General features: G+C 45.6%; 1 pseudogene; it reads right to left on the bottom strand.

Moving 5' to 3' along the window:
• Window positions 1-31865: 31865 nt before the first annotated feature.
• On the bottom strand, window positions 31866-70353 carry LOC123042822 (uncharacterized; annotated as a pseudogene).
• Window positions 70354-72089: the final 1736 nt, after the last annotated feature.

Here is a 72089-nt window from a genome sequence, read left to right as displayed (position 1 = left end):
GAAGAAAGGGCTTTCCAGCCGCAATGTCTCCGGCCTAACACAGTTCCTCCTTCATAGCCCGCATCTCACTCCGAGAATCCTTGACTTTGGCGTCGGCCTTCTTCAGGCCCTCTTGCTCCACTCGGCGTTCTCCTTCAAGAACCTCACAACGGTCGGTAGCATCTTTTAATTTCAAGGCCATTCCGGCCAACTCTTCCCTGCTTCGGCAGTGAGCAGCCTTTTCGGCTTTTACCTCTTCCGCTGCCTTCAAGGCAGCCGCATTACTTATCCTGGCTTGCTCCTTGGCTCGAGCAAGCTCTGCTTGAAGATCTTCCACAACTGCGGTGCCATCTGCATCAAGCATACAAATTGTAAGGAACTGGCACCAGCTCCCTTACTAGGCAACCGCCGAGCAACCACCTACCTTGTGACTCGCTAAGTCGTTTATTGACCAGCGCGATGTCCGCATCCGCAACATCGAGTTGCCTCTTTAGTTCGGCAACTCCATCAGTCCGGCTGGCCACCGAACGTTCCGCCATCTGCATAGGAAAGGCGACATTCTATAACTGAGATTATGATCCTTGGCACGCTATCGCTTTCGACAGCATACCAAGTCTCAGGGGCTACTATCTATACAGGGCGCACTTCATGTGCAAAACTGTCAAAAGGTATGTCATTTTTTGCGTACCTCAAAAACCGTTAGCAAGCTTCCGATGGCCTCATACAACCCGCTCTCGGCGGATGAGATCCTTTCAATCACCGTACTCATTAATGTGCAGTGATCTTCCGAGATAGACGCCCTCTTAAGCAAATCCTGCAGCTCCACCGGCCGTACTCCAATGGGTGCCGAACTCTCTGGCCCCGCCGGACTCGGGGAGACCCTCCGCAACGGCACCTCAGGGTCGTCCGCCCCGCAAGATGGGGCGGCAGATGGAGGCGTTTCACTCTCCATCATCTCCGGACGAAGGTCTCCCGAAGATGAGCTGTGCTGAGACGAGCTGAGATCCGAACTACAAGATGAAAACTTCGGTTACCCTTAGAAATTAAGCAAGGGTGTCCACTATTACAAAATTCCCCCTTTTTTACTTACGGCTCGCTGGAGGGCTGATTCCTTCGAGGAGATAGCACGGCCGGTGCTCTTCCCGGCACAGGACCTTATGGTACAGATTTCTTTCCCCGCTTTGAGGCCTTGGCCTCCGGGTCTTCGGAAGCTGTCCTCTTCTCCCCTGGAAGGAGGGACTCTCGATTCCTCCCTTACTGAAAGCCTCCTTGGCAGAGGTGGTAGTTCCCCTGTGCCCCCCTTCGCCCTCCTCCGAAGGTGCAACCTCCAACATTTTGATTAACACGCGATCCTGCGTGGTCTCAGGGAGGGGGGCCGGACACCGTATCAGTTTTGCTTGCGCTATTCACTCCTGTCCAAGGGATAGCTGGTCAAAAGGCAAACCCACGATAAATAGATGGACAATGTGTCCGGACACAGGGCTACTTACTTGAGTATTCGGGCGATTGCAGCTTAGGCCAGCGTCCTCGGTCAAGTCCAGACGCATCTCTTGCGATCCGAAGAACAGTTTGTACATCTCCGCGGGTGTCAAACCCATGAAGTGTTGAAGAGCTCGTGGCCCCTCTGGATTAAATTCCCACAGGCGGAGGGGGCGACGTTTGCAGGGCTGTAGGCGCCGGATCAGCATAACATGTACCACTGCGACTAGATTGATCTCCCTTTCTTGGAGGCCTCGAATCCGGTCCTGCAACAGGGGCACGTCTTTGGACGGCCCCCAGTCACGCCCCTTGTTGACCCATGACGTCAACTGTTGTGGAGGGCCCGAGCGGAAGACGGGCGGCGGCCTCTGCCTGCTGCCCCTGGGAGCGGTGATATAGAACCACTCCTGTTGCCACAAGCCGAGCTCCTCCTGAAAAGTGCCCTCGGGCCATGGAGCATCGGCCCTCTTGCTTATAACCGCCCCTCCGCACTCTGCCTAACGCCCCTCAATCATCTTCGACTCCACATTGAAGGTTTTGAGCCACAAGCCGAAGTGAGGGGTAGTGCGGAGGAAGGCTTCGCAAACAACAATAAATGATGAGATGTGGAGGATGGACTCCGGAGCCAAGTCATGGAATTCCATCCCATAGTAAAACATGAGCCCCCCCCCCCCCCCACGAAGGGGTCCATCGGGAAGCCTAAACCCCGACGGAGGTGAGACACGAACACAACGCTCTCGCCGGGCTCGGGAGTAGGAATAACTTGCCCTCAGGCAGGCAACCTATGCGAAATCTCGTAGGTCAAATACCTCACGTCTCTCAGCTTTAACACGTCTTCTTCCGTGACGGAAGAGGGCATCCACCGGCCCCGTAGGTCGGAGCCGGACATTGTCGAAGGTCGAAGGTACCCGAATCTGGAGCCCTGGGTGTTGGAACTCGGGGGCGAGGGGCGGATTCAATTGAGGATTGAAGAAAAGGAACTGGCCTTGGTCTCATTATAAAGAGGAAGAATACCGAGAGCTGTCCCCGTGACCGTTTGGAACCCGCCTTCGATGGAGGGAGCGTGGCAACGGGCGCGGTTGGGTTACCCACGTCCGTATATATGGGAATCCCAGAATAAAGGGAACACGATCTCTGCTTCGACAAGACGTGCCAAGGAAACCGCTTCGCTAAACGCGCTGAGGTGGTACAATAAAAACAATTTAAGTAAAGGCTTGGTAGTGGTGTGACGTCACGCCATCAAATACATCAGCAGATTGAACTTGTGTAAATATTATTCTCTCTACGGTGGTATGTGGAAATTATTTTTGCAGAGCCGGACACTATCCTGGTGTTCACAATCTTCTATAAATTATTCGGAGGAGGAACCCGCCTTGCAATGCCGAAGACAATATGCGCGCCGGACTCGTCGTCATTGAAGCCTGGTTCAGGGGCTACTGAGGGAGTCCTGGACTAGGGGGTGTCCGGATAGCCGAACTATCATCATCGGCCGGACTCCAAGACTATGAAGATACAAGATTGAAGACTTCGTCCCGTGTCCGGATGGGGCTTTCCTTGGCGTGGAAGGCAAGCTTGGCAATACGGATATGCAGATCTCCTAGCATTGTAACCGACTCTGTGTAACCCTAGCCCTCTCCGGTGTCTATATAAACCGGATGGCTTTAGTCCGTAGGACGAAGAACAATCATACCATAGGCTAGCTTCTAGGGTTTAGCCTCCTTGATCTCGTGGTAGATCTACTCCTGTAACACACATCATCAATATTAATCAAGCAGGACGTAGGGTTTTACCTCCATCAAGAGGGCCCGAACCTGGGTAAAACATTGTGTCCCTCGTCTCCTGTTACCATCCGCCTAGACGCACAGTTCGGGACCCCTTATCCGAGATCCGCCGATTTTGACACCGACAATCGGTAATAGACCATCTATGGACAAGGGGACCAAGATCGAGCAGTTATTTTGGTTTAGTGCAACAATTCCTTGGCACTGTATCGAGAATAGATGCCATGAGGAGGTCAGCTTGCATAGAGGGTGGACAGATGGCTCTTTCCCGTGTCAAGACATATTGGGCGGATATGGAGGCCACCAATATTGCAACCCAGAGTCCGGCAGGAAGCCAGGACCCAGCCGAGCACTATTTTGAGCAGGTCATAGAAGGTGCCCGTATAATAGAGGCTCAGTGCTCTAAGAATGTCATGTTCGGGTGACAAGTCGATTAATTGTAAACAATTATGTGTTAATTATAGAGGCTGTTTTTATACTTTTGCCTGAAAGTGCTATAATGCCTCCTGTGCGGCCGTTTATGTATGCATATAACTTGAAAGTTAGCAGTCGTTGGCTTTAGCCCCCATGCATGTAACGCGGGGGTGTTCAAAAAAATATGCGTAATCACACTTGATCCAACATCTTGGTCCATTAAGGAGGTGATCGCACGTCGAACCAGGCAACCGGACTATATAGTTGTAACACTTTCACTTAGCCATAAGAGTTTAAAGGTAGGGCTACTATGTAGCCCCTGGTACTTTTGCGTGCATCCGGATATGGTGCATGTACGTAAGTGACCGGGAAACCGGTCCTTCATTGATGCGGAGGAATCCTATAGATTCCGATTAGTCCTCGAGTGGTTGACCAGTCTCTCGCTGTATCATGACAGTCAGTTTTCGGCTTTCTCTACTGAGGTGCTCGTCCGGAATAACCAGGGCACAATTGTAGTAGTTCTCCTTTGGCCACCTTAGCCGATAGAACGGAACATAAGACAGCAAACCCAGGAGCCGGGCAAACCCAACATTTGACCAAAGACATGATTCGGAGCTGATGCATATAAGGCCAAACTCGCGACGCCGAACACTCCCGAAGGTATTCGGATTTGGTAACATATACTGGGCTGAGCAATGCCCTTGACCCTGTATTTCCAGGTACGTTCTTTGATCTGTCATGGCGAAATGCCTATAACGCCAGTATCCCCTGTGGGTGTATTGAATACCCATGGGATGTCAAGCAACAAAAGACAGTAAAGAAGGTTTACACAGGGGCTTAATCTAAAGAGAAACCTTTGACCGGGGCCCTGTTGCACGTCTGCACCTTTGTCTCTGTTGTGCCGTATCCTGGAAGGGTGTCGCACGAATAGTGTCTGTAAAAACAAAAACTCATGTAAAAGAGTAAGCGTGCGGAAAGTTGGTTATTCTCAATGGATGTTAAAAATATGAGATATTGGCCTATTGATAAGGCAACCCAAATTGTGGGCCTTATTACATGTTTACAGCCCCTGGTACCATTTATGGGGATATATGTTTAGCACCCAGCTCAGGTTTATCCGGGCTGTTGCTGACGGTGGTGCACTCAACTCGTCTAACCGTGTTCGTGGTCTCAACGACTGATCATGTGTTCTGGTGGGAGAGGCCGCTTAGTGTCCGGCTACAAGAGCCGCCGCATACTGCTCTATGTTTCTGCTAACAGTTATGACACCACGTGGACCGGGCATCTTAAGTTTAAGGCAGGTGTAGTTCGGTACTGCGTTAAAGCAAGTGAAGGCCGTTCTTCCGAGTAATGCATGATAACCGCTGCTGAAGGGAGCGATGTCGAAGATTAGTTCCTCGCTTCTGAAGTTGTTGGGAGAACCGAATATCACCTCTAATACGAGGGAGCCCCAGCAGCGGGCCTCAACGCCTGGTATCACTCCGTTAAAGGTGGTGTTACTTTGGCTTATTCTGGATGGATCTATCCTCATCTTGTGGATGGTGTCCTGATATATCAGATTAAGACTACTTCCGTCGTCCATTAGGACTCGAGTGAGATGGTATCCATCAATTATTGGGTTGAGCACCAAGGCAGCCGTTCCTCCGTGCCGGATATTGGTCGGGTGGTCCCTTTGATCAAAAGTGATCGGGAAGGCCACCCAGGGTTTGAATTTGGGGGCAACGAACTCTATGTGAGTTGCGTGGACGATGTTTACTGTTTTGACTTCTGGTGGGAATTTTTTCTGTCCCCCAGTGTTCGGCTGGCGAGGCTCATCCTCGTCTTTGCTTGGCGTTTCCCTTCCCTTGTGTTTGGTGTTTAACTTGCCGGCCTGCTTGAAAACCCAACATTCTCTATGAGTATGATTTGCAGGTTTTTCGGGGGTGCCATGGATTTGGCACAATCTCTCCAGGACTTTATTCAGGCCGGACGGTCCCTCTTTGCTGTCTTTAAATGGCTTTTTTCTTTGACCGAGTCATGAGCCCCTGAATCCGATGTTGACCGCCGTGTTGTACGGACTATCTTCATTGTTCTGACGCTTGTTCTTGTTGCGCCTCGGCTTCCCGTTGCCATCTCGAATTTCGGATGTGCCTGGGTCACTGGTGCCTCTACGGGCCAACCAGCTGTCTTCGCCCACGCAAAAGCGGGTCATAATGCTTGTTAAGGCCGCCATCGTCCTTGGCTTTTCTTGGCCAAGGTGTCTGGCCAGCTACTCGTCCCGGATACTATGCTTGAAGGCCGCTAAGGCTTCGGCATCCGGACAGTCAACAATTTGATTCTTCTTAGTGAGAAATCTGTTCCAAAGCTTACGGGCTGACTCTCCGGGCTGTTGTATTATGTGACTTAAATCATCTGCATCCGGAGGTCGGACATAGGTCCCTTGAAAATTGGCCCTGAAAGCATCCTCAAGTTCCTCCCAACTTCCAATTGAGTTTTCGTGGAGGCTTTTCAACCAATGCCGAGCTGGTCCTTTTAACTTGAGGGGAAGGTATTTGATGGCGTGGAGGTCGTCCCCACGAGCCATGTGGATGTGAAGGATAAAATCCTCAATCCAGACCCAAGGGTCTGTCGTTCCATCGTATGCCTCTATGTTCACGGGTTTGAATCCCTGTGGAAATTCATGATCCAGCACCTCATCGGTGAAGCACAGAGGGTGCACAGCCCCTCTGTATCTGGGCATGTCGTGGCATGCTATCGGTTGTTGTTGTGTTCGGTGCTGATTCCGAACTGGTATTCGATCAGTGTGATTATTTTGGTGACCATAATCCTGCGTCGGAGCATGTCCTCTGGATCCGTAGATGGACCTGGTTGCACCTGCCTTTTTGTCCAGGAGCTCACGTAAATCGTGTGCGGCATCAGTGGCTACTCTATCGCGGCCATGAAGTGGTTGGTCCGGCCGATTAGCCGTATTGTTCTTTGGCGGAATGGGCTATGCGGCCTCATCGTCGAATTCGGGCAGCAGCTTGCGTTTTGGGTAGCTCTTTGTGTGGCGATCGTCGCCATATTTTCCTTCAGTGTCTAGCACTTTATTCCATCTTCGGTTGAGCGTATCCTGCGTGGCCTTAAGCCTTTGCTTCTGCTTCTTTAAGCTCCTCGCTGTGGCCATAAGCCTTCTGCGGAGGTTATTTTGTTCCAAACGTTTTTCCGGGATGATGAATGCATCGTCAACCGGACTGTCCTCCTCTCTGGAGGCAGCTTGATGAGTTCGGCCCTCGGGATCGCTGTGATCGGGCGTCTGTTCAGCGTGGCCTGGCTCTTCTTGCTCCATCGCTGGGTTCATATTGTTGCCTTTGGAGTCAACCGGAGTGTCATTTTTCCTTGCGCTATTATCGCTATTTTTACTGTGACTGGACTTAGAGAGGCGCCTATGCCATTGTTTTGGCTTTTGTCTAGGGGGTTTATCCTCCGTTGTATCCTTCTTGTCACCGCCGTCCTCCTTAAGCGTGTCCACCATGTAAGTGTCATATGAGCAAGGGGCAGTCCAATGCCCCATGGGCGGTGGTTCCAAATAGTCCCCTGCATCGACGTCCATACCGTCGATGTTGTCGGAGTCGAAGTCAAGCATGTCCGTTAGGTCATCGACAGTGGCTATGAAGTGGGTGGTTGGTGGGATGAGATTTTCTTCGTCGCCCGTATCCCACTCGGGCCGTACATAGTTAGGCCAAGAGTCTTCTGACAAAGGGGGAGTGCTGAAAGACATCCGCGGCGATGAACTCCATTACTGGAGCCCAATCGGACTTGATGGGCCTGGGCTGGCGCGGTTCGGAACCCACATCCGGACGTGAGTCCGGGGGTCCAATGACACAGATTCCCTTAATGGCGGAATCGGCATTCGGCTCTACCGCCGAAGAGTATGCGGCCTCCGTGGCGGGGTCCATCCACCCGTCCTCGGACATCGTGATCCGCCCTGGATTTAGGTCCGGGGCAGATGCAGGGGCGATATCCCAAATACTGTTCGACATCAGATTTAAGTCGTGCTCGTCATGACTGTTCGGCGCTCCTGATGCAGGCCCGAATCCGTCAAAGATCAAATCTCCATGGATATCGGTCATATAATTCAAGTTTCCGAACCTGACCTGATGGCCAGGGGCGTAGCCATTGATCTGCTTGAGATGGCCAAGCGAGTTCGCCCGTAGTGTGAAGCTGCCACACGCGAAGATCTGTCCGGGGAGAAAAGTCTCACCTGGACTGCGTTGTTGTTGAAGATTGAAGGAGCCATCGATCCTTATAGCAACGACACAGAGGAACTCTCAATGAAAGCACCAATGTCGGTGTCAAAACCGGCGGATCACGGTTAGGGGGTCTCGAACTGTGCGTCTAAGGCTAATGGTAACAGGAGACTGGGGACACGATGTTTACCCAGGTTCGGGCCCTCTCGATGGAGGTAATACCCTACTTCCTACTTGATTGATCTTGATGATATGAATATTACAAGAGTTGATCTACCACGAGATCGTAGAGGCTAAACCCTAGAAGCTAGCCTATGATTATGATTGTTCTTATCCTACGGACTAAATCCTGCGGTTTATATAGACACCGGAGGGGGCTAGGGTTACAAAGAGTCGGTTATAGAGAAGCAGATCTATCATCTGAATCGCCAAGCTTGCCTTCCACGCAAAGGAGAGTCCCATCCGGACACAGGACGAAGTCTTCAATCTTGTATCTTCATAGTCCGATAGTCCGGCCAAAGCGTATAGTCCGGCTGTCCGGATACCCCTTATCCAGGACTCCCTCACCCCCAGATGTTACATATACTGTGATTTTTCAATCACAGTTCGAACATGCACGTTAATGCATGCTCACCCAGGGAAAGGAACCCTTAACGGAACTATTCTCTCAGGAAGATGTTTCTTACAATCACAATGTAATATAACATAGCTAGCCAGATACAACTTGCCTGTTCAAGCAACTATGACCCCTACGCCTGGTTTCTATGCATACCCCGGTTTATTTAGCCGCTCCGGTATTCGGAAACACTCCGCACCTTCGGGTCCAGAGGTCGAAGTGAAAAGGTCTGCCATGACAATTGTTTTACAATCCAGCTAGGGACAAATATGTCAAGGAAAGTACATAGTCACTTGGACTCAAAAATTTCCTCTTCTATGTCGTCCAACAGGTTGTCTAGCTTACAATCCTATGGGGAATATTTTGCGGCTACTTTTACGTGGTCATATACCAAACTAACGGGAATTTATTTTCCATCTGACCCTAAAGATCTGACCCGGGCCATATGATTTGGATCAAGCTTGGAATACCATGTTTTCCCCATGGCCCAGTCTTCTCGCGCACCTTCTTGGTAGACCGATATCTTCCCTAATCGGAAACGTCGCTGCTCTCCCTTAAATAGTTGTAGAAGCTCCTCCATACTTCCTGGAGGGGGGGTGGATGGCCATAAGGCCTTGGCAACACTTCGCACGCCTACCGAGCTCGCTCGTGCATTTGCGACAGCTCTTGTAGCAGATCACCCAAAGATCCGGACATCTCCCCTTCAGAATGCTCAGTCAGCATACCTACAGACGTAACTCTATTAGTTCCTTTCTTCGCCAAATTATGCGGAGGTAAGTTTGAACACATAATAAATATGCCGCTGAGGGAGTCCTGGATTAAGGGGTCCTCGGACAGCCGGACTATGTAGCATGGGATGGACTATTGGGCTGTTAAGATACAAGACCGAAGACTCTCTCCCGCATCCGAATAGGACTCTCCTTTGCATGGAAGTCAAGGTTGGCACCCGTATATGAAGATTACCTTCTCCGTAACCAACTTTGTACAACCCTAGTCCCCTCCCGTGTCTATATAAACCAGAGGGCTTTGTCCGTAGAAGCAACAATTATAATCATACAGGCTAGACTTCTAGGGTTTAAGCAATTATGATCTCGTGGTAGATCAACTCTTGTAATACTCATATTCATCAAGATCAATCAAGTAGGAAGTAGGGTATTACCTCCAATAGAGAGGGCCCGAACCTGGGTAAACATTCTGTCCCCCGCCTCCTGTTACCATCAACCTTAGACGCACAGTTCGGGACCCCTACCTGAGATCCGCCGGTTTTGACACTGACATTGGTGCTTTCATTGAGAGTTCCGCTGCATTGTCACCAAAAGGTTTGATGGCTCTGTCAATCATCTACAACAATGCAGTCCAGGGGGAGGTTTTCCTCCCTGGACAGATCTTCATACTCGGTGACTTCGCACTGTGGGCCAACTCGCTTGGCCATCTAGACCAGATTGATAGCTACGCCCCTAGCCATCAGTTCAGGTTTGGAAACTTGAATTACATTGCCGATATCCGCGGAGACTTGATCTTCGACGGATTCAAGCCCACGGCAGCCGCTCCGTGCCACCACGATGAACATGACCTAAATCTATCATCAGACCGTGCCCAGGAGATAGCGCGTGTAACTGCGCTGGCCCTGGATCCGGAGCAGATTGCATCATCCGAGGAAGAGAAGCTCCACCCCGCCACGGAAGCCGCAGACTCGGCGGCTTTAGAGCCGAACACAGATCCAACCTCGAGCGGGGCCTGTGTTACCGAAACCACGGATTCGTATCCGTCCATAGGTTCTGAACCACGTGTATCCACGCCCATCGAACTTGATCAGGCACTGATCGTTGAGTTCAGCTCCGCGGACATCTTCCGGTACTCACCTTTAGGCGATGTGCTCAACTCGTTAAAAGCCCTCTCCCTATCAGGGAACTCTTAGCCGAACTGTATCCGGTTTGGATTGGAAGTAGAGGGCGGAGAATTCCGCTTCCCACCCACCACCCACTTCATAGCCACTGTCAAAGACTTAACCGACATGCTCGGCTACGGCTCCGAAGACATCGACGGTATGGGCGATGATGTCAGAGAGGAGCAGGCACAAAAACCACCGCTTACAGGGCGCTGGACAGCCACCTCCTCGTATGACGTATACATGGTGGATACACCCATAGAGAACAATAGCGACAATAAAAAGGATCCAGTCGAGGATCAGCCTCCTGAGAAACAACCAAAGTGCCAACGTCAGCGGTGCCGATGTAAACCACGCCATGGAAAAAACAGCAATACCGACATAGGAGAAAATAAATACTCCGGACGATGCCGAAGACAATGAAGACCCCGTTGAGCCAACTTCCGAACAGGATGAACGGGAGGATGAGTGAGTCAGCCCTAATGAACAGGCCGTTAACGAAGACTCGGAGGATAGTAATTATCTTCCACCCTCCGAGGATGAGGCGAGCCTCGGCGATGAAGACTTTATCATGCCTGTGGAGCCCGTCGATCAGGAGCGCTTAAAGTGCCGGCTAATAGCCACTGCAAGGAGCCTGAAAAAGAAGCAGTAACAACTTCAATCTGATCAAGATCTACTCAATCGCAGATGGACTAATGTCTTGGCAGCCGAGGAATACGGCCTCGAGCACCCAACCAAAAGTTACCCGAAACGCAAATTGTTACCCCAATTCGATAACGAGGCGCTGGAGCCCGTCCTACAAGTGCATAATGCGGCTGACCGACCACCACGTGGCCGGGACAAAGTGGCAACTGAAGCCAAACACCAGCCAACACTACCTTGCCATCAAAACAGAGACACAACAGCTCGGGGATATACATACGACCTGCGGCATGACCTGGAAAAAAGAACAGGTCAGACCATATCGATCTATGGATCGCGGGGGCATGCACCCATGAGCAAAGATGGCCATCTGGCTGGACGTGAAAAATATAACCATGTCCGGGCCGAATACCGCAGATGAACTCCATCCGATCTATGTCGCGATGTGGCCCGACATAGAGGCGCCGCACACCCCCTCTGCTTCACTGATGAAGTAATGGGACATGAATTCCGAGAAGGGTTTAAACCCGTGAACATCGAATCATATGATGGGATAAGAGACCCCACGGTATGGGTTGAGGATTTTCTCCAGCCCGGAGAGTCAGCCAGGAAATTCTGGACTAGGTTTTTAACTAAAAGGAACCAGATTGTCGATTGTCCGGATGCCGAAGCCCTAGCGGCCTTTAAACATAGCATCCCTGACTAGTGGCTCGCCCAACACCTCGGCCAAGAAAAGTCGAAGTCTATGGAAGCCCTCACGACGCTTATGACTTGCTTCTTTGCGGGCGAGGATAGCTGGCTAGCCCGTAGCAATAACAATACAAGCAAACCTAGCACTTCTAAAGCCAGAAATGGCAACGGCAAAACCCGACGCAGCAAACACAAGCGTCGAAGCAACGGTGACAACACCAAGGACACGGCGGTCAACCCTGGATTCAGTGGCTCTAAGTCCGGTCAGTGGAAGAAGCCATATAAAAGAAACAATCCGGGCTCGTCCAGCTTGGACCGCATACTCGATCGTCCATGTCAAATCCACGGCACTCCTGATAAACCAGCCAATCATACCAACAGAGAGTGTTGGATTTTTAAATAGGTCGGCAAGTTAAATGCTGAAAATAAGGAGAAGGGGTCGCAAAGCGAGAACGATGACGAGGAGCCCCAGCCACCGAACACAGGGGGACAGAAGAAGTTTCCCCCTCAAGTTAAACGGTGAACAAGATATATGCTAACCATATCTCCAAGTGGGAGCGCAAGCGCGCTCAGGGACGTCTACGACATGGAGCTAGTCGCCCCAAAGTTGAACCCATGGTCATCTTGCCCGATCACTTTCGATCGCAGGGACCATCCGACCAGTATCTGTCATGGCAGTTCAGCCACACAGGTCCTCGACCCAATCATTGATGGATTCCATCTCACACGAGTCCTCATGGACGATGGCAGCAGCCTGAACCTGCTCTATAAGGATACAGTGCGCAAAATGGGCATTGATCCGTCAAGAATCAAGCCCACAAAAACCACCTTTAAAGGAGTCATGCCAGGTGTAGAGGCCCGCTGTACGGGCTCAATCACACTAGAAGTGGTCTTCGGATCCCCGGATAACTTCCCAAGTAAAGAGTTGATCTTCGATATCGTCCCCTTCCGCTTTGGCTATCACGAACTGCTCGGAAGAACCGCATTCGCTCGATTCAATGCGGTGCCACACTACGCTTATCTCAAGCTCAAGATGCTTGGACCACGCGGTATCATAACAGTCAATGGAAACAGGGAACGTTCCCTTTGTACCGAGGAGCACACCGCTGCCCTCGCAGCAGAAGCGCATAGCAGCCTTTTCAAGCAGAACTTTAATTCGGCGGCCAAGCTCCTGGACACTGTCAAACGAGTCCGGACTACTCTGCAGCAGGACAGTTCAGCTCATCAAGAGCTCAACTGGCAATTTGGCCTCTGTCTCAATCCCAATCAAATGGCGGCAAACGTACCGCGCGTACATAACTACACACTCAAAATACCATGGGCATAGAGGGAGGCGTAAAATTATTGTGTCCCATCATACGGCTCACACACATACCTTTTCCTTTTCTTTCTTATTATTTTTTTGTCTTTTTCACAGGCCTCTCCCGACGGCCTGGTCGTCGGTCCTTTCGAAGGATATACACAAACCAAGGCGGGAAGCAGTACAGACGTGTGAAGGAATCTCTAGATATTCTTCTCGATGATCATTCTACCTGTGTTCGGGACCCGCACGCAGCTCCCCCTGGTCTTGGCAGGTTAAATAGCCATATTGTTTATCGCACTATTTGTACAAATACGCTTTGACGTCTTAACCAAATTACAATACAAACAGTTTGCGGCCCAATTTATGTGGCATTAACCTGCCTTTTCATTTTATTTCGTTATTCTATTGATTGCACGCTTACACTTTGGTACACTGTAAATTCGCCAGGGGCTTCATTACACCCCATAATACGGTGACAAAGTCCGAATACTTTTTTACAGCAAGTTCGGCACCCCGAACTTATAGCATTATATGCATCGACTCCGAATCATGTCTTTGGTCAATAGTTGGGTTGCCCGGCTCCTGCGCTTACTACCTTCCATTCCGTTATATCGGCTAGGGTAGTAAAGGGAGAACTACTGCGATTGTGTCCTGGTTCATCCGGATGAGTACCTTAGTAGAAAAAGCCAAAAACTGACTGTCATGATGCGGCGAGAGCCGGTCAGCTGTTCGAGAGGTTACAAATCTTTTGCAATTTTTTCTGCATTATGCGATGAATCAGTTTTTATCCGATCAGGTGTTTACAGCCCCAAGTTTGGACTTCCGAACACTAGGGGATGCGCCTAAATTTCTATTGTCAAACTCCTATGGCTAAGTGAGGGTGATAAAGCCACATAGTCTGATTGCCTAGTTCGGTGCGCTAAACACCTCCTTTAAGGACCAAACTCTGGAGTAAAGAGTGTTTAGATTCATCCCGAACACCCCCGTACTTCCTACATGGGGGAAGAAGCCGACGACTAGCCAACTCTCATATTTAACAAAACGGCCGCATAGGAGGTAAAATTTTAAATAACAGGCATTATATTACATAACGGTTCTGTTCCATAATACAGGAAGGGACAATATGAATGACTTCATTCAAAGATAATATCTTTTGAACACAGCCCCTCTACAATGCGGGATCCCTTCAGGACATCTTCAAAATACCGCTAGGGCGTGCGGTGCTCCTTGCCCGCGGGCGGTCCCTCGGTCGCAAGCTTCACGGCGTCCATCTTCGCCCACTGCATCTTGACTCGGGCGAAGGCCATTCGCACGCCTTCGATGCAGACCGACCGCTTGATGGCATCAAGCCGAGGGCAGGCATTGACCAGCCGCTTCACGAGCCCGAAGTAGTTGCTGGGTATGGCTTCGGCAGGCCATAGCTGGATTATTAAATCCTTCATGGCTAGTTCGGCCACCCTATGCAGTTCGACCAGCTGTTTTAGCTGGTCGCTAAAGGGCACCGGATGTTCTGGCGCAAGGTATTGCGACCAAAACAGCTTCTCCGTGGAGCTCCCCTCTTCAGCTAGGAAGAACTCTGCAGCATCTGAAACGCTGCATGGCAGATCCACAAATGCCCTTGGAGAACTCCCAATCCGGGTCAGTAAGAGGAACCTTTTCTTCACATATTTTCTCAGCATAATAAAGGCCTTACCCATCGCGATTTTTCTGGCCTCCTGGACTTCCTGGAGGGCGCCCTGGGCTTCAACCTGGGCATCGTGTGCGCTTTTGCGGGGCTTGGCAAGTTCAGACTCTTGATCCGCAATGTTGCGCTCCAAGGACTCGCATTTCTTCATGGCGTCATGGAACTCCTGCTGGACCTCAACGGCCCTGGACTCATGCTTTTCATGGGCGTCTTGTTCCTTTGTCGCTCTCTCCTTGGCCTTGGTCAGTGCCTTCTTGACGGTCTCCACCTTGGTCGCCGTCCTAATGAATATCATTGCACTTTAGTCAGAACAAATCATTCATCCTTCCTGAATATAGACAAAGTTATTGCATACCTTGATTGTCTTCCAGCTATTTCTTCACACGGCCGAGCTCTTCCTCAGTACACTCCAGACTCTGCTTCAGTCTGGAGACCTCAGCAGCATGAGAGGTCGCAGCCAGCAACGACGCTTGCTTATTCATATAGACATGTCAGGTTGGTCTCCTGCGAAAATTATTTGATCCTCTGTTCGGCTTTTCTTTCCGAACACCGCACAGAGTCTCAGGGGCTACTAACTATACTATGACATTCTTTTTATATAATTGTGTCGCTCACCTCAAAACCTGTTAGAAGGCTGGTATAGGCATCGATTAGTCCGCTCTTAACGGACCGCACCCTCTCAATCACCGTACCCATAAGGATACGGTGTTCCGCAACAATGGAAGTGCCTTGTATCGCTTCCAGCAAATTATTCAGTGCCTTTGGATGCACAGAGGTCACCGGTGGAATAGACGCACTTCCTTCTTTTGAAAAAGGTTGCTTCCCTGATTCCGGAGCCGTATAGGTCTCCGGAATTGTATTCGGCTGGGGGCCGAATTGGATATGGCCTCCACCACCACTATGCATGGGGATTTTCTCCCCCGTGTGTCCGGTGGCCAAGGTTTCACCCTCTGGTGCCACTTTGACGGCCTCCTACGTCTCTCCCTGGCTTGGGGTCCATCGGGACAACGCCTCGGTGTCATCCGTGGCCTTGGGAGAGAAGGCCGTTGGAGGGGGCCCACTCTCCATCACCTCCGGGTCCAGCGAATTCCCCATTGATGAGGATCACTGGAGGACGGAACGGGCTGGGCTGCAGCACATGATTTGACATGTTAAAACCATGAACAAAAAAGGTCGGACATATGAGTGCATCTTCGAGTACTTACGATGAGGCCAAGGGCTTATCCCTGGGGCGCCATTCCGAGCTGATGTCGGTGTCCGCTCAGGAGTTGTCCAGGAGGGAAGCCTTCCCCTTCTTGGACCGTTTGGCCTCCAGACGCATGGAGGCCATCCTTTTATCCCCCCCCCTAGGGGGGAATGGCTTTCTTATTCCTCATCGTCCTCGGCGGTGGAGGAATGAGTCTCAGCGTCTTCGGACGTCACGTCCGAAGTGCCCTTATGATGGGGACCACCTCTGGCCCCTTCGCCTTCTTCTTGGCTTTCTTCTTCCGCGCTTGATAGGGCGCCGGAACCAGCATCTTCGTCAGAAGTGGAATTGTTGGGTCTTCGGGCAGTGGAGCCGGACAGTGAATTCGCTCCGCCTTCTTTGTCCAGCCCTGAGAGAATCAGTAGGGAGGCTTAGGCGTCTTCCTCGAGTATGCAAGTAAAGGATACACCTTGAAAACATGAAAAAACTTACCGGACTACCAGGATGGGCCAAGTCGTGCCCATGGTCCTCGGTCGTATCCGGCCACATATTGTTGGACTTGAAAAGCACCTTCCAGATGTCTTCGTGCGTAGTGCCGAAGAATTGCAGCAAGGTCTGGTGCTTGGCCGGATCATACTCCCACAAATGGCAAGTCCGGCTTTGGCACGGAAAGATCCAGCGAACAAGCATCACCTGGATCACATTGACATGCTTTATATTCTTGTCTATCATGCTCTTGATGCGCGTCTGAAGCGTTGTCAGCTCATCCGACAAAGACCAGTCCAGGCCCTTCTCTGGCCAGGAGGTGAACCGCATCGGGGCTCCGGACCGGAATTCGAGAGCCATGGCCCAGGTGGTGTTGCGTGGCTATATGACGTAGAACCACTGCTGTTGCCACCCTTTGACGGTCTCCACGAAGGAACCTATTGGCCATGTGACGTTGGGCATCTTGCTCACCATGGCGCCTCCGCACTCTGTGTGTTAGCCCCCCACCACCTTCGGCTTCACATTGAAGATCTTTAACCACAATCCAAAGTGGGGTGGGATGCGAAGGAAATCCTCGCACACGACAATGAATGCCGAAATGTTGAGGAAAGAATTTGGGGCTATATCATGAAAATCTAGCCCGTAGTAGAACATGAGTCCACGGAGGAATGGGTGGAGAGGAAATCCCAGCCTGCAGACGAAGTGGGAGATGAACACTACCCTCTCATGGGGCTCTGAAGTGGGGACAGTCTGTCCCTCGGCCGGAAGCCGGTGGGCGATTTCCTTGGCCAAATACCCAGCCTCCCGGAGCTACGTAATGTCCTTCTCCTTGACGGAGGAGACCATCCACTTGCCCTGCGCTCCGGATCCGGACATGGTTGGAGTGCTTTCTTGAGGCGGAAAAGATGAGAACTTGGATGCTGGAGCTCGAAAATGGTGGATCCAGAGAGAGAGAAGGCATGGGTGAAAGGGGTGAATCCTTATATCTTTATAAAGGCATTAAATATCAAGCGCCTCCCACTCGCCCTAAAAACTCGCCTATCCCCAAGGGTCGTGTAGACGATACGGTAGGATTACCCATGCCCGTATTGATGAGAATCCGCAATAAGGGGACACGATCTCTGCTTTGACAAGACGTGCCAATGAAACCGTGTCTCGAAATATGGAGTGGCAGGCTAAAAAACGGTTCGAAATAATGGTCGGGCGGCGACGTGATGTCACGCTACAAAAAGCTGTCAATGGATTGGACTCGTGAAATATTATACTCTCTACGGTTGTGTGTGGAACTTGTTTTGCAGAGCTGGACACGATTCTTGTGTTCGAAGACTATTTTGGAGTATTGGGACAAGGAACCCTCCTTGCAATGCCGAAGACAATCTGCACACCGGACACCTTGTCATTGAAGCCCAGTTCAGGGGCTACTGAGGGAGTCCTGGATTAAGGGTAACTCAGACAGCCGGACTATGTAGCATGGGCCGGACTATTGGGCTGTGAAGATACAAGACCAAAGACTCTCTCTCCCGTGTCCGGATGGGACTCTCCTTGGCGTGGAAGGCAAGCTTGGCGCCCGTATATGAAGATTCCTTTCTCTGTAACTGACTTTGTACAACCCTAGTCCCCTCTGTGTCTATATAAACCGGAGGGCTTAGTCCGTAGAGGCAACAATCATAATCATACAGGCTAGACTTCTAGGGTTTTAGCCATTACGATCTCGTGGTAGATCAACTCTTGTAATACTCATATTCATCAAGATCAATCAAGCAGGAAGTAGGGTTTTACCTCCATAGAGAGGGCCCAAACCTAGGTAAACATCGTGTCCCCCGCCTCCGGTTACCATCAACCTTAGACGCACAGTTCGGGACCCCCTACCTGAGATCCGCCGGTTTTGACACCGACAGCCGCCTCGCAGCCTCTTATTTTCCTTCACGGAGTCAGCCAGATGGGCACGCACATCTTTCAGTTCTTCGCCTAGCTGGGTGTTGGAATCCTGGAGTTTGTTTTTCTCCTCCCTGACCCGTGTGAGTATACATTATCCCGCGGCCAGTTGCCTTTTGGCTTCTTGTTCACCCGCTTGTGCCACTTCCGGTGCCTCTCCCGGATGATCTGTCGATCCTGCCATAAGATACACAACTGTGTTAGCATTGCTGGTATATAATTCCATTTTTCTCGATGGAGGGACACATTACCAGGCGATGCCTTCTTGGATTTCTCCAGTTTGGCTGTCGCGGAGGCTAGCTGGGTCCGACACTTTTCCAGCTCTTGACACAACATGTTGTTCTTCTCCATAAGCACCTGGTTTTACAATGATCCTTAAATCAGCTGAATCAACTGCTTCATGTCTCGGGGGCTACTGGTCTATAATTATCAGGTTTATACAATGTGAGCTCACCCGCATATCTTTCAAATGTTGGTCTATGGCTCAGGCAAGCCCATCTCGAGCAGCTCGGATGTATGCATCAGCCGAGTTGAAGGCATTGAATGCCTCTTTGGTAAGGCCAGGGTCGCAAAGAGAGGCCCTCCGGCGCCGATGGTTCCTCACACTCTCCGCTTCTGAGTTTGTGACGGACACATCATCAGGATCCCCTGCCAAAGGACAATCCAGTGGCACTCATGTATCAGCCCTCGTCGTTACGGCAGGGTCTGTAACCTGGCTGTTGGGAGTGTGACTGACAGGACTCCCATACATAGTCCGGTGAACGCTCTTCCTGATAAGACATGAATGGATAATGTCACAGTTGGATGTGACCGCCAAAGAGCATATTTACGAAGCTATACCTCTTTGATGATGGCTCTGACGTGTCTTCGCTTGCCTTCCTCTTTGAAAGCTTGCCCGGTGCGGGCGCCGCTCTCTTTGGAGTTGCCTCTGGTGCGGGATGGCGCGTCGAGCACCTCCCCTTTGGAGCACGGGATAGTGCTGTGGGTGAGGCAGAATGAGGAAGCTCTTTCGAAGGAGATGTCTCCTGATTACTTACGTGTGAGGCAGGGAGAAGACCGGGATAGTCAGCGGTGATGGCCACTTCCATGTCGTCATAGCTTGCCTGGTAGAACACCCCATCCTCGAGCATCACGAATATGTCTGGATCCTCTTTGAATCCGGGGTCAAGGTCCTGGTTGTGATCCTCTGGCTGTGGGGCGGGGCTGTGGAGCCCCTTGGTGATCTTCCACCATTCCTGTTACAAATGGATGGATTAATGTCCATGAAAAGTGACTCAGGGAGTAGATTGAGTAGAGTAGTGGGATTGGAACTCACCCAGCTAGGAGGATTGTACATGGAAAATCCATCTCGATGCTTAATACAAGTGAACTCCTCTTCCTCCCCTTTGTATAGTTCAGCCAGTATTTTGGCCAAAGCGGCGAGGGTGTCCGGACCCTTCCGGCCGCAGCGGGAGGTGTCATCTTCCCCATTATAGTGCCACATGGGAAGCCCTCTGTATTGGAGTGGCTGGACCCCTCGTACTATGGAAGTCGCCATTACCTCGACTATTGATAATCCGGACTGGGTGAGCGTCTTTATCTTGCTCATCAATTGACGGACTTCCGCGCTATCTTCCTCCTCGAGGGTCCGAGGGCGCCAACTGTGGCTGCTCTTCAATGGAACGCTTGAAAATTCGGGAAGGCCCATTTGGACTAGGTCGGGAAGGGTGATGTCCTCAATATAGAACCATTCGGAAGGCCACTCTTCGGATGCCTTCTTCGGTGTGATGGATAGTTATCCGGTCTCAGCGATGCGCCATACCTCGGCTCCGCCCACTTCAAATATTGAACCCTCTTGGCTATGAGGGACAAGGCAGAATAGTTTCCTCCATAATTCAAAATGGGCCTCACAACCCAGGAATAGCTCACAAAGAGCAATGTAACCCGTAATGTGCGGGATGGAGGCAGGAGTGAAATTGTGCAGTTGGAGGCCATAATACTCCAGAAGTCCTCGGAGGAACGGGTGGATTGGAAATCCAACGCCTCTCAACAAGTAGGGAATGAAGCACACTCGTTCCCCCTGGATGGATTGGGGAAATTCTCCGCCTAAGCCCCGCCATTGAAGGAAGTCAATCCTTCTCGAACGGGGACTAGATCCACGGGGGGAAGAAATCCCTATGTCTGCAGCTCTGCTAGCTGACCGTGTGATACGGAACATTTCTCCCAATCGCCTTTTCTAGGGCCGTGGAGACAGGAGGAAGAGCTCGGAGCACTAGCCATGTTGGAATGGTTTCTCCTAGCAAGCTCTGAGGATTCCTCGCTTGGTGTGGAATGGATTTGAAAATCCCAATCTCTTTAAATAGACGCCTTTCTTACATGGTCAGGGTGATATGTGCAAAAATATCCCGACCTCTCATATTCGCTCAACACGTGGAAGCTGAAGTCATGAAGGTGTGGAATCTGATGAGCGCGACATTAAAGGGAAAGCCGAATACTGCTCTTTAAATCAGGTACTTTGAAATAATCGGAGGAGTAACTCGCCTTGCAATGCCGAGGACAATTCGCGCACTGGACACCTCATCATTGAAGCTTGGTTCGGGGGCTACTGAGGGAGCCCTGGATTAAGGGGTCCTTGGGCCTCCGGCCTATTGACATGGGCCGAACTATTGGGTTGTGAACATACAAGACCGAAGACTCTCTCCCATGTCCGGATGGGACTCTCCTTGGCGTGGAAGGCAAGCTTGGCACCCAGATATGAAGATTCCTTTCTCTGTAACCGACTTTGTACAACCCTAGTACCCTCCGGTGTCTATATAAACCGGAGGGCTTAGTCCGTAGAGGCAATCATAATCATACAGGCTAGACTCCTAGGGTTTTAGCCATTACGATCTCGTGGTAGATCAACTCTTGTAATAATCATATTCATCAAGATAAATCAAGCAGGAAGTAGGGTATTACCTCCATAGAGAGGGCTCGAACCTAGGTAAACATCATGTCCCCCACCTCCTGTTACCATCAACCTTAGACGCATAGTTCGGGACCCCTACCCGAGATCCGTTGGTTTTGACATTGTCAATGAGCCCAAGAATAAATGGGCCCAGAGAAGGCTGAAAGGTAACACGGGCTGGAAACGACCCAATGGAATAATGGGCCGTTGATGGGTATAAAGCGATTCACTATTCACTACGGGCCAGTTTCACCACGGGTCGTTAATGGGCCGAGAGACATCATGGTCCATACATGGGCTAGAAGTTACAATGGGCTGGAATCATATATTCGTCGGCCCAGATGACGCTACTGGGCCTAATTCGGATAGGCCATAATGGGCCATGTCTTAGCAGGCTCTAAATGGGCCATATGCGAACAGGCCATTAACAGGGTTCCCGTGGGCTGGCCCGCTACCTTTTGACCAAGTCAAATGGGTCGGCCTTTTCACCGGAATGGTCCTTTGTTGGGTCGTGCCACGTGTTGACGTATCATAGGCACCTTCGGTCCAATGAGTGGATGACATATGTCCCAACAGTGAGCAGACACATGGTTCCTCTGGCTATTGAGAATTTGACACGTGGAAAATCCCCGTTGGTCCGGGCTATTAATGGGTTATCGGATCCAAACTGGAACCCAATAGCTTAACGGCGACCAGTTACGGTGGATGCCACGTGTCGGGTTTTTTTTATGAAAGCAATTCTGTGACGCGCGATTTATCGTCATGGAAGTAGACACTTCCATGATGATACTTTTGGTAATGTCATGGAACACTTCTACGATAGCACAGGTATGACTATCTCGATTCTATCATAAAATCGTCATCGATGTACATGCATGACAGAAAACGTGACCTAATGTGACAAACACGTATCATCACAGAAATGTATATTTTTTTGTAGTGTTGTGAGTTTTCTCTCCAGATCCGATGGCGGCTACTAGCGTCTCGTACTGGCGGCGTTCCAAGATGCGGCCGAATGGCTCCTTTGTGGGTTCCGGCTGCTCTTACTTTAGCAGTTTGCTTTCAATGATGAGATGCAATCTATGGACAACACTTGACGCAAAGGGTATGGTTGTGCAGCGGTGTCGTCTATTTCTGGCCAAGCATGCAGCTATTGGGATCGCGAAAAGTGTTGACGGCAACACATGAGGGACTTTGATTTGATGGTGCTTCTCGATTACCTGATCTTGAGCTCCGGGGTAAAAATCCTAGTTTTGACCCAAGGTGGCTACATCTGGCAATGACGATGTTTTTGCGTCATTACCTTGTTGAAGGCATTGCTTGGAGATGCTCATATTTGTTCTTCAGGGTGAAAACCCAAAATCCAGCCTCTGATTGTTGAATCCGGTGACGATGACGGTTGAGTTTCGTTTCCTTCTTGAAGGCATTATAATTGAAGAATCTCGTTGTCCTTGTGATGTCAAGAGATAGTTGGTGTGGATATGGTCGTTGTTGTAGTTTGTCGATCATTGTTGATCGCTTCAGGGTCTTTTTCTTTTCCTCTCTAAGGCTTGCTTTGGTCTTGTATGAATTTGTTGTTTGCGAGAGGGTTTATTTGGGTTTGTGTGTGTGAGGTGTTGGTTGTGTGCATCTTAATTATGTAGAGGTCGGGTGTGTGCTTATTGTGTTTGTATCTTCTTGATGCTTCATTCTGGTCAATAAAATCTATTATTTGTCAAAAAAGCGTGCAGAGCAGACAAAGCTTGTTTTTCTGTTTCTTTTTTGAGAAGTTGAGCAATAGTGGCCCATTTTCTCTGACGGAGTACTATACCTGACATGGCAGATGATGAGCAGAGTCATTGCCTATTTGCTGACAGACTAAGGCTGCTGTTGGTGAACATGGACAGAAATCGCCGAGACGTGCAAGTAGGTTTCAGGTCGGTTGAAGGTGCCAATCGATCAGTGAGCATGCAGCCATGCACCTGCATGCCGAAAGCCTAAACAACCACCGCTAGTTACATCGAGTTCTCCAGTGTCATACTAGCCACACTGAAACGTGAGTGCACCGCACGCGAACCACATGCAGCCGCTCATGGCGAGACGCGTGCATGCACTTACTTATCTAGTGATCAGAGAACCCTAATTGTCTCCTCTAATAATAATACTCTTTTTTTCTCGCGGTGTTGGGGATATAACTATTGAGTATAAACTGCCCAGGAGGGGTCGGGTTATACTCACAAGGAATCATATGTATTAAAGCCCATGAAGACAAGAAGTATGGCGCTTTACTACAGAGACTTAAAGGCCCAGAGCCCAAGGGAGGATTAGAGCCCATAGACGTAAACCGCCATGAAATATGTAATTCATATTGTAAGATAGGAAAAGGTAGAAACCGAGCCGGACACATGTATGAAACGGCCTCGAGATTATGTAAACCGTTGGGCGTCAACCTGTGTATATAAAGGGACGACCCGGCGGTGGTTCAGGGACAAGAAACAACAACTCGAGAACTAGGCAAAGCAGATTTGCTCCCTGGTTATCAATACCCCATCAATTCCACCACAACTGGATCGTAGGCTTTTACCTTCACCGCAAGGGGCCGAACCAGTATAAACTCCATGTGTCCTTTGTCCGGTTTAACCCCTCTAAGCTAACCTACTCGCGATGGCTCCACGACTAAGTCCTCACACTAGGACATCTGACGTGATAATTCCATGACAGTTGGCGCCCACCGTGGGGCTATCGCACGATGGTTTCAAGTTCTTGGAGGGCAAGTTCGAAGGACTCAAGGGATATGAAGTGGGACGGATGACCAAGAGTCGTCGTGGCAAGCTCTACATCAACGACGCAGGCTGGGGCCTCGACGCCGGCTCAATCGAGTACGGGTACCGGGTCCCCTTTGGAGGAATTCATGTCTTCATTAGCAAGATGGGTGAACCGGGCCCTGAGCCAGACGTCTGCACCGACCTCGTCAAGACGGCTCAGCGTGCAAGCCCTGCCCGGGTTCAGCCTGCCATGAAGCATGAATTCATAGGATTCATCCATGGTGCAGGATCTGAACCGGTATCCGATGGTGAGACAGCTATTTATTCTGATGGCGAGTCATCCACCGGGGAGACCGAGTCATTGTACCAACTACAGGATGGCCGCTTGGGGGTTGTTCCGATGGTAACAGTATTCCAAACGCCTTTGAACCGCCAAATCAGGTTGCGGTCTTCATGGCCGGTACACAGTCCACGCCGCACTCCTCAGCTGCGGCAGCAATGATTTTCGGATTGGCAGCCAGGGCAGGAGGCCCCGCGCGCCCGCCGGCTCAAGTCTTGTCCGGTTTACTGTACGCCCTAGAGACGTTGTTGACCGCAGAGGTTAATCCAGATAATCGGGATGAGCATAATGCAAAGGTCAGGAAATTGCGAGATCAGATAGCTTAGGCTAAGGAGGAGATGGCCGCTGAGGAAAAAAGGATGGCTGAGGAGCGGGCCGCTTTGGATGCTCAGGCGGAGCAGATTCAAGCAGAAAATTACCGGCTCATGTTGGATCAAAATGCTTCAAACGACATGATGAGGAGAAGGCACCAATCTCGTCTACCAACGGTTTATGAGGCAAGGAATCTCTTTTGCACGCCAGGAGCAGGAACCAGTAACCCAGCAGCGGTAAACCTGGCTGAAGCACCTGGGACAGGAGTGCCGGATCAGCCACGGGCAACACACCCGCCTCAGTACTGGCCAACACCGCCGGGTCACTTCCCAACCCCGTTGGATAACATGATCGCTGTGGCGTCACGATTGACAGCTATTCTGATGGACGGCGACTCTCCGGCAGTGGTTGAGACACGACGGGCCAGGGATCTTCTTCAAACGGCTATGGTTCAGCAGCAGGCTTATTCATACAGTCGAGACAGGATTCATTCAACCCCACGCCCGAGACGGAGTTACAGCACGCGCATTGATGAACCGGATGTATCAAGCAGCGAGCGGAACTGTAATGCCCCTCGGAGGCCAAACCCGACAGACGGTGGTGCAAATGCTCAGGACGTGGTGAACAACGGCAGAGCGCGTCGAGAAGCCGAGTTAGCAGCACAGCACGCGACCGTGAGCTCACTCCGGTTCGTCCGACGACTTCGGTGGAACTAGGTGTTACTTTTAGATCTTGGGGGGTGCCATGTCTAACTCCGGATCTACGTAATGTGCGGTTACCCAAGGATTCAAAGGTCCACGGAAAGTACCCAATTACACGGCTGATTTACCCCCCCCCCACAAGTCATGGATTGAAAGCTATGAGATGGCAATGGAGATGTTGGATGTAGATGAAGCGGCATGTGCTAAGTACTTTACCATGATGTTGGATGGAACAGCTCGCACTTGGCTGAAAAGTTTGCCAGCTAACTCCATTAGGTCATGGGCCGAGTTAAAAACCCGGTTTATAACGAATTTCAAGCACACGTGCAAGCAACCCATGTCAATTGTGGATCTGGCCACTTGTGTTCAAGAAGAGAACAAATCAACAACTCATTGGGTGCACCGGTTTCGGAGATTTTGCATTCGTCGGACCGCACCAATGTTGATTCAGCAGTTATAACCTTGGAGGGCAATTGACGGTTTAAGCCTCTGAAGTTGAAATTGGGACGACTCAAGCGTCACTGCAATGACATAGGAACACTTGTGGCAGCTCTGGTTAAGTATGCTGACTATGATAGTACCAAGGATCCCGAGTCTGACGAGTAAAAATGGGGAAGGGAAAGAAGAGCGGCAACACCAAGGGGCAGCACCATAATCCGGCTGGCCACGGGAACAATGGTAAGCATAAAGCGGATAATAGTTTGGATTTTGTGGCTAACACCAACGTACAGGGTAATGGTCATCATCGTAAGGGCAAACCGCCCCCGCGGAGTGAAGGATCAGGTATGAATCTGGAGTGCCTGTTAAACCAGCCTTGCCCAAAGCACGGGACGCAAGAGAAGCCAGCTACGCACCTCTGGAAGGATTGCTTCATTATGCGAGAGTTCAGAAACTCCGATCTTTTCCGATATGATCAGGGTCCGTATGGTGGTTCAGGTCCCGGGTCTCATGGGTCGGGTTACGGTGGAGGTAGTTCAAGCTCAGGATTCCAAGGTAATCCGGGCAATCAGAACAACCAGGGTGGTTACAACCAGCAGAATAATCAGGGGAATCAGCAACAGTCGGGTTATCAAAGTCACCCGAAGCAGTTGAATAGTGGATAGTATCATGTCTTCACCACTAGCTTGTGCAAGCGCGATCAGAAGCTTCACAAAAGGGAAGTTAACTCTGTTGAAACGGCGGTGCCCCGTTACTTGCGCTGGTCTGAGCAGCCCATTGTGTGGAGCAGAGAGGATCATCCACCCCGGGTTGATAATCCGGGTCATCTGGCTTTGGTGGTGGCGCCTCAGGTTGGAGGTTATAAGTTCACCAAGGTGCTCATGGATGGAGGGAGCAGTATCAACATCATGTATTATGAAACCTTCCATCGCATGGGACTGACAGATAAGAATCTTAAACTATCAAACACTATTTTTCATGGTGTGGTACCAGGTAAATCGGCGTACCCGGTTGGTAAGATAGCTCTGGAGGTTGTGTTTTGAGATGATCGTGATTCCAGATCAGAAACCTTAACCTTTGAGGTGGTGAAAATCCAAAGCCCATATCATGCCCTGTTTGGACGGCCGGCTTATGCCAGGTTCATGGCAAGGCCCTGTTATGTCTATTTATAGCTCAAAATGTCAGGTCATAAGGGGACCATTACGGTACATGGGAGTTGTAAGATTGCTTTGGATTGCGAAGAGGGTGATGCGGCTTATGCTGAGTCGGTTTGTGCGGTAGAGGAGTTGAAGTTCTACAAGGACAATGTTGATCCGACGGATATGACTTCTCTGAAGAAGCCCAGCACAAAGCATGACCCAGCCCTGAAGTTTAAATCGGCTGATGAGACTAAGCTGGTTGATTTTGTTCCTGGCGATTCATCCAAGCAGTTTAGTATCAACACTAACCTGGAGCTGAAATAGGAAAGCGCGCTCATCGAGTTCATCCGTGAGAACCGGGACATCTTTGCATGGAAACCTTCTGACATGCCAGGTGTGCCGAGGGAACTTGCTGAGCACAATCTCAATATTGATCCCAAGTTTAAACCGATCAAGCAGTTTCAACACCGCTTCAATGAACAAAGGCGCAAGGCTATTGGTGAGGAGGTAGCCCGGCTTTTGGCGGCTGGGTTTATCATTGAGGTTTTTCATCCGGAGTGGCTGGCTAATCCGGTGTTGGTGCTTAAGAAGAATGGCACTTGGCGCATGTGTGTGGATTACACGGACTTGAACAAGGCTTGTCCGGCTGATCCTTTTGCTCTCCCTCGTATTGATCAGATCATTGATGCTACGGCGGGTTGTGAGCGTTTAAGTTTCTTGGATGCTTATTCTGGTTATCATCATATCAAGATGGCCATTAAGGACCAGGAGAAAACAGCTTTTATAACTCCCTTTGGAGACTTCTGCTATGTGTCTATGTCTTTTGGGCTCAAGAGTGCCCAGGTGACTTATTAGCGATGTGTGCAGAATTGTCTTCATGATCAAATTAGGCGCAATGTTCATGCTTATGTAGACGATATTGTGGTGAAGTCCAGTAAGAAGGAGACACTGATAGATGACTTGAAGGAAACCTTTGATAACCTTCGGGTTTATAAGATGATGCTTAATCCGGCCAAGTGCATCTTCGGTGTTCCGGTGGGCAAACTTTTGGGTTTTTGGTGTCTAACAGGGGCATTGAAGCTAATCCGGAAAAGATCAAGGCTATTACGTCTCTGGCTAAACCGGTGTGTATCAATGATGTTCAACGTCTGGCGGGTCGTATTGCAGCCTTGAGCCGGTTTATCAGCCGGTTGGGGGAGAAGGCGATCCCTTTATATCAGATGATGAAAAAGACAGAAAACTTTGTCTGGAGTGATGTTGCTAATGCGGCATTTGAGGATTTGAAGAAGCAGTTAGCCGAGCCACCTGTCCTTGCTGCTCCGGTCGAGAATGAGCCGATGTTGTTATATGTGGCTGCCAATGCCCGGGATGTCAGCGTGGCCATTGTAGTAGAGCGCAAGGAGGCTGGGAAGGAATATCCGGTTCAACGGCCGATTTATTATATCAGTGAAGTGCTCATTGAGTTGAAGCAGAGATATCCACATTGGCAGAAGCTTGTGTGTGGGGTCTTTATGGCAAGCCAGAAGCTTAAGCAGTACTTTCAGGGCCATCCCATCACTGTGGTCAGTTCTGCTCCATTGGGGGATATCATCAAAAACAGGGAGGCAACTGGCTGGGTTGCTAAGTGGGCTATTGAGCTCGGACCTCACGGGGTGAAATATATGCCTCAAATGGCCATCAAGTCCCAGGCGCTCGTGGACTTCATCAATGACTGGACGGAGTTACAGGCACCAGAGGATAAACCGGATAACACGTACTGGACTATCCACTTCGACGGGTCCAGGCAATTGGAGGGCTCGGGGGCTAGAGTTGTCCTTACTTCCCCTCGAGGTGATAAAATTCGTTATGTTCTCCGCTTAATATTTCCCTGTACTAACAATGCAGCTGGGTACGAGGCCTTGCTCCACGGTCTTCGGGTGGCTAAGGAAATGAACTTAAGCCGAGTACGATGCTTTGGGGACTCTGATCTAGTGGCTCAGCAAGTCTCTAGTACCTGGGATTCTAAGGATCCACTCATGGCGGCTTATCGACGAGAGGATGATATTGTTGCTGGTCACTTCAAGGGTTACCAGGTTGAGCACATTGATCAGCACAAAAATGAAGCAGCAGACGCTTTAAGCCGGTTGGGGTCTCAGCGTAAATCGGTGTCGCCCAATACCTTTCTGGATGTTTTGCATAATCCGTCGGTCAAGTTACCTACAGAGGAGGACCTGGCTATTCCTGATCCAGAGGCTTAGTTGGTGGCGGCTCTACATATTATTCCAGATTGGACGGTTCCATATTTGGCGTATATGAACCGGGGCGAGTTACCGGAGGATGAAGTTTTGGCCACACAGATAATCCGGTGATCCAAGTCCATGACTATTCATAATGGCGAGTTACATCACTGCAGCATCTCGGGGGCGTTTCAGCGTTGCGTTTCTCCTGAAGAAGGTTGTGAGATTTTGCGTGAGATCCACAAAGGCGACTGTGGTCACCACTCCGGTTCAAAATCCTTGGCTGACGGCTCATGCTGATGCTGAGGACTTGGTGAAAAGGTTCGATGGTTGTCAGAAATTTTCACGTCGAGCTCATGTTCCGGCTCAAGAGCTAAGGATGATTCCGATCACTTGGCCGTTTGCAAATTGGGGGCTTGATATGGTAGGGCCTTTTAAGCGGTCCAAAGATAAGAAGACCCACCTTTTGGTGGTTGTTGATAAGTTCACTAAGTGGGTTGAGGCGGAGCCAGTTAGCAAGTGTGACGCAGCCACGGCGGTTCAATTCATGAAGAAAGTGATCTTCCGCTTCGGTTTTCCACACAACATCATGACAGATAATGGCACGAACCTCTCAAAAGGCGCTATGGAGGAATTTTGTCAACGAGAGCACATCCAGCTTGATGTGTCATCAGTGGCTCACCCCCAATCCAATGGTCAAGCTGAGAGAGCTAATCAGGAAATCTTGAAGAGCATCAAGCCGCGGCTTATGGTTCCTTTGAAGAGGACGCCGAGTTGTTGGGTGGAAGAGTTGCCTTCTGTGTTGTGGAGCATTAACACCACCCCCAATCGATCTACGGGTTATACGCCTTTCTTCATGGTTTATGGGGTAGAGGCAGTTCTTCCCAGTGATATTCGCCATGACTCGCCTTGGGTGGCAGCATGTGTTGAAGCGGACAACGAGCAAGATGCCAAGAAGCGCTGGACCTGTGATACGTCTCCGTCGTATCTATAATTTTTGATTGTTTCATGCCAATATTATTCAACTTTCATATACTTTTGGCAACTTTTTATACTCCCTCCATTCCTAAATATAAGGTGTATAGTTTTTGGCACGGAAATTAAAGAACACACGTGGAGGGAAAATTTCACAAGTTTTGGGCGAGATTACACCTGACTAATTGACATGAGAAAATAGAGGAGCTTGACAGGTATAAGAAAATGTAATCAAATCCCTAAAAAAATTATCCAAACGAGTGGTGCAACGTAATACACCTTATATTTCGGGTTTTTCTCAAAAATCTATACACCTTATATCAAGAAACGGAGGGAGTACTATTTTTGGGACTAACATATTGATCCAGTGCCCAGTGCCAGTTCCTGTTTGTTGCATGTTTTTTGTTTCACAGAAAACCCATATCAAACGGATTCCAAACGGAATAAAAACGGACGGAGATTTTTTTGGAATATTTATGATTTTGGGGAAGAAGAATCAACGCGATACGATGCTCGAGTGGCCCGCGAGACAGGGGGCGCGCCCCTGACCCTCGTGGCCACTCCGTAAGGCGGTTGGTGCCCTTATTTTGCTGCAAGAAATCTAACTTCCAGATAGAAATCGTGTCCAAAGGGTAACCCAATCAGAGTTACGGATCTCCGGGAATATAAAAAACGGTGAAAGGGTAGATTCCAGAACGCGGAAACAGAGAGAGATAGAGAGATAGATCCTATCTCGGATGGGCTCTCGCCCCTCCCACGCCATGGGAGCCAAGGACCAGAGGGGAAACCCTTCTCCCGTCTAGGGAGAAGGTCAAGGAAGAAGAAGAAGAAGAAGAAGAAGGGGGCTCTCTCCCCTGGCTTCAAAATAGATAGAACAATTGAAGTCCTTGCTACTAAAAAATATAGGAAAACATAAAACATAGGCAATGCCCAATCAATGCCATCCTACTTGCAGCATAGTCATAGATAGATGCCCTTTTTCTGCCGAGGCACACGTGCAACCATACATACAGAACTAAGCTGAAGCAACTATACATAGAGAACTAAGTTCTGTGATGAGCAGCTCAGTAGCTCACAACTCACAAACTCCCACAGCCTAAATTACCCTCCGTGCTAGTTTCACAAGACAGGACTCCCAATTCTGAAAGGTGTACTGCTACACCTGGGACAGTGTAGATTTCCTTGTCAGAATTTAACACAACCTGTGTAGAACGATATGACCATATTTATATGAGCCCAAATATTAATAATCGAGGTACACAAGCTAAGGTTTCTCAAGTTCTACAAAAAAATTAAGCAAGGAAGCAAAGGCGAACAAACGATTCGAAATTCGTAGAAATACTGTCATTAACCCACGGAAGACTACTTCAGCCCATCCAAAACTTTCTATCTCACAATGAAGAGAAAAAACGGGCAAAATAGAAGGATGGTACCTTTGCTTCCAAAGTCAGCCCGAGACTGAATAAACAGGAATTATATATGATGCACATGTTGTCTTCTAAAATGAAGAACTCGTCCAAAACTTTTCTAGCACAACAGAGTTTCACATAGATGGAACAGTTGATGTCCTTACTACTGAAAAACATTGGCAAATAGATAAACTACAGAAAGCAGAAAACTGATGTGTCTCGGCAAATAGAAAACACAGAAGATTGCCTGCATTATAGTCATAGATGGGTTCCCTTTCTTTGCCAAGGCACACATGCAACCACATATAGAGAAGTAAGTTGAAGCATGCATATATACTAAACTAACCTATGTGCGATGGTCGTGAGCCATACTACTAAATGGTCATGATAATATCCTTTGGCCGCTTTCATTGTATCCGGCAGTAGCCTAGCAACCAGCTCTTTGAGGACAGATGGGCAACTGCTTTTCAGATGCCCATAGCCATCGCTTGCCATCATCGCCTCCAGATTTGTGGGAGAAGCAAGGAACTGTAGACAAGCTTCCTTGAGTCCACTGCAGCTATGCTGCTCAGCTAAGGTCAAACTGGTTGCCACCATGTTCGCATCAATGTGGTTGCATTACTTGTGCTCACATATCAGTTTTAACCTCTTGACATTGTACCTATCCGCTTCCACGAGGAGATGGCCAGCCGTCGTCACATCTAAACGTGCTTCACTTGGGTTGCTATCGATCTCAAGAGCAGGCAGCGAGTCGGTGTATATGAAATGAGTCATTTTACAGTGCATCCGGACGATATGGACCGTCTGTCGGAGCGAATTCGACGGTCTAGATTCGATGCAATACGCTGATGTCACGTGTATTATATCAGACCCTAAGGGGCATTTTTGGGAGAAAAAATATTTCGAACTGATCTGATTTTCCCTCCCAAATATTTCGAGGGTATTCTCGGTACAAATTTCAGGGCTATTTTCGGTTCGATTTTTATCCTGTTCGCTAGGGTTTATTCCTCGCCGCCGCTAGGGTTTTAATCCTCGCCGGCAGGATCTAGCCGCTCGTCGCGGCCCCTCCCTCCCTCGCCGCCGGCAGGATCTAGCCGCGCGTCGCGGCCCCTCCCTCCCTCGTCGCCGGTAGGATCTAGCCGAGCGTCGCGGCCCCTCCCTTCCTCCACCCCAATTCCCTCGCGATCTTGCACCACCTTTTCAACGAACACTAGAGAAGGCCCACTGCACTCCCCACGGCGGCCGCCGGCAAAGAGTCGGCGCCATCCCACCTCATATCATTTCTCAGCCATGGCTGCAGTTTTGATCTGGCCATGCATCTCGTCCGATGGCAAGGTGGTTGGGTATGGATCATATTCTGCCGGGCTAGATGAAGCCGGCCGCCGGCCTCGACGGCCAACCTCATTCGTCCAGCCCCGACTGCATGATCTACGAACGTTCAATCGTTGCATTCAACATGTATTCTTTCAATTTGGCTGATAGGTGAGATTTGGAGATTAATAGAGATGATAAGCTATTAATTTTGGAATGTACTATAAACAATTCATAGCTTGTGTTGCTCAATATTTATGATGCTCGCTTCTTCTTGTGCAATTGTTGGACTGGGATCAACAGACTTGGCATATGCTTTATATGAAAAATTAGATTCACATGGGATATCCACCTTTTCAAGATTGCTGTTAATTCTTATTATGATGTTTTAGCCTTGTTAAAGGGAGAGTAATGGTCCTCGCAAAAAGTAGAGAGAAAGGGATGAGCATTTGATTCTTCCATATGTTGCATTTCATTCTTTCGTGTTTAGTTATGTCCAACATTTGTTACATGCACACACTTGACAGGGTTAGTACAAGTAGTAATTTTTCCTTTGTTTTGCAGGCCTATGACAGAACATGCTATGTGATTCCGTGAGGCAGGATGGATGTACCATGGCCACACTACTGTGCTCCTCAAGGTGACCGCTTCAATTCAGCTTTGCAGCACCTGCAGAGGCCCCCTATGATACGTGCTTTACTCTTGTTATCATATGCTCTATTTTTTTGGCTTTGCGGCCTACCTACGAGACATAGCTGGGATTGCTTTTTCTCTCGTATGAAAATAGACATATCATAATCCACTATTCTTCTAGGGTTGCCCCAGGCACCATTACTGTCACATGGTACTAAAAAGAAAATATAGATTTCTACGAGATCCCGTAGAGACCAAATTTATTTCAAGCCAAATATAGTAACCAGTATTATTGAAGTTTTACAACTTGACTCATGTGCAATGGACTAAGAACACGGCTAGGAAACCTTCTTCGGGACTAAAACCCAACCACACCCTACTCTATCGCTTTATGGCCAAATGAACACTCCACACTGCTGGACTAACTGCTTGCATCTTCGTCATCTTCAACCGCAGTTGCATCCGATAGCCTAGCATGGTACTGCTTGAACCTATTCATGTACTTCATTTTGTTGTAGGGTGCATCGACAAGCACAACAGGTAGCTCTTTCTGAATTTCTCGATGTACTCCTGCATGCAAGGATATGTTAGTATCGTTCCTTTACCTTCAGAAAATGACAAAAATTTAGGTGTTACTCTATGTACTTCGTCATACTGCTTGCTCAGCTTTAGTCCCGTAAATAATTCGATGTTCTTCAGCATGTACAGTGCACAACATGAACTGCAACATTTTATGTTGTTAGATCAGCATTTCAGATATTAGCAATCTAAAACAAAAACAATAGCTAATATTTTTTACTGACGTTTCATCGGATTTTGGCACTTTAATGTTCCGTACTAGCCATTGCGTCACGTTAATGTCTTCCCATGCATTGCTTTCTATCCCATTGACTCGCCTCGCTGCTCTCAGATGTGCTTCCATCCCACGTACCTGCAAGCCCAATGGGATGAGAAGTTGCCTACGACTAATACTTACATACGATGTCAAATCCTTTGTTATAATTAAATATGTTGAAATTCTCACCATGTTATGTACTTCTTTGGGTATCATACAGTGGAAAAGTGAATCAAGAACATGAATCTCCTTCCTTCTGGGGTTTACGACCACAAGTAACCAGTGGACGCCTTGGTTGTTCGTAGGTAGGAAAACCTGGATTGCACAGATAATTAGATCAACGTGTATAGTAATAAAAAATATGTTCAAAGTCAAGTTAAAATACCATATCATGTTTCAGGTAGCTGGTGCCTTGTGTTGTTCCAGGAATGCCTGCCAAAGCGTCCTCGTAGCACTCCTCTATCCTACCGTCTCTTTCGAGCTTAGCGACGCCGGCCACCCTCTCAATGTAAACCAGTTGGCCGTCCCTTGTGTCAATTGGGTCATCATGACGCATGAGCTGGATCACAGCATCAACCACCTACAACAATAATCAAGATAATTGTATTGTACAAAATTTAAACTTCATAAACTAATTTGTGAAATATCTTACTTCGTCACCCAACCATACGGCTTCTTCAGGTCCATCTTTTTGGGTGAGGCATTGCAAATGCTTCGATAGCACGACAATGTCATCAACTGAGACCATTTGTTTTTCTTGATTTGTACTATTGATCAGTGACGCCACGAAATCTTGTCGAACCACATCTAGCTGGTCCCTCGAGGTTTCATTAACTTCTGACCTCTTTTTTAAGTTGCTAGAGCCGATTTTCCTATTTTTATTGTTTGTGTCCTCAGAACCATTTGTAGACTCTTATGGAGTCTTGTTTTTCCTTTTTTTCTTCTCAGTATCGTACGAAGCATACTCGTCATTCTTAAATAATTGCAATACCACATTTTTCTTTTCGCCCCCTTGATTTGGTGGCGTCGATTCAACCACACTTACTTCTTGCTGCTTTCGTAAGGGTTCATCATGGATGTCATCATCTGCGAAGGCACGGGGCTCTTCGGGCTGTCGCGATCCTGTAGCCTTCACAGAGTGTTGCTTACTCCATATGTTGAACGGAATCTGTCATACGAAATAAACCGCATGTTAGCCTTTAGCAGATTCTTGCACAATTATAGGTAAAATGTGCATCACCTGGAATTCTTCAAGGCTTATGGTGGCTTTGGAATGCATTTGCTTATCCAAACTAGGAGCACCCTGGATATCATCCACCTCTTTCAAAAGCTTATGAATACCACTGAGATTCTGTTTGATTTTTCTTTCAGCTCTTTCTAATGCTTCATCCTGTACGTGCAAGATCACATGTTATTTCTGAAGCGACAATGATTGTTTCATAATTAAGTTAACATGCGTACATCAAACTCTTCATCAAGGTTCTTCATTGGGGGATCCATGTCATCATTATTTATTCCCTGCTTACAATGGTGCTTAGCAGCGACCTCCATGACATCATTTTGTTTCCCCTGGTAAGAAGCCTATTCAGCATTCTTAACAGAGGCCTCCATTGGGTGTGAAGGTGCCCCGAGGTCAGAAAGATGTATGTCCTCCAGTCCTAGAAATATTCCGTTGCGTTTTGTCTTTAAAAACTACATGTTAGTCTGGGGTGTTTTCATAGTAAACTAATTTAGAAAAAACCTTGTACACGTAAATTTCCAATTACATATACTAATCTCATAATTCTAGGCTTACGTTCAATTCTTTGATGAGGTCCTCCGTGAACTTGCCATTTGTATGGGTACGCCTAAGGCACTCATCCATTTTCTTTTCAAGGGTGCACATCCTATCAACTTGTTGTGCACCAGCCTCCCGCACGAGGGAGGCAACTTCTTGCAAATCAGTCAAAACACGTCCAACGAGTACCTTCATCTGAGACTTTGAAACAGTTAGAATCATATAACTTCATACTAGTTGCAATGTTACAATATATATTGGGTGCTTGATGTAACTCATTTACCTGAGCGCCAGTCTTCGATTTGGCCAGCATACCATCTCGTGCTGGAATGAAAGGCCTCATCAGGTCCTCAACATACTGCAGTTTAGTGTCGTTAGTATGATTTAGAAAATATACATGTTACATAATCCAGGCAATGTGCTGACATTTTACCTCTCCAACTCCCAGATAATTATTCTGGATTATATTGTCAACCTTTTTTGCCTTCTCCTCGCTCTAGTTCTGGATCAGCGGCCTTAACCTTGATTCATATGAGATGCTAGAGTCGAATTGGTGCACTCCGAACTTCTCGTAGTACCATGTCTGCATGACAACAAAAGCAGTTTACAAATATTCTCGTACATTATGTAATGTATGTTAGGACATGTGATAATTGCATTACTATGAGTTACCTGCAGCAGTGCTAGATTCCCCTCCAGAATTGCCTCGCCATTTACAAAATTCTTCACGCTATCCATAAGATAGTCAAGCATTAGCTGTCCAAGATTTGTGCCCTTTATCGTCTCAACGTTTCTAACAATCCCAATATATTTGTTATCCACATACTCCTCTTTTGTTCGGCATACATATTTGCCTATGGTGTACAAGACAAATGGCCTGACAAAATTTGGTGTGTTGTCGCCTTTCATCTTGGCTAGCAATCGTTTGAAAGTTATTTTGGTGTCATTACGGTCTTTCAGTTTCTTCCACAACTCCATATTATCATCAAGATTTGAAGGAACGTGCTTCTTCCCATGGCAGGGCATGCCTGTTATATGCGCTACATCTTCTAGTGTGATCCTACATGGTCTCCCGTTGATGATAAAGGCATCCTGCTCTGCATCATATGAATTAGCGATGGACATGCACAGTACACATCTTAATTTGATGCTAGGTGTCTTGAGAAGTCCACCCAGTCCTATCAACTGGATGTACATCCTTTGCTGCGTGTTTAATCCCTTTATGAACTCCTCATGTGGCGGAAAAGAAGCATACTGGGTTCAATGGATGTGCAAGTGTGATTAGATTCAGCATGGTATACAATTTAAACACTCATACAGATGAATACAGCTTATATATACCAACATAAAAATTATGCTCTACGCTACTTCATGAGGTAATTTGTTTACAAGCAAGCTGAGTTCCATGAATGTGCAAATACTAGCATTAGATTCAGCTTGGTTAGGTTTGAACGGTCATATAAGGTAATCTCCATTGCAAGGCGATGATCTGAAATAAAATCAAGATTCGAAAATAAAAAACTATCCAAGCGTGGTCTCCTAAACTCTAGGCGCTAATCATGGTCAGTAGTATAGAATTAAAACATGGGCCATCGATGCCTTCCATAACTCCTGCGGAAGGAAAAAAGAAGGCAAGCGGCCGCTGCCCTAATTGGCATCGACAAGACCAGAACCTAAGATTTAGCCTGGAATTAATCAATGAACTGCCAATCTGGTAGGAAACAAATCCTAGCGCCCTCCCATAACGCCCCCCGACTTAATTTGTTTAAAAACATGCTGAGTTACATGAATATGCAAACAACGAGTGGGGTTGCAGCAAGAGATCATGGGATTAAGATCGTGGCACGAAAATAGCAGCGGTTGCAGGAGGAGATCGTGTGGAGTTACCTGAGGATTCATGTTTGGCTCCGTCGTTCGGTCTTGCTGGATTCCTGGGTTGCTCCGTCCTTCGGTCTTGCTGCTTTGGGCGGCGCAGAAGGACGAACTATGATCTATGAGGTTTCAAAGGATCCCTATTTATAGGGATCGTAACAACCCGGGCATATATCCACGTATAGATTTCTTCGGTTGGAGGAAATCAAAGGAGGGGACCCACCACGTAACAACACTTAGGTCTCCTGAGAATCACGATCGTCAAAAAGATATAGTTCCCATTTCTTTGAAAAACAGCCAAAGAACTGGACCGCTTTTATTATTTATTTTTTGAGGGCAAGCATTAAGCTTTATTTTTTTTAGGGCAAGCATCCGCGGCATGATCAACGCGTCCAGCCCGCACAGCCACCACCTCTCCTGTGTGATCCCGCACAACCATGCCCCATCCCCCTTGCATGCCATCTTCAATGAATGCCCCGTCCACATTGAATTTAATCATATCCTCTGGAGGATGGGACCAGCGAGGCGCGCTTGCTGGCGGGGAGGTTGTTTTGCAGAAACACCCCTGGTACTCTCCGGCCGTGCATGCAACCCTAGCAGCAAATTGCGTGTGATCCATCGGCTCGGTTTGTCTCCCTCTCGGACTTTGTTGCACTGAGCCCACCATTGCCACCACATGATGATAACCAACATCCGGTACTAAAGTCAACTAGGATTAACTGTTCACACGTGAACTATTTTCTTTTTTCTTGTGAAGCTATTTTATTGCCCATCCGTGCTCATACCTTTTCTCCTCATAATGAATCATGTCTGGTGCTGCTCAAGATGGCATGACACCATGGTTTTCGCTTCGGTGAGATTCGGCACTCACTGCAATATTTGCCTTTCGGCCAAAATATTTCAGCACTCGCTGAAATTTTTCAGGAACTTCTAACTAGCGATGTTTAAAAAATTATGAAACTTCTAACTAGTGACGTAATTGTTCTGAATCTTGTCCAGACTCCGACGAAACTTAAATATAAATTTAAGAATTCAGTTAACCTTCCTAAGCTTCAAATTCTTGTCAAAAGCAAATATATGTTTCAGCGTCTCCCATGCAGACCAAATTTATTTCAAGAATAGTATTTGGAACCACTACTATGAAGTATTACAACTTGATTAATCCGCACTGGACTAAGAACATGGTTAGGAAACCTTCTTCGGGACTAAAACCAAACCACACCCTACTCTACCGCTTCATAACCAAATGTACACTCCATATCTAAGAATGGACCATTGCTGGACTAAATGCTTGTTGGAAATATGCCCTAGAGGCAATAATAAAATGGTTATTATTGTATTTCCTTGTTCATGATAATTGTCTATTATTCATGCTATAATTGTGTTGACCGAAAACCGCAATACATGTGTGAATACATAGACCACAACATGTCCCTAGTGAGCCTCTAATTGACTAGCTCGTTGATCAACAGATGGCCATGGTTTCCTGACCATGGACATTGGATGTCATTGATAACGGGATCACATCATTAGGAGAATGATTTGATGGACAAGACCCAATCCTAAGCATAGCACAAGATCGTGTAGTTCGTTTGCTAAAAGATTTTCTAATGTCAAGTATCATTTCCTTAGACCATGAGATTGTGCAACTCCCGGATACCGTAGGAATGCTTTGGGTGTGCCAAACGTCACAACGTAACTGGGTGGCTATAAAGGTGCACTACGGGTATCTCCGAAAGTGTCTGTTGGGTTGGCATGAATCAAGACTAGGATTTGTCACTCCGTATGACGGAGAGGTATCTCTGGGCCCACTAGGTAATGCATCATCATGAGCTCAATGTGACTAAGTTGTTAGTCACCGGATCATGCATTATGGAACGATTAAAGTGACTTGCCGGTAACGAGATTGAACGAGGTATTGGGATGCCGACGATCGAATCTCGGGCAAGTAACGTACCGACTGACAAAGGGAATTGTATACGGGATTGATTGAATCCCCGACATCGTGGTTCATCCGATGAGATCATCGTGGAACATGTGGGAGTCAACATGGGTATCCAGATCCTGTTGTTGGTTATTGGCCGACGAGGTGTCTCGGTCATGTCTGCATGGTTCCCGAACCCGTAGGGTCTACACACTTAAGGTTCGGTGACGCTAGAGTTGTTATGGGAAATAGTATGTGGTTACCGAAGGTTGTTCGGAGTCCTGAATGAGATCCCAAACATGACGAGGAGCTCCGGAATGGTCCGGAGGTGAAGATCGGTATATTGGACGAAGGGTATTGGAGTCCGGAATTGTTCCGGGAGTACCAGGTGATGACCAGCGTGTCCGAAAGGGGTTTCGGAGGCCCCGGCAGCGTTGGGGGGCCTTATGGGCCAAGGGGAGGGGTCACATCAGCCCACTAAGGGGCTGAGTGCCCCTCCCACCCCATCTCACGTAACCAGGAGAGGTGGGGGCGCCACCCCTAGGGTAGCCGCCCCTCCCGGCTTGGGGGGCAAGTTTCCTAGAGGGTGGGGGCGCCCAAACCCATCTAGGGTTTCCCCTATGGCCGCCGCCCCTCCCCTAGGGAACCCTAGGGCTCCTCCTCCTCCTCCCTCCCCCCTATATATAGTGAGGGAGAGAGAGGGCAGCCGCACCCTTCCCCTGGCGCAGCCCTCTCCCTCCTCCAACAGCTCCTCCTCCACCATAGTGCTTGGCGAAGCCCTACCGGAGAACCACGAGCTCCATCACCACCACACTGTTGTGATGTCGGAGTTCTCCCTCAACTTCTCCTCTCACCTTGCTGGATCAAGAAGGAGGAGACGTCCCCGGGTTGTACGTGTGTTGAACGCGGAGGCACCGTTGTTCGGTACTTAGATCGGATTCGGCCGCGATCTGAATTGCGTCGTGTATGACTCCACCGACCGCGTTCTTGCAATGCTTCCTCTTAGCGATCTTCAAGGGTATGAAGATGCACTCCCTCTCTCTCTCGTTGCTAGAATCTCCTAGATTGATCTTGGTGATACGTAGGAAAATTTTGAATTTGTGCTACGTTCCCCAATAGTGGTATCAGAGCTAGGTCTATTGCGTAGATTCTATGCACGAGTAGAACACAAGTTGTTGTGGGCGTTGATTTTGTTCAATATGCTTACCGTTACTAGTCCTATCTTGTTTCGACGGTATTGTGGGATGAAGCGGCCCGGACCGACCTTACACGTACACTTACGTGAGACAGGTTCCACCGACTGACATGCACTTGTTGCATAAGGTGGCTAGCGGGTGCCAGTCTCTCCTACTTTAGTCAGATCAGATTCGACGAAAAGGGTCCTTATGAAGGGTAAATAGAAATTGGCATATCACATTGTGGTTTTGGCGTAGGTAAGAAATGATCTTGCTAGAAACTGCAGCCACGTAAAAACTTGCAACAACAATTAGAGGACATTTAACTTGTTTTTGCAGCATATGTCGTGTGATGTGATATGGCCCAGAAGGATGTGATGAATAAAATATATGTGATGTATGAGATTGATCATATTCTTGTAATAGGAATCACGACTTGCATGTCGATGAGTATGACAACCGGCAGGAGCCATAGGAGTTGTCTTTATTTATTGTATGACCTGCGTGTCACTGAATAACGCCATGTAATTACTTTACTTCATTGCTAAACCATTAGCCATAGTAGTAGAAGTAATAGTTGGCGAGACAACTTCATGGAGACACGATGATGGAGATCATGCTGTCATGCCGGTGACGATGATGATCATGGAGCCCCGAAGATGGAGATCAAAAGGAGCAAAATGATATTGGCCATATCATGTCACTATTTGATTACATGTGATGTTTATCATGTTTATGCATCTTATTTGCTTAGAACGATGGTAGTAAATAAGATGGTCCCTCATAATAATTTCAAGAAACTGTTCCCCCTAACTGTGCACCGTTGCTAAAGACCGTTGCTTCGAAGCACCACGTGATGATCGGGTGTGATAGATTCTAACATTCACATACAATGGGTGTAAGCCAAATTTACACACGCGAAACACTTAGGTTGACTTGACGAGCCTAGCATGTACAGACATGGCCTCGGAACACAAGAGACCGAAAGGTCGAGCATGAGCCGTATAGTAGATACGATCAACAGGGAGATGTTCACCGAAGATGACTAGTCCGTCTCACGTGATGATCGGACACGGCCTAGTTGACTCGGATCATGTATCACTTAGATGACTAGAGGGATGTCTATCTGAGTGGGAGTTCATTAGATGAACTTAATTATCATGAACATAGTAAAAAGGTCTTTGCAAATTATGTCATAGCTTGCGTTTTAGTTCTACTGTTTTAGATATGTTCCTAGAGAAAATATAGTTGAAAGTTAATAGTAGCAATTATGCGGACTGGGTCCGTAAATTGAGGATTGTCCTCATTGCTGCGGAGAAGGCTTATGTCCTTAATGCACTGCTCGGTGTGCTGAACCTCGAACGTCATCGCGAATGTTGCGAACATCTGACATACACGTTTTGATGACTACGTGATAGTTCAGTAATGTTAAACAGTTTGGAATTGAGGCGCTAAAAACATTTTAGAAACGTCGCGGAACATATGAGATGTTCCAAGGACTGAAATTGGGATTTCAGGCTCGTGCCCACGTCAAGAGGTATAAGACCTCCGACGAGCTTCTTAGCCTACAAACTAAGGGAGAAAAGCCCAATCATTGAGCATGTCCTCAGATTGTCTGGGTACTACAATCACTTGAATCGAGTGGGAGTTAATCTTCTAGATGAGATAGTGATGTTTCTCCAAAGTCATTGCCACCAAGCTACTAGAGCTTCGTGATGAACTATAACAAATCAGGGATAGATATGATGATCCTTGAGCTATTCGCGATGTTTGACACCGCGAAATTAGAAATCAAGAAGGAGCATCAATTGTTGATGGTAAGTGAAACCACTAGTTTCAAGAAGGGCAAGGGCAAGAAGGGGTACATCATGAAACGGCAAATCAGTTGCTGCTCCAGTGAAGAAACCCAGGGTTGAACCCAAACCCGAGACTAAGTGCTTCTGTAATGAGGGAACGGTCACTGAAGCCGAACTACCCTAGATACTTGGTAGATGAGAAGGCTGGCAAGGTTGACAGAAAAATATTGGATATACATTGTATTAGTGTACTTTACTAGTACTCCTGGTAGCACCAGGTTATTAAGATACCGGTTCGGTTGCTAAGTGTTAGTAACTCGGAATAAAAGAGCTACGGAATAAACGGAGACTAGCTAAAGGTGAGATGACGATGTGTGTTGGAAGTGTTTCCAAGGTTGATGTGATCAAGCATCGCCTGCTCCCTCTACCATCGAGATTGGTGGTAAACCTAAATAATTGTTATTTGGTGTTTGCGTTGAGCATAGACATGATTGGATTATGTCTATCGCAATACGGTTATTCATTTAAGGAGAATAATGGTTACTCTATTTATTTGAATAATACCTTCAATGGTCTTGCACCTAAAATGAATGGTTTATTGAATCTCGATCGTAGTGATACACATGTTCATGCCAAAAGATATAAGATAGTAATGATAGTACCACCTGCTTGTGGCACTGCCATTTGAGTCATATTGGTATAAAACGCATGAAGAAGCTTCCTGTTGATGGATCTTTGGACTCACTCGTTTTTTGAAAAGTTTGAGACATGCGAACCATGTCTATTGGTATGTGCGCATGAAGAAACTCCATGCAGATGGATCATTTGGACTCACTTGATTCTAAATCACTTGAGACATGCAAATCATACCACATGGGCAAGATGACTGAAAAGCCTCGTTTCAGTAAGATGGAACAAGAAAGCAACTTGTTGGAAGTAATGCATTTTGATGTGTGTTGTCCAATGAGTGCCAAGGCACGCAGTGGATATCGTTATGTTCTTACTTCACAAATGATTTGAGTAGATGCTGAGTATATTTACTTGATGAAACACAAGTCTGAATTATTGAAAGGTTCAAGTAATTTCAGAGTGAAGTTGAAGATCTTCGTGACAAGAGAATAAAATGTCTATGATATGATCATAGAGATGAATATCTGAGTTGCGAGTTTGCTACACAATTAAGACATTGTGGAAATTGTTTCACAACTAACACCGCCTGGAACACCATAGTGTGATGGTGTGTCCGAACGTCATAGTTGCACCCTATTGGATATGGTGCATGCCATGATGTCTCTTATAGAATTACCACTATTGTTCATGGGTTTGGAATTAGAGACAACCGCATTCACTTTAAATAGGGCACCACATAATTCCATTGAGATGACACCGCATGAACTATGGTTTAGAGAAACCTAAGCTGTCGTTTCTTGAAAGTTTGGGGCTGCGACGCTTATGTGAAAAAGTTTCATCCTAATAAGCTCGAACCCAAAGCGGATAAATACATCTTCATGGGACACCCAAAACAGTTGGGTATACCTCCTATTTCAGATCCGAAAGCAAAAGTGATTGTTTCTAGAAACGGGTACTTTCGCGAGGAAAGGTTTCTCTTGAAAGAATTGAGTGGGAGGATGGCGGAGACTTGATGAGGTTGTTGAACCATCACTTCAACTAGTGTGTAGCAGGGCGCAGGAAGTTGTTCCTGTGGCACCTACACCAATTGAAGTGAAAGCTGATGATAGTGATCATGAAACTTCGGATCAAGTCACTACCGAACCTCGTAGGTCGACAAGGACGCGTACTGCTTCAGAGTGGTATGGTAATCCTGTCTTGGAGGTCATGTTGCTAGACAACAATGAACCTACGAGCTATGGAGAAGCGATGGTGGGCCCGGATTCCGACGAATGGCTCCGTGACATCATTTTGTTTCCCCTGGTCCGAAGCCTGCTCAGCATTCTCAATAGAGGCCTCCATTGGGTGTGAAGGTGCCCCGAGGTCAGAAAGATGTATGTCCTCCAGTCCTAGAAATATTCCGTCACGTTTTGTCTTTAAAAAATACATGTTAGTCTGGGGTGTTTTCATAGTAAACTAATTTAGAAAAAACCTTGTACACGTAAATTTCCAATTATATATACTAATCTCATAATTCTAGGCTTACGTTCAATTCTTTGATGAGGTCCTCCGTGAGCTTGCCATTTGTATGGGTACGCCTAAGGCACTCATTCATTTTCTTTTCAAGGGTGAACATCCTATCAACTTGTTGTGCACCAGCCTCCCGCACGAGGGAGGCAACTTTTTGCAAATCAGTCAAAACACGTCCGACGAGTACCTTCATCTGAGACTTTGAAACAGTTAGAATCATATAACTTCATACTAGTTGCAATGTTACAATATATATTAGGTGTCTGATGTAACTCGTTTACCTGAGCGCTAATCTTCGGTTTGGCCAGCGTACCATCTCGTGCTGGAATGAAAGGCCTCATCAGGTCCTCAATGTACTGCAGTTTAGTGTCGTTAGTATGATTTAGAAAATATACATGTTACATAATCCATGCAATGTGCTGACATTTTACCTCTCCAACTCCCAGATAATTATTCTAGATTATATTGTCAACCTTTTTTGCCTTCTCCTCGCTCTAGTTCTGGATTAGCGGCCTTAACCTTGATTCATATGAGATGCTAGAGTCGAATTGGTGCACTCTGAACTTCTCATAGTACCATGTCTGCATGACAACAAAAGTAGTTTACAAATATTCTCGTACATTATGTAATGTATGTTAGGACATGTGATAATTGTACTACTACGAGTTACCTGCAGCAGTGCTAGATTCCCCTCCAGAATTGCCTCGCCATTTACAAAATTCTTCATGCTATCCATAAGATAGTCAAGCGTTAGCTATCCAAGATTTGTGCCCTTTATCGTCTCAACGTTTCTAACAATCCCAATATATTTGTTATCCACATACTCCTCTTTTGTTCGGCATACATATTTGCCTATGGTGTACAAGACAAATGGCCTGACAAAATTTGGTGTGCTGTCGCCTTTCATCTTGGCTAGCAATCCTTTGAAAGTTATTTTGGTGTCATTACAGTCTTTCAGTTTCTTCCACAACTCCATATTATCATCAAGATTTGAAGGAACGTGCTTCCTCCCATGGCAGGGCATGCCTGTTATATGCGCTACATCTTCTAGTGTGATCCTACATGGTCTCCCGTTGATGATAAAGGCATCCTGCTCTGCATCATATGAATTAGCGATGGCCATGCACAGTACACGTCTTAATTTGATGCTAGGTGTCTTGAGAAGTCCACCCAGTCCTATCAACTGGATGTACATCCTTTGCTGCGTGTTTAATCCCTTTATGAACTCCTCATATGGCGGCAAAGAAGCATCCTGGGTTCAATGGATGTGCAAGTGTGATTAGATTCAGCATGGTATACAATTTAAACACTCATACAGACGAATACAGCTTATATAAACCAACATAAAAATTGTGCTCTACGCTACTTCATGAGGTAATTTGTTTACAAGCAAGCTGAGTTCCATGAATGTGCAAATACTAGCATTAGATTCAGATTGGTTACGTTTGGTCATATAACATAATCTCCATTGCAAGGCGCTGATCTGAAATAAAATCAAGATTCGAAAATAAAAAACTATCCCACCGTGGTCTCCTCAACTCTAGGCGCTAATCATGGTCAGTAGTATAGAATTAAAACATGGGCCATCGATGCCTTCCATAACTCGTGCGGAAGGAAAAAAGAAGGCAAGCGCCCGCTGCCCTAATTGGCATCGACAAGACCAAAACCTAAGATTTAGCCTGGAATTAATCAATGAACTGCCAATCTGGTAGGAAACAAGTCCTAGCGCCCTCCCATAACGCCCCCCGACTTAATTTGTTTAAAAACATGTTGAGTTACATGAATATGCAAACAACGAGTGGGGTTGCAGCAAGAGATCATGGGATTAAGATCGTGGCACGAAAAATAGCAGCGGTTGCAGGAGGAGATCGTGGGGAGTTACCTGAGGATTCATGTTTGGCTCCGTCGTTCGGTCTTGCTGGATTCCTGGGTTGCTCCGTCCTTCGGTCTTGCTACTTTGGGCGGCGCAGAAGGACGAACTATGATCAATGAGGTTTCAAAGGATCCCTATTTATAGGGATCGTAACAACCCGGGCATATATCCACGTATAGATTTCTTCGGTTGGAGGAAATCAAGGGAGGGGACCCACCACGTAACAACACTTAGGTCTCCTGAGAATCACGATCGTCAAAAATATATAGTTCCCGTTTCTTTGAAAAACAGCCAAAAGAACTGGACCACTTTTATTATTTATTTTTTGAGGGCAAGCATTTAGCTTTATTTTTTGAGGGCAAGCATCCACGGTATGATCAACGCGTCCAGCCCGCGCAGCCATGACCTCTCCTGTGTGATCCCGCACAACCACGCCCCATCCCCCTTGCATGCCATCTTCAATGAATGCCCCGTCCACATTGAATTTAATCATATCCTCTGGACGATGGGACCAGCGAGGCGCGCTTGCTGGCAGGGAGGTTGTTTTGCAGAAACACCCCTGGTACTCTCCGGCCGTGCATGCAACCCTAGCAGCGAATTGCGTGTGATCCATCGGCTCGGCTTGTCTCCCTCTCGGACTTTGTTGCGCTGAGCCCACCATTGCCACCACATGATGATAACCAACATCCGGTCCTAAAGTCAACTAGGATTAACTGTTCACACGTGAAGTATTTTCTTTTTTCTTGTGAAGCTATTTTATTGCCCATCTGTGCTCATACCTTTTCTCCTCGTATATGTGAGACCAAATTTTGTTGATAATACTGAATCATGTATGGTGCTGCTCAAGATGGCACGACACCATGGTTTTCGCTTCGGTGAGATTCAGCACTCACTGCAATATTTGCCTTTCGGCCAAAATATTTCAGCACTCGCTGAAATTTTTCAGGAACTTCTAACTAGCGATGTTTAAAAAATTATGAAACTTCTAACTAGCGGCGTAATTGTTCTGAATCTTGTCCAGACTCCGACGAAACTTAAATATAAATTTAAGAATTCAATTAACCTTCCTAAGCTTCAAATTCTTGTCAAAAGCAAATATATGTTTCAGCGTCTCCCATGCAGACCAAATTTATTTCAAGAATAGTATTTGGAACCAGTACTGTGAAGTATTACAACTTGATTAATCCGCACTGGACTAAGAACATGGCTAGGAAATCTTCTTCGGGACTAAAACCAAACCACACCCTACTCTACCGCTTCATAACCAAATGTACACTCCATATCTAAGAATGGACCATTGCTGGACTAAATGCTTGTTGGAAATATGCCCTAGAGGCAATAATAAAATGGTTATTATTGTATTTCCTTGTTCATGATAATTGTCTATTATTCATGTTATAATTGTGTTGACCGGAAACCTCAATACATGTGTGAATACATAGACCACAACATGTCCCTAGTGAGCCTCTAGTTGACTAGCTCGTTGATCAACAGTTGGTCATGGTTTCCTGACCATGGATATTGGATGTCATTGATAACGGGATCACATCATTAGGAGAATGATTTGATGGACAAGACCCAATCCTAAGCATAGCACAAGATCCTGTAGTTCGTTTGCTAAAAGCTTTTCTAATGTCAAGTATCATTTCCTTAGACCATGAGATTGTGCAACTCCCGGATACCGTAGGAATGCTTTGGGTGTGCCAAACGTCACAACGTAACTGGGTGGTTATAAAGGTGCACTACGGGTATCTCCGAAAGTGTCTGTTGGGTTGGCATGAATCGAGACTGGGATTTGTCACTCCGTATGATGGAGAGGTATCTCTGGGCCCACTCGGTAATGCATCATCATAATGAGCTCAATGTGACTAAGTAGTTAGTCACGGGATCATGCATTACGGAACGAGTAAAGTGACTTGCCGGTAACGAGATTGAACGAGGTATTGGGATACCGATGATCGAATCTCGGGCAAGTAACGTACCGATTGACAAAGGGAATTGTATACGGGATTGATTGAATCCCCGACATCGTGGTTCATCCGATGAGATAATCGTGGAACATGTGGGAGTCAACATAGGTATCCAGATCCCGTTGTTGGTTATTGGCCGGAGAGGTGTCTCGGTCATGTCTGCATGGTTCCCGAACCCGTAGGGTCTACACACTTAAGGTTCGATGACGCTAGAGTTGTTATGGGAAATAGTATGTGGTTATCGAAGGTTGTTCGGAGTCCCGGATGAGATCCCGGACATGACGAGGATCTCCGGAATGGTCCGGAGGTGAAGATCAGTATATTGGACGACGGGTATTGGAGTCCAGAATTGTTCCGGGAGTACCAGATGATGACCAGCGTGTCCGAAAGGGGTTTTGGAGGCCCCGGCAAGTGTTGGGGGGCCTTATGGGCCAAGGGGAGGGGGCACATCAGCCCACTAAGGGGATGAGCGTCCCTCCCACCCCATCTCACATAACCAGGAGAGGTGGGGGCGTCACCCCTAGGGTAGCTGCCCCTCCCGGCTTGGGGGGCAAGTTTCCTAGGGGGTGGGGGCGCCCAAACCCATCTAGGGTTTCCCCTGTGGCCGCCGCCCCTCCCCTAGGGAACCCTAGGGCGCCTCCTCCTCCTCCCTTCCCCCTATATATAGTGAGGGAGAGAGAGGGCAGCCGCACCCTTCCCCTGGCACAGCCCTCTCCCTCCTCCAACACCTCCTCCTCCACCATAATGCTTGGCGAAGCCCTGCCGGAGAACCACGAGCTCCATCACCACCACGCCGCCGTGCTGTCGGAGTTCTCCCTCAACTTATCCTCTCCCCTTGCTGGATCAAGAAGGAGGAGACGTCCCTGGGTTGTACGTGTGTTGAACGTGGAGGCACCATTGTTCGGTGCTTAGATCGGATTCGGCCGCGATCTGAATCGCTTCATGTACGACTCCACCGACCGCGTTCTTGCAACGCTTCCGCTTAGCGATCTTCAAGGGTATGAAGATGCACTCCCTCTCTCTCTCTCATTGCTAGAATCTCCTAGATTGATCTTGGTGATACGTAGGAAAATTTTGAATTTGTGCTACGTTCCCCAACAATGCTTGCATCTTCATGATCTTCAATCGCAGCTGCATCCGATAGGCTAGCATTGTACGTCTTCAGCCTTTTCATGGACTTCAATTTGTTGTAGGGCGAATTAAGAAGGACAACAGGCAGCTCTCTTCTATAATTGTCGATGTATGTCAGCAAGGGAGGATATGTTAGTATCGTTCCATATGTTTACAAAATTGAGAGAATTTTAGGTGTTACTCTGCGTACTTGGTCATAATGCAGTCTAAGATCTTCTCCCGTAAAGAATTCGATGTTCTTCAGCATGTAGAGTGCACAAGAAGAACTACAACAATTAATTCTGTTAGCAGCATTTCGCGTATTAACAATGAAAAACATAATTAGAAGCTAATACTGTTGACTGACTTGTCATCTTGTCTTGGCACAGGCACATGCTTTACTGTCCATTGGGTCACGTTAATGTCTTGCCATGCATGGCTTTGTGGTCCATTGATTCGCAACGATGCTCTCAGATGTGCTTCCACCCCACATATCTGCCAAAGTCAATGATATGAGAAGTTGCTCATGGTTCATGGCTAGGTATGATGCTAAATTCTGTGTTATATTGAAAGACGTTTAAAATCTCACCATGTGAACCACTTGTGTGCGTTCTAGGTAGCCTAAAAGTGAATCAAGAATCTGAATCTCCCTCCTTCTGGGGTTTACGACCACAAGGAACCAGTGGGTGTTCGCCATGTTCATAGGCAGAAAAACCTGGACAGCCAAGATGATTACATCAACATGCATAATAATTAGAAGGAAAAAATGTGTTTATGTCATGGTGAGATGGTACCAGATCATGTCTGATGTAGTTGTCTCCTTTTGTTGTTCCATGACTGCCCGCCAAAGCAGCCTCGTGGCAGTTCTCTACCTTACCATCTCTTTCGAGCATAGCGACACCGGCCACCCTCTCAATGTAAACCAGCTGCCCATCCCTTATGTCATTAGGATGATCATGACACATGATCTGAATCATAGCATCAACCAACTAAAACAAAATTCAAGTTAATTGTGGCATTCAAAAAAATTCAAGTTAATTGTATTGTGCAAAAGAAAATTGATAAACTAATTTGGGCAAATATCTTACTTCGTCACCCAACCATTTGTCATCTTCGCCTACATCTGTCATGGTGAGGCATTGCAAATGCTTCTGTTGCAGAACAATGTCATCAATTACCACCAATTGTTTATCAAGATCTGAGGTGTTGATAATTTCGGCCACATAACTGTGTCAAAACTTGTCAAGGTTGGTCTCCAGCGTCGAAGCACCTGTGTCTGTATCTTTTAAATTGCTTGCATGGTTTTTCCTCTTTGTATTCTTTGTGTCCTTGGAATCGTTGGTAGACTCCGATGGAGTCATGTTTTTCTTTCTCTTCTTATCACTATCGCACAGAACAAAATCTTCATTGCACAATAATGAAGATACCACTCTTTTTCCAGCTGCTCGCACGAGTTGGTAGCATGGAATCAACCCCACTATCTTATCGCTGCTTTGCTAAAGAATCATCATAGTTGTCCTCATCAACTGGGAAGACATGGGGCTCTTCCGGCTCCCTTATTCCCTTAGCCTTGGCAGACCGGTGGTTGCTTTTGGTACCTGCCTCTGCACCCACCTCAATATTGACATCTTCATCATCTTGATTTCTTCTTTCTTCAGTCTTTCGCACATTCTCATTGTGCCTCAAATTTAGAGGATCCTGTGATTCGAAATGAAGCACTTGTTAGCTTGCAATCTGCGCAAAATAAAAAACACAAAACCAGTTAACTGTAAAATGTGCATCACCAGGAAAGCTTCAAGGCTTGTGGTGACTTTGGAATGCTTTCACGAATCCAAACTCGGAGCACCCTGCGATGCATCCACCTCTTTATAAAGTTGTGAAACATTCTTGAGACTCTCCTTGCAAGCTGCAGTAACAGCTCTGTCTTCTTCATCCTGAACGTGGAAGATCATATGTTAGCTACGAATCTGCGTTCACTTAAAACAAAATCAGTTAGATGTAAAATGTGTATCACCATGAAAGCTTCAAGGCTAATCTTGGCTTTTGAATGCTTTCGTGATTGCAAACTAGGAGCAGGCTGTAAATCTTCAGATACATACTTCTTGGGGGCATCCATGTAATCTTTTTGTATTCCCTTAGCAGAAATGCCTTTGGCAATGACCTCTGTGTCATCTTTTTGTTTTTGCTGGCGAGTAGTATTCTCTCCTGGGACCTCCATTGGGTCCGCAGGTAATCCCAGGTCAAATAGTTCTTTGTCCTCGACTCCTGTGCGGTCAGCATCAAATATTCCATAGCGGTGGTTCTTTAAAAAAATGTGTTAGTGTGGAGAGTATTGACAGTAAAATTATTTATAGAAACTCACAATGGTATACTTACATTGAATTCTGTGATGAGGTCGTCCGTGCGTCTGCCGTTCGCAAGGGTGATCCTATCAAATTGTTGTGCACTGGCCTCCCGCACAATGGAGACAACTTCTTTCAAATCAGCCAATACACTGCCCATGAGTGCCTTATCCTGCAAATTACAAGCAGTTAGGAGCATATGACTTCGATTGTACTTGCAAAGTTACAATATATATTTGTGCGTGATTTTCATCATTTACCTGGCCGTCATTCTTTGGTTTGACCGGCGTCCCAACTGGTGGTGGATTGAAAGGCCGTAGCAGGTCATCGACATACTGCATGTTAGTGTCGTTAGTATCATTCAAAACATATGGTACATAATCCAGGCACACAGTACTAACACTTTACCTCTCCAACCCCTATATAATTTTTGTTGATTATGTTCAACCTTCTGTGCCTTCTCGTCACTCCAGTTTTGGATCAGCGGCCTTAACCTTGATGCATGCGAGATGGTAGAGTCCAATTGGTGCACCCTCCACTTCTTGTAGTACCACGTCTGCATTACAACAAAAATAGCTTAGACAATTTTCCATAAAATTAAATGTATGGTATGTTAATAATGATTGTATTACCTACAGCAGTGGTAGGTTGCCCTCTAGATTTGCTCCACCATTTGCAATTTTCCTGACGCTAGCCATAAGATGGTCAAGAGTAAGCTGTCCAAAATTGGTGCTCTTTATTGTCTCAACATTTCTAACAATCCCAAGGTAGTATGGGCTTCTTGGGGTCAATGAAAATTTGTTGTTGGATTTTCTCACTGTTGGATTTTCTGCCATTATACTTCATAATCATGATTTTACTTGTTGGTATGGGTAGTAATGAGTAAATAAATAGCAAGTATACAAAAGGGTGAGTATTGGTCAGCATACCTTGCTCGTTCTCATAGCCTTCACTATGCTGTCATCTTGATTGAGAGATTCTATCATGTCCTTATTCTCACTGGAAATTGGAAAATTAACCTCCACAGCTACCTCTAAAAATTGTATGTACAGCAGCAAATGCATTATTTGTTTTGTTGGGACAATTTAAAGACATTATATTTATTAACTGATGGTACCACACAACAGCCCATCAGGAAATTTGCAGTGATCAAAGGCAGATCAGTTATAGTTTCACGTATTGCTTGATGAGAGCAGTCAATCATGGTTCATTTGTACATGGCTACTAATTGGTTGGTCATGTCTACTACACGACCTTCTTCTTGTAGACGTTGTTGGGCCTGCAAGTGCACATGTTTGTAGGACAGTAGCAAATTTCCCTCAAGTGGATGACCTAAGGTTTATCAATCCGTAGGAGGCGTAAGGTGAAGATGGTATCTCTCAAGCAACCCTGCAACCAAATAACAAAGAGTCTCTTGTGTCCCCAACACACCCAATACAATGGCAAATTGTATAGGTGCACTAGTTCGGCGAAGAGATGGTGATACAAGTGCAAAATAGATGGTAGATAAAGGTATTTGTAATCTGAAATAATAAAAACAGCAAGGTAGCGAGCAGTAAAAGTGAGCGTAAACGGTATTGCAATGGTAGGAAACAAGGCCTAGGGTTCATACTTTCACTAGTGCAAGTTCTCTCAACAATAATAACATAGATAGAACATATGACAAGCCCTCAACATGCAACAAAGAGTCACTCCAAAGACACTAATAGCGGAGAACAAACATAGAGATTACGGTAGGGTACGAAACCACCTCAAAGTTATCATTTTTGTTCTATCTATTCAAGAGTTCGTAGTAAAATAACATAAAGCTATTCTTTCCGCTCAATCCATCATAGAGTTCATACTAGAATAACACCTTAAGACACAAATCAACCAAAACCCTAATGTCACCTAGATACTCCATTGTCACCTCAAGTATCCGTGGGCATGATTATACGATATGTGTCACACAATCTCAGATTCATCCAACCAACATAAAAGTACTTCAAAGAGTGCCCCAAAGCTAATACCGGAGAGTCAAGAACGTGTGCCAACCCCTATGCATAGGTTCATGGGCTGAACTCGCAAGTTGGTCACCAAAACATACATCAAGTGGCACATGATATCCCATTGTCACCACAGATAATCACGGCAAGACATACATCAAGTGTTCTCATAAAGACTCAATCCAATAAGATAACTTCAAAGGGGAAACTCAATTCATCACAAGAGAGTAGAGGGGGAGAAACATCATAAGATCCAACTACAATAGCAAAGCTCGGGATACATCAAGATCATGCCATAGAGGAAACACGAGAGAGAACACGAGAGAGAGAGAGAGATCAAACACATAGCTACTGGTACATACCCTCAGCCCCGAGGGTGAACTACTCCCTCCTCATCATGGATAGCGCCGGGATGATGAAGATGGCCTCCGGTGATGGGATCCCCCTCCGGCAGGGTGCTGGAATAGGGTCCCGATTGGTTTTTGGTGGCTACAGAGGCTTGCGGCGGCGGAACTCCCGATCTAGGTTCTGTTCTGGAAGTTTTTGGGTACGTAGGTATATATGGGTGCAGGGGGTACGTCGGAGGAGCTACGGGGGTCCCACGAGGTAGGGGGCGCGCCCCCCACCCTCGTGGGCAGCCCGTCTCTCCCCTGACATGCACTCCAAGCCCATCAGGTTGGTTTCCTTCCAAAATTAATTTCTCCAGTTGATTTCGTTCCGTTCTGACTCCGTTTGATATTCCTTTTCCTCGAAACACTGAAATAGGCATAAAACAGGAAATCTGTGTTGGGCCTCCGGTTAATAGGTTAGTCCCAAAAATAATATAAAAGTGGATAATAAAGCCCAATATTGCCTAAAACAGTAGATAAAGTAGCATGGAGCAATCAAAAATTATAGATACGTTGGAGACGTATCAAGCATCCCCAAGCTTAATTCCTGCTCGTCCTCGAGTAGGTAAATGATAAAAAAGAATTTTTGATGCGGAGTGATACTTTGGCATAATTTCAATGCAAATCTTCTTAATTGTGATATGAATATTCAGATCCGAAAGATTCAAGACAAAAGTTCATATTGACACAAAAATAATAATACTTCAAGCATACTAATCAAAGTAATCATGTCTTCTCAAAATAGCATGGTTAAAGAAAGTTATCCCTACAAAATCATATAGTCTGGCTATGCTCTATCTTCATCACACAAAATATTTAATCATGCACAACCCCGATGACAAGCCAAGCAATTGTTTCATACTTTAATAATCTCAAACTTTTTCAACTTTCACACAATACATGAGCGTGAGCCATGGACATAGCACTATAGGTGGAATAGAATGGTGGTTGTGGAGAAGACAAAAAGGAGAAGATAGTCTCACATCAACTAGGCGTATCAATGGGCTATGGAGATGCCCATCAATAGATATCAATGTGAGTGAGTAGGGATTGCCATGCAACGGATGCACTAGAGCTATAAGTATATGAAAGCTCAACAAAAGAAACTAAGTGGGTGTGCATCCAACTTGCTTGCTCACGAAGACCTAGGGCACTTTTGAGGAAGCCCATCATTGGAATATACAAGCCAAGTTTTATAATAAAAAATTCCCACTAGTATATGAAAGTGACAACATATGAGACTCTCTATCATGAAGATCATGGTGCTTATTTTGAAGCACAAGTGTGGAAAAAGGATAGTAGCATTGTCCCTTCTCTCTTTTTCTCTCATTTTTTTTGTTTGGGCCTTTTCTCCTTTTTTTATGGCCACTCTTTTTTTTCATCCGGAGTCTCATCCCGACTTATGGGGGAATCATAGTCTCCATCATCCTTTCCTCACTGGGACAATGCTCTAATAATGATGATCATCACACTTTTATTTTTTTCTTACAACTCAACAATTACAACTCGATACTTAGAACAAGATATGACTCTATATGAATGCCTCCGGCAGTGTACCGGGATATGCAATGAATCAAGAGTGACATGTATGAAAGAATTATGAACAGTGGCTTTGCCACAAATACAATGTCAACTACATGTTCATGCAAAAAGCAATATGACAAAAGTAATGTGTGGCATATGAGCGGAACGGTGGAGAATTGCATGGCAATATATCTCGGAATGGCTATGGAAATGCCATAATAGGTAGGTATGGTGGCCGTTTTGAGGAAGGTATATGGTGAGTGTATGATATCGGCGAAAAGTGCGCGGTATTAGAGAGGCTAGCAATGGTGGAAGGGTGAGAGTGCGTACAATCCATGAACTCAACATTAATAAAAAGAACTCATGCACTTGTTACAAAAATTTAGAAGTCATCAAAAACCAAAGCACTACGCGCATGCTCCTAGGGGGATAGATTGGTAGGAAAAGACCATCGCTCGTCCCCGACTGCCACCCATAAGGAAGACAATCAATAAATAAAATTGTGCTCCGACTTCATCACAAAGCGGTTCACCATACGTGCATGCTACGGGAATCACAAACTTCAACACAAGCATTCTTTAAATTCATAATCACCCCAACTAGCATTGCTTTGATATTATCACCTCCATATCTCAAAACAATTATCAAGCGTCAAACTTATCTTAGTATTCAACGCACTCAAAAGAAAGTTTCACATATCTTGAATACCAAGTATATTATCTTTAAGCAAATTACCATGCTACTAACAACTCTCAAAATAATCTAAGTTAAGCATGAGAGATCAATAGTTTCTTTAAAACAAATCCACCACCGTGCTCTAAAAGATCTAAGTGAAGTACTAGAGCAAAAATTATCAAGCTCAAAAGATATAAGTGAAGCACATAGAGTATTCTAGCAAATTCTAAATCATGTAAGGCTCTCTCTCATTAAAGGATTTCAGATCTTGATACTTTATTCAAACAGCAAACAAAGCTAAAGAAAACTACATTGCAAGGATAGCACAACGCATGTGATGAAGCAAAAACTTAGGCTCAAACGATACTAACCGATAGTTGTCGAAGAAGAAAGGTGGGATGCCTACCGGGGCATCCCCAAGATTAGATGCTTGAGACTTCTTGAAATATTATCTTGGGGTGCCTTGGGCATCCCCAAGCTTGAGCTTTTATGTCTCCTTAATTCCTCTCATATCATGGTTTCTCTTTTTATCAAAAGCTTCATTCACAACAAACTCAACAAGAACTCGTGAGATAGGTTAGTATAAACCAATGCAAAACCTTATCATATTATACTGTAACAAATCACTAAAATTATTATTCAACATTGAATACTAAATGCCTCTGTATATTTAATACTCCTATCCTCAAATAGAATCATTAAACAAGCAAACATACGCAAAGAATGCAACCATAACAGCAATCTGCCAAAACAGTACAGTCTGTAAAGAATGCAAGAGTAACAATACTTACCTGACTCCAAAAATTATGAACTAAAATTCCCACTGTTATAAATTTATCAGAGCTTAATATGCAAAAAGATTCAACGTTATACCATTCTCTGACTTTTCTAGGGAATTTTTGCAACAGCGGTAAACTTTCTGTTTTTAAACAGCAACATGCATACTAGCAAAATAAGCATGGCAAAGGCTATCCTTGACTTTTTTATTGAAACTAAAGATTAAAAACATTATTCTAACTAACAGCAAGCAAAAACTAACAAAATAAAATGACACTCCAAGCAAAAAAAAATATCATGTGGTGAATAAAAATATAGCTCCAAGTAAAGTTACCGATGAACGAAGACAAAAGAGGGGATGCCTTCCGGGGCATCCCCAAGCTTAGTTTCTTGGTTGTCCTTGAATTTTACCTTGGGGTGCCTTGGGAATCCCCAAGCTTAGGCTCTTGCCACTCCTTATTCTATAGTCCATCGAATCTTTACCCAAAAACTTGAAAACTTCAACCACACAAAACTCAAAACAAAACTCATAAGCTCCGTTAGTATAAGAAAATAAAACCACCACTTAGGTAATGTAATGAACTCATTCTTAATCGATATTGGTGTAATATCTACTGTATTCTAACATCTCTATGGTTCATACCACTTAATACTAGCCATAGATGCATCAAAATAAGCAAACAACACAATGAAAACAGAATCTGTCAAAAACAGAACATTCTGTAGTAATCTGTATCAAACGTATACCTATGGAACCCCAAAAATTATGAAATAAATTTCTGGACCTGAGTAATTTGTCATTAATCATCTGAAAAAAGAATCAACCTAAAAGCACTCTCCAGTAAAAAATGGCAGCCATTCTCGTGAGCGCAAAAGTTTCTGTTTTTCACAGCAAGATCACATAAACTTCACCCAAGTCTTCCCAAAGGTTCTACTTGGCACTTTATTGAAACAAAAGCTATAAAACATGATTACTACAGTAGCATAATCATGTGGACACAAAAAACAGTAAGGATAAATATTGGGTTGTCTCCCAACAAGCGTTTTTCTTTAATGCCTTTTTAGCTAGGCATGATGATGGCAATGATGCTCACATAAAAGATAAGAATTGAAACATAAAGGGAGCATCATGAAGAATATGAATAGCACATTTAAGTCTAACCCACTTCCTATGCAAAGGGATTTTGTGAGCAAACAACTTATGGGAACAATAATCAACTAGCATAGGAAGATATAACAAGCATAGCTTCAAGAATTTCAACACATAGAGAGGAAACTTGACATTATTGCAATTCCTACAAGCATATGTTCCTATCTCATAATAATTTTCAGTAGCATCATGAATGAATTCCACAATATAACCAGCACCTAAAGCATTCTTTTCATGATCTACAAGCATAGAAAATTTGCTACTCTCCACATAAGCAAACTTCTTCTCATGAATAGTAGTGGGAGCAAACTCAACAAAATAACTATCATGTGATTGAAAATTAAGATCAAGATGACACGTTTCATGATTATCATTATTCTTTAAAGCATATGTGTCATCACAATAATCATCATAGATAGGAGGCATGCTTTCATCATAGTAGTTTTGCTCATCAAAGCTTGGGGGACAAAAAATATCATCTTCATCAAACATAGCTTCCCCAAGCTTGTGGCTTTGCATATCATTAGCATCATGGATATTCAAAGAATTCATACTAACAACATTGCAATCATGCTCATCATTCAAATATTTAGTTCCAAACATTCTATAGATTTCTTCTTCTAGCACTTGAGCACAATTATCCTTTCCATCATACTCACGAAAGATATTAAAAAGATGAAGCATATGAGACAAACTTAATTCCATTTTTTTGTGATTTTCTTTTATAAAATAAACTAGTGCTAAAACAAGAAACAAAAAGATTCGATTGCAAGATCTAAAGATATACCTTCAAGCACTCACCTCGCCAGAAAAGAGCTTAGTGACAGAGTGTGAGTACCCTTTACCTAGCCTCCCCGGCAACGGCGCCAGAAAAGAGCTTGATGTCTACTACACGACCTTCTTCTTGTAGACGTTGTTGGGCCTGCAAGTGCACATGTTTGTAGGACAGTAGCAAATTTCCCTCAAGTGGATGACCTAAGGTTTATCAATCCGTAGGAGGCGTAAGGTGAAGATGGTCTCTCTCAAGCAACCCTGCAACCAAATAACAAAGAGTCTCTTGTGTCCCCAACACACCCAAGACAATGGCAAATTGTATAGGTGCACTAGTTCGGCGAAGAGATGGTGATACAAGTGCAAAATAGATGGTAGATAAAGGTATTTGTAATCTGAAATAATAAAAACAGCAAGGTAGCGAAAGGTAAAAGTGAGCATAAACGGTATTGCAATGGTAGGAAACAAGGCCTAGGGTTCATACTTTCACTAGTGCAAGTTCTCTCAACAATAATAACATAGATAGAACATATGACCAGCCCTCAACATGCAATAAAGAGTCACTCCAAAGACACTAATAGCAGAGAACAAACATAGAGATTATGGTAGGGTACAAAACCACCTCAAAGTTATCCTTTCTGTTCTATCTATTCAAGAGTTTGTAGTAAAATAACATAAAGCTATTCTTTCCGCTCAATCCATCATAGAGTTCATACTAGCATAACACCTTAAGACACAAATCAACCAAAACCCTAATGTCACCTAGATACTCCATTGTCACCTCAAGTATCCGTGGGCATGAATATACGATATGCGTCACACAATCTCAGATTCATCCAACCAACATAAAAGTACTTCAAAGAGTGCCCCAAAGCTAATACTGGAGAGTCAAGAACGTGTGCCAACCCCTATGCATAGGTTCATGGGCGGAACCCGCAAGTTGGTCACCAAAACATACATCAAGTGGCACATGATATCCCATTGTCACCATGGATAATCACGGCAAGACATACATCAAGTGTTCTCATAAAGACTCAATCCGATAAGATAACTTCAAAGGGGAAACTCAATTCATCACAAGAGAGTAGAGAGGGAGAAACATCATAAGATCCAACTACAATAGCAAAGCTCGGGATACATCAAGATCGTGCCATAGAGGGAACATGAGAGAGAACACGAGAGAGAGAGAGAGAGAGAGAGAGAGAGAGAGAGAGAGATCAAACACATAGCTACTAGTACATACCCTCAGCCCTGAGGGTGAACTACTCCCTCCTCGTCATGGATAGCGGCGGGATGATGAAGATGGCCTCCGGTGATGGGATCCCCCTCCGGCAGGGTGCCGGAATAGGGTCCCGATTGGTTTTTGGTGGCTACAGAGGCTTGCGGCGGCCCGATCTAGGTTCTGTTCTGGAAGTTTTCGGGTACATAGGTATATATGGGTGCAGGGGGTACGTCGGAGGAGCTACGGGGGTCCCATGAGGTAGGGGGTGCGCCCAGGGGGGCCCCACCCTCGTGGGCAGCCCATCTCTCCCCTGACATGCACTCCAAGCCCTCAGGTTGGTTTCCTTCCAAAATTAACTTCTCCAGTTGATTTCGCTCCGTTTTGACTCCGTCTGATATTCCTTTTCCTCGAAACACTGAAATAGGCATAAAACAACAAATCTGGGCTGGGCCTCCGGTTAATAGATTAGTCCCAAAAATAATATAAAAGTGGATAATAAAGCCCAATATTGCCTAAAACAGTAGATAAAGTAGCATGGAGCAATCAAAAATTATAGATACGTTGGAGACGTATCAGTTGGTTACCAAGTTTTCTTGTCCAGCTCACAAAATTGTAACCTTGAAATATCCTAATTGGTTATGTCTGCCCAATGATTATGAGTCTAACCACTAGTCTTGACTAGTCATGCGAATAGTTGTCGACTAGCTTTTTCGTGTAGATGTTTATACATGAAGTACGTACTTAGGGAGAAGTATGTGAAAAGATTATTCACATTGTATATGGTGCTAACAAGTCCTAATGGAAGATTGATTTCATATATCAATAACTAACATTTGTTCATTGCAATACATGTAACAGGTTTGAATGGCAAGGGAAACCATCCTCATCAGCAGTGAAGAGAGTGATCACCGGACCACCTCAGATGATGCTTCAGATGGCACTTCACGTGGGAGTGACGGCGATAGCGCTGATGGAGACACCTCTAGCGACTATGACACTGATGATAGTTCTGATGGAGATGGAGATGTGGACCACGATCCTATCTTGGCACTACGGGGTAAAGTTCTATATGGCTGGTCAGATATTAAATGAACCGTGAAATATAAAAAGTTGATGTTTGAGTGACACTTGATTACCACACATTACTCTGTTTGGGTTCTAGATGACCTTCCAAATCAACATTGACTAAACTAGAGCTTACATAGAGGAGTGTTTAGTTGTTAGTTTAAAAAATCAAATATTCAATTTGCCCATGTTTCTACGAGATATTGCTGGGTGGATGTGATTGGGTTATCTATGTCCTTCATTTCTTGATCATTGGAGTAGGCATTGATCATTAACCCAGTGCTGATGTTCTAGATCTTATGTATGAAATTATTTACTACTCTGTCATCTTAATTTTTTTATACAAGTCCGGGAATCATTGTGAGAAAAGGAACTTTTGAGGATCTCATCTTCTACGGCAACCATGTATCGCTAAACGATGATCGGTGGGACTGTCTCAAATCCATAGTAAAGCACTGCCAACCTCCCATACCATACTATGTCAGCACCGTCACTCGATCGATAGTCATCACAGAGAAGAACAAGATGGTAAACACTTGGACTTTTCTTTTTGCAAATCATACTTCACTAGTGAAAATGCCATCATGCAGAGACAGAGAGGAGGACGGGCGTGGTTGTGCAAATCATACTTACTTTTTTTGTGTGCAAATCATACTTAATTTTTTATGTAACATTATTTATTTCCATGTGCAATCAGATGTTCTCAAAGGATTACAGTCAGGCCTACCTCAAAGATTATCTGCGAAATCCCATGCTTGTGCGTGTCACCGATGAACATTTTGAAGGTAATAAAAAGGTCTTGTTCAAGATGGGCAAGAAGGACGGGCGTGTGATCATGACGAAGAACTAGAGAGAAGTCATTGAGGGAGCCAGAATGGAAGAAGATCAAATGGCTATCTTCAGGTTCATGGAAAGGAGTGGAGGTGGGCTTAGGGTGAACATGGTTTGTGGCATGAGGATTCGTTGACCCATGGCAGTAGTTTGACGCTAGTTTTATAATCTGTATGTAGTAGCCAGTAACTGCAAGTTGGTAGTATCAGCTTTTGGGTCTAGTAAGTGCAACTTAGTAGTAGTTGGTACTTGGTAGTAACTGGTACTTTGGTGGTATCACTTTTGCGTCCGACTGGGTATGAAGATCGTCCAGTAAGTGGTACTTGGCAGTAACTTGGTGGTACCCTATGTGGCGTAATGTACTTGCTATGCAAGTCTATATATATAACGCACCCTAGTACCCTCCTTGATATAATTATCTCTATGGACTGCAATTATATTTCCTTTTTTTGCCACAGTGATGCTAGTGTTTTTAGAATCAAATCTAACCGGGTTTCAAATGGATTGGAAAATACTTTCTTTTTTGAATGAGGTTTTTGTGTTGGTTAGTACGAGTTATTTTGAAAATGTGGTTTGTATGTGTGTCGCACAAAAAAATACAATGCAAAACAAAAACTTTTGGGTCAAAATGCAATGCAAAAAATGATGTTTATGTTACTTCCGAAATGGCATGGCATGCTATTTTCAAAAACAGAGCAAACCAGCATGTTTTTTTTATTTGAAAAACAGTATACTAAAAAACATGCTATATTTTAGAAAGCGTAATTTTAAAAAATGCTGTTTTCAAAATCAGCACGCTGCTTTCAAAACAGAATATTTCAAAAAGCATGTAATTTTTTAAATCGGCGTGCTATTTTAAAAACAGCGTTATATTTTTAAAATGAGGCTATTATTTTGAAATCAGCATGCTATTTTTAAAAACAGCGTTATATTTTTAGAATGAGGCTGTTATTTTGAAATCAGCATGCTATTTTTAAAAATATCAAATTCAAAAGAACATGATTTTTTTAAAATTAGCATGCTATTTTTGAAATCATCATGCTATTTTAAAAGTAGCATATTGAAAAGAGCATGCTATTTTTAAAATAAGCATGCTATTTTTAAAATAAGCATGATATTTTTTAAAATAGCATGCTATTTTAAAAGTAGCATATTGAAAAAAGCATTATATTTTTACAAGTAGCATGCTATTTTTAAAATTAGCATGATATTTTTGAAATCAGCATGTTATTTTGAAAGTAGCATATTGAAAAGAGCATTATAAATTTAAAAGTAGCATGCTATTTTTGAAATCATATTTTTAAAATCAGCATGCTATTTTTAAAATAGCATGGTATTTTAAAAACAGTATATTCAAAGCAGCATGCTATTTTTAAATCCGCATATTCATTCTATTTTATTTTCAATTGAACATGCTTTTTTCAAATGAGCATGCTATTTTTAAAATATCAGTATGCTTATTTTCTATTTGAAAATAAACGATTTTCAAGGTTATTTGAAAACGAGATTTCTATTAACGTTCTATTTTCTTATATATAATTTTCGGTTTCTATTTTATATTTCAAGTATGAAAATTGACTACACTTGAACAAATTTCAGCAATATATTATGTAAAAAAATGAAAAAAATACAGAAAACAAACTTCACTAAAAATGCATTGTTTCATCGATGTTGATAAATCATAACTAGCCTACCATGTCGTCCTGTCCATAATAAAATGAGGGTGTACCAAGCAAACGAGGAATTCAGAAAAATAGTGGCAGCCCATCAAATAGGTCTAATACATCAGAAACAAGGTGGATCACGACATGGAAAACTGTCTACTTTAGTTTGTTCTCAATTTTTCGACCCCAGAAATCCTTTTGTTTTCTCTGCTTGACCCTATGCATCTAAACATCCTGTCTCTACTTCACTATAGCTTTCCTGCATGAAACAACGTTTGTTAATAGGATAGCAAAGAACATTTGAGCATGTACCGTACACTATAAAAGAAAAGACACTAACTTCAGTGATTTTCTCGGCATAGCTACAGAAGCTAATTTGAGAGCTCTTATTCGCTCAGCCTGTGGTACATTCCTAGCAGGCCTTTTTGTCTTCATCACCCCTTTGGCCTGTTCTTTACCGCCCTTCGTAGAGTCTATCCTGGAAAAGTTAACAAATGTCAACACAGTACTAGCAAATACCCGACTTCTAGAGCGGACATGTAAGTACACACACTAACTTCACTGGTTTTCCTCGCGCACCCTTGTCATCGTTCTTTTTCTTCCTCCCAGCATTGACATTTGGAACGCCCTTGCGTTTCCTGCAAAAAAGAAATAGATGAATCTGCAGTCAGCATTCGAAAACATGTTGAAGTACGCACAATTGTGCTGATGCCCACTTGTTTGGTTTTGCGTAATCCTCTTCTGCAACCTCCAATGGTCTCTTCCTAGCCCTCCTCGGCCCACCATCTTCTGCATCTGAATCTCCCTCTTCTTCTGCATCTGAATCTCCCTCTTCTTCTGCATCTGAATCTTCCTCTTCTTCTGTATCTGCCTCTGTCTCTTCTTCTGTATCTGCCTTTGTCTCTTCTTCTGTATCTGACTCTGTCTCTTCTTTTTGCTTCTTCCTCCTTATGCTATTTGATTTCCCCGATTTTTTCCTGTGTAAATTGAAGAAAAACATGTGAACACTCTCCGGGAGAACATATTAACACTGTAAGCATGTATGGAAATGAACAATGAGATTAACATGTGCACTAACTTCGTTGCTTTTTTTGAATCTTCCACTTCTTCTGTATCTGAATCTATGTCTTCTTCTGTCTCTGAGTCTTTCTCTTTTCGCTTCTTCCTCCTTGTGACCTTTGATTTCCCCGATTTGTTCCTGAGTAAATTGAAGAAAAAGAGAGAACATATTAACATTGTAAGCATGTATGGAAATGAACAATGAGATAAACATGTGCACAAACTTCGTTGCTTTTTTTCCTCTCATGCGCTTGCGCCTGGATTTAATCCTCTTGTTCGATTCTTCGGTAGTTGGTCTCCCTTTTGGAACTATTTTGATTGGATTTTCCACGTCATTAGTGCAGCATTCGCGAGCAGCACAGAAGTATGCCGGCAAAGGAACAAACGATTTATGGCCGTCATCGAAATCAGTTTTTTCTCCATCAACCAATATACTCCAGAGGAGCTCCATCACCTGTTCTGACTGTGAATCGCTAGCTGCGGCTGTGAATAAAGTGTCACTAGCCATGTTGCGTAGTTGATGGTACTTATTCATGTGATCAGACCATACATGAGTATTCGTGGTCCTCGAAGAAGGGAACGCTGGCTTGGCATGCATTGTCCATCTTTTCTTGACAATTTTGTTTAGAAATGTGCGTACACCAAGATGATCCAGAACACAGAATATATGTGCGCATGGGTAATCCTGACTTTCCAACTTTTTACATTTACAAGCTGCATCATCCAGTCTTGCTCCTGTAAATAGACAATTCACGTGATATATAAAATCCACAGGCTTAGCATCCACGCCTTGTGCATCCAAATTTTTTGCATCCAACTCCTCACTATCCTTACCTTCCAAGTCATTGGGATCCTTAGCATCCAGGTTCTTGGCATGCAAGTCCACACCATCCTTGCCTTCCAATTCATTGGGATCCTCGGCATCCAAGTTTTTTGCATGCAAGTCCTCGGCATCCTTACCTTCCAAGTCGTTGGGATCCTCAGCATCCAAGTTTTTTGCATGCAAGTCCTCAGCATCCTTACCTTGCAAGTCATTGGGATCCTCAGCATCCAATTTCTTTGCATGCAAGTCCTCAACATCCTTACCTTTCTTACCTTGCAATTCTGTAGCATCCCTGCCATATGGGACTTTATCATATGGGCCTTTGTGCAAAACTCCAAACACGACCAAACCGTCACATGCTACCCGGTCAGTGACCTGTCAATTTGTCCCTTCGACAATCTGACGCTTTACCTTTGGAAACATCACAGTTGTATAAATATAAGAGGCAGCAATCTCCAGAGGGTGTGCATTCAGCTTAGTGAAGGGTATCGTATGTGTTGCTACTGCGTCTAATGCTGCTTCATTCTTACGCATTATGGATACACAGTGCTCAACATGCTACAACAAATCAACAAGTTGCATCTTCCTGTTCAGGTGCACATGAAGCCTTGAGTTGAGAGACTCACTCCTCTGATTACTCATCATGCCTAGGGAATATCTACCCTTTGTTTACGTAGCAGCCCATTTGTGTCACAGCTCATACATGCTGTTAACCCATGACGACCTCTTTCCCGTTGGTTTTATTTTGAACCGAACCTTATAAGCCTCCCATCTTTTCTCAAACTCATCAACATCCCAACGACGGTAAATGAATTCCCTAAATTCCTCAAGCTTTTTCTTGCGGGGGTGCATCACCATATTCTCCTCGATATGCCACGTGCACAAACGATGATCTGTTCCAGTCCAGACAGTAGCTATTGCTTTAGCCATTGAACCGTCCCCATGGGTGATTGCTGAAATGGGTGCCCTCTGGGACATTGCCTCCAAAAATACATGAAGAAGCCACTGGTATGATGCAACTGTCTCGTCTGACACTAGACCGACCCCAAACAAAACTGTGTTGCGGTGATGGTTCAGACCAACAAATGGAACAAACAGAAGCCTGTGCTTGTTAGACCGGTATGTACTGTCGAACACCAAGACACCACCAAAGGCAACATAGTCAATCCGGGATTGTGAATCAGCCCAGAATATGTTCCTCAAATGGCCTTCTTTGTCTTTTGTGTATTTGAAAAAGAATTCGGGTCTGCTTTTTTCTGTGCAATCATATAGGTAAGCAAATACCTAGCGTCGCTGCCTTCTATCTTCCGCTTCTTCTGGATTGAAACATGGTTGTATAGGTCTCGATCTATAAATCCAAGCTTGCCGGGACCTCTGACATTCTTCTCCATTACATTCATAATCTGATGTGTTCGAAGTCCACCAACAGCATACTCGATGACATCGGCCTTTTGTGCGTCAGTCATTCTACGATGAGCCGATAAGTAGGGAGTCAGGTCAGCAGGGACAAACAGATGGTTATGCTTGTCCACAAAATTCTTGACGAACCATAGGCCACTACTATCTTGTAGCTCAACCTGAAAAAGAGCGGGACACCCACACCGAGAAAGACCCCTCGGTGTTCTTTTTCTATCAGCTCTGTTAAAGTGCTTAAGGGCCCGCCAGCCTTGTTTGCGGCACTTGTATGTCCTGCTATATGCATTTTGTTTCGGACCCGGACCCCTGTACTTCAGATCATCCTTTCTAACACCAAACCCTTTTTTTCCCGCATAGCCTACGTAGAACATGTAGGCTTCTTCCTTAGTCCTGAAAGTCTTCTTCACAATCTCTATGTATTCCATACACTCATTCAGATCTGAACCAGCCATGCCTTTAATATCAATTCCTTTACCTTGCATGTGTACATCATCCAGGTCTATGCCATCTTTGCCTGCATCCTCATTATCGTTATCATCTGTGCGCATACCATCCATTCCTTTGCCTTTGTTTCGTCTATCACCCTTGTCCTTGTCATCCTTGCCTGTATTCCCCAAGTTTTTGCCATCGTTGCCTTTATCATCCATGTCGTTATGCTGCCAACGAAAACAGATAGTCAATGTTACGGATGGATAGCATACATAATAATTATGCAATACTCTGCTTAAATAATCAATTTAATTTTTCTTATCGGATTCATGTACCAAACTCAGTCCTTCAAAAGTTGTAAGTAAGTATAAAATATTCCCTGACTAAATCCAGAAATACTTAATTGATTGTACTTGTTGTAACTGATGATCTCCTAACTAAATCCAAAGTGCACGAATCTTTCAAGTCCCAAGATAGATCCACCCTGATAGATCAATTATCTGCAAACTACATTCAAAATTGTGTCCTAACTGAATCCAAAATTATCACCTAACTAAATCCAATTATCTCGTCACTAAGTCGAAAACATCTCCAAACTCCATACAAAAATAATTATCTCCTAACTAAATCCAAAATATCTGGAAACTCAATTCAGAAGCATCTCCTAACTAAATCCAGAATAACTTTCTTTGAATCCAAATCTGCTGACAAATTCTCATGGCACACAACCCTAACTAAGTGCTTTAATATGTCCTAGCTAAATCCGACTTACACTTCCTTTGAAAAAAAATCTTTTCACAACTTTCTGAAACCATAAACCCTAACTAACTACATCAACATGTCCTAGCTAAATCCAACTTACACTCCCTTTCAATAGAAAACTCGTCACAACTTTCTGAAACCATAAACCCTAAACCTCACATGACATATCCTAAACCCTAATCAAATCCGACCCCTATTGGTACTATAAGCATAAGGGACCAGCAAAGATTTGAGATGGTTAGGCACTTACTGCGAAGATCCGGCGTGAAAAAGTTGATGCACGTCGATGAGGATGATGTGGCCTCTCGGGTCGGGGAAGGTGGCGTCCGCTCGGGGAAGGAGGGGAGGGTCGTCGGAAGATCTGGCGCCGCGACCCGAGTGGGGTGACTTCCGATGGAGGGGGAAGGGGGGAGTAGGAGCAGGAGGAAGGAGTGACATGGCGAGTGCGATCGGCGGCGATCGAGGGAGCCGGGGGCGATCGGCGGTGATCGAGGGCGCCGGAGGCGATCGGCGGCGATCGAGGGCGCCGAGGTTAGGGCTCGAGAGGAGGAGAGAGGACGAACCGCTCGAACCAAATTTCAAAAGAGTACGCACGATGATTGGACCTCTATAATGAAGTGTTTTATTAATGCAATTAATTTAATCGAAAAATTTCGGACGAGAATACCCCTGGACTTAATTGGGCCGATTAAAGGTATAAAAAAATTATGTCGAAAATACCCTTGGGCTTAAAAAGGCCCAGTTATTCTAATCTATTAGATCGCCCATATAATACACGTGATTTGGTGTATTATGATGCACCGTAAAATCTCCCATATGAAATAGAGCAAGGACTTGAACACAACGGCTTCCATCTCATGGATTTCAGTCGGACTGCCGACTTTCTCCTTCATGGCGCCGAGGAGCTCCGCCTTGAACACAGATGACCTAGCAACGAGCACAGAACTATGAGCCATGAACTTCTGACCACCGACATGAAAGGTCACGTCCGCTCCATCCATGCTCTCTAGGAGGTCACCAAAATGCCGGTGCAAGTTGCTTGGAGGAACCCAACAAATTAATGACCCATTGTTTGTTCACCAGGGGTATTCTTGATGACAGTTATATCAAACACCACGTTGAAACAGTCATTTATTACATAAATCTCAACAGCAGCCCGGTCAAAGAGGACGCGAACGGAGGAACCTTTGAGTGGGAAGATATGATCATATATGTTAAGATTGAATGGCTGCAAATCGTTTACAAGTATAAACGACCGGATCTTAACCTTCACATTCATACTATCTAAATCAAGAACCAGGTGAACAACCGTGTAGTAATCACCATCTTCTGCCAAGTCACCGTTTGGGTAAAACCTTACAACCCAGTTCTGCCCTCCGGCAGTGAAAGGTGGAGAAGTGACGCACTCGCCGCACTTGAGTAGCCTCTTCGCACTTGTGTATCCATACAGCTTCAACACGCACTTGTGTATCCATTCAGCTAAAGCAGCAGCTGAAACCTTGCACTGATCTGCCATCCGGGAGGCCGGCTAGGTGGATGATACAAGTCGGGATTGTGGGACGATCTCCCGTCCCAAGAACCTGGACCCAGATCGAGGGCCGGGGATGAGTCCGGAGCGAAGCGGGTCGACCGACGACTGGGACGTGAAGTGATTCCGGATGCCACGGTGGGTCGGAGAGGTGCACCGCTCGCCGTCGTCTGCTTGCGCGGTCGTAGGTCGGCGGAGCAGTAGCAGACGGAGGTGGGAAATATGCGGCGGCGGAAATCGAGGCGTGCGTGAGGTTTTTCCTTTTTTGGTAGCTCAAGGTCGCGTGAAAGAGAGTTGTTTTCGGGCCTGCATGGGCTTCGGAGAGCAACAACCAATAGCCCACGTACGCTTTTCTCAAAAATAAAAAGCAGCCCATGGCCATGTGTGTACTTTCGTGTTCCTACTCTGATTGAATTGGGAGCAACTAATTAACGAGCGCTCCTTCGGGAGCCTCGCAACGATCAGCGCCACTTGGCGCGCTCACAGCCATTCGCCACGTGTCGCGCTCTGGGCGTTCCCTCCGGATTTTATTTTTTTTTATTTTTACGCACACGTTTTCGGCTTTTTAAAAGATTTTTTTGGTTTTTTTTGACGTTTTGGTTTTCTATCGGTCTTTCCTATCTTTTCGACCAAAAAAAATCGAAAAAAAAATTTTGCGGAAAAAAATGCTTTTTTTTCGCGAGAGGCATGGTTGTGCTTTCGCGAGAGGCACGGGCGTGCTTCTTTCGGAAAGGGAAAAAACGCGTTTTCTGTTTTTTTTTCTTCTTTTGCGAGAGGCACGGTTTTGCTTCCGCCAGAGGCACGGTTGTGCTTTCGCGAGAGGCACGGATGTGCCTCTTTTGGAAAGGCAAAAAACGTGTTTTCTGTTTTTTTTCTTTCGCGAGAGGCATGGTTTAGCTTCCGCCACAGGCACGGTTGTGCTTTCGCGAGAGGCACGGGCGTGCCTCTTTCGGAAAGGAAAAAAAACACATTTTCTGTTTTTTTTTTCGTGAGAGGCACGTTTTGCTTCCGCCAGAGGCACGATTGTGCTTTCGCGAGAGGCACGGGCGTGCCTCTTTTGGAAAAGGAAAAAAAACTTATTTTTTGTTTTTTTTCTTTCGCGAGAGGCACGGTTTTGCTTCCGCCAGAGGCACGGTTGTGCTTTCGTCAGAGGCATGGGCATGCCTCTTTCGGAAAGGGAAAAAACCCGTGTTTTGCCAAGTTTTGCATAAGCCTTGCATAGTGCTTGCCAAGTTTTGCATTCAAAATAGGTGTACGTGTGTGCATTGTATACTTTGACGTTGAAAATATAACCATCGTGCTCACTTTTCAGGTAAACTCTCTTTACCTCCATAGTTTTCATATCTTTGAAACCTATCTTATCCAAGACAAAAATTCTTGCATGGCAGGGGATGCGCTAGTAGAATAGTGAAAACTAAAAATTATAAGTCAGGCAAATGAAGCACACATATATAAGTCATGCTTAATTACGAAAACAGACTTGTCGTTGTGACTTACTGTATCGAATTCGAAGGTCTCATCCAGCTTGATGCTGAATCGCCTACCATCAACAAGGAAATTTCTGTCGCACTGGCCGCGCTGGTCTTCACAGTATTCGCACATAATGAAATTTTTTCCGTCGTCAGACGACATTTCCTATGTTCATATTAGGCGAAACATTAAACACTTACTAATTCAATTAATTCAACTATTTCTATTAATTCAACTAAGCATTCACTAAAAATAAACTAGTTATATTAATTCAATTAGTTCAACTAAGCATTTACTAAAA

Source organism: Triticum aestivum, chromosome 2B (assembly GCF_018294505.1).
Source record: "Triticum aestivum cultivar Chinese Spring chromosome 2B, IWGSC CS RefSeq v2.1, whole genome shotgun sequence".
NCBI classification, from domain to species: domain Eukaryota; kingdom Viridiplantae; phylum Streptophyta; class Magnoliopsida; order Poales; family Poaceae; genus Triticum; species Triticum aestivum.
Note: the sequence above shows the minus strand (reverse complement) of the source record. Positions and strands in the feature narration are given on the sequence as shown.